Genomic DNA, 72,089 nt, shown 5'->3' with positions numbered 1-72,089 from the left:
TCGGGCTGCGGGGATTTTTTTTTGGCTTGGCGTAAATGTGGCAAGAAATGAAGGACAAAAATGGCTCAGGGAACTGGCAACCGGCGACGGGCGCTGAAGTTCCTTATTTTTTTCCCCCCTGCAGTTCAGAAAGCGTGTGTGTGTATGTTTGCCATGCAGAAGTGAACGTTCCTCCCTGCTTGTTGCCTACACGCAGGGTCCCTCTGCCGCCAGAGACCCTGTGGAGGTCTGCACAACACGGACCTCAGCTGCACCTCCCGCAGTGTTCCCATAGCACTGACCGCTAAGTAGGAATTGTGAGCCAACTTTATCTTAAGTAGGCTATCCTGGCAGATGACAGCTGCATCACATCCTTAACACATAATTTAAAGTAGGGGAGAGCGGGGTAAGATGAGCCAGTTTTGACTCAAAATGTTATCTTGCCAAGGAAAAATGAGACAGAACTAAAACGAATGCTTTGCTAATTAATTCATGTGGTTTTAGTCCTTGGTAATAGACTGACATTCATTGGATATATATATTTGAATGTAGCTAAATTGGTATTAAGACAACAGCCATTAAACAATGAATGTAAAAAGAAAATACTTTTAGTTGCAAAAAACAGTTTTATGAGCATAAATGTACTTACTACTGGTCCTATGTGGCTGTTAAGATTTTCCTTAAAGTCTGAGTTAAGGTTTCCTTAAAATAAAATCGGTGGCACAAAACACCCTTAAGTCTTCTCCTTAAGGTTTCCTTAAAATGTTCACTTAAGTATTTAAGGTTTTCTCCTTATCTTATACTTGAGGACTCCCTTAAAGTTAAACCGTTGCACAAAAGACCTTAGCAACCAAAGTAAGGAAAAAAACTTAAGGTACCTCTGACTCTATCTTAACCACAACATGGCCGAGTTTATGCCGATAAATGAAGAAGTTGTTGTATTTTTTTTTGGACCTCTTGGATGAACCTCTTCACCAGACTGCTTGAATTCATTTTCGTTGCAATTTCCTCCCACATTCGTTGTTTTCTGTTTGCTGTTATTTACGGATCAAATTTACTTTTTAGTATGTGCTTTCTTTTATTGTATTCCTCCAGAAGTATAATCTTTTCCTCCTCTGACCAATTTGGTGTTCTTGTCTTCTTTTCTTCTAACAGCAAACAAACGGTCTCCATGGAAACTGTAGAATTTTACTGTTGTAAAATCTCTTTCAATGCAGTAAATGCCTTAATGTTTTTCCTTAACTAAGGAAACCTTTTAAGGGATTCTGTGCAACACCCTTAAGTAAGTCCCTCAGCGAAGGAGAAATTAAGCCTTAAGTGTCATACTAAAGGAGAAAACTTAAGGTGTTTTGTGCCACCGGCCCCTGGTCTGTTTATTATTGCTAGGATACAGGGGGTGGCTCAACTTACCCACTGGCTCATCTTACCCCGCTCTCCCCTACAGCTTTTTAAAAAATAGTTTTTTATGCTTTCCAAACTGTGTGTTTAGGTACAGTAATGTCACCGGGAGTGTTACGTTGTGTGAGAAAGTGAGAAGTGCATCATACTGCAGTAGAAGAAGGCTGATTGACATACTAAGTTATATTAAGGGATATTCTTTTTATTTGTGTTTTATTTGGACTATGTTCTCAGCTATAATAATTGTTGGACTTTGTTATTTTGACGTCTCTGATGTTGTTACTAATGTATAGTTTTTAGCTGTACATGACAAATTTATTTTAATAGTCGAAACCATTATACAGTTTGGTCGTTCCTACAAGGATGTCACCCACAGAAATTCATGTCAAGCATATTTAATCTACCTTGGCACAAACGACAACAACATGGTAATACGTTTATACCTTAGCTCCAGGTAAACAACATATGACATCAAGCCATATGCCATTACAAAGTCAAAAGCAGGGGCCTATGTTTATGTGTTTAAGTAACAGCTTGATCAAATTTAAATGACAGGTATTATTTTCCTACAAATTCATGACATAAGTTGTTGCTTTGGCATCAAATGTGGATATTAAAATCATGACACCATTACATTTAGATGTAACAAGAAATAGTAGGTCAGAGAAAATGGCACACAGAAAAACAGGATGTCCATAAATGAAAGAAAAGATTAGATGTTCAAATGAATAGAATTCACCAAATGACTGGACTGTATTAGAACTGAGTCACATGAATGACCATCCATGCCATTACCTCTATGGGTTTGCCTGTGATTTTGTATAATAAGAAAATAAGAAAGTTCTAAGAATTTTTTTTTTTTTTTTTTCCAATGACCTTATGAAGGCAAAATGTAAAGTCACAATGAAATGCCATTTTGAGAGCATCTTGCTTCCTTAATTTGATATATTTCCAGTTGGAACAGGATGTTGGAGTGGGGCATGATGTAGGCAGGGATCAATCAAAACCACGTCCAACATTGTAACTCAATGGGATATCAGTATCTGGACAGAGAGGCAGTTTTGTTCAAAAACACTGTGATGGTATTATTGGTTGGAATTTTTATGAACGCCTACTGGTACATGATGAAGCAACTGGAAACTTTTCAGGAAGGAAACGTAAGGGCTTTTGATATAAAAAAAAATATGATAAAATAACTTTTGGTTTGCATTTTTGAATAGGTACATATTATGACATAAAATTTGCTAACAAGGTGAAAAACTCTTTTCCAAACAATTCATATCTGTAGTTCTGCTGGTGAGAACAGTTTTCTTTGTTTTTCTGACATATCTAGTTTGTGATCCATTGTGCTTGTGCATGTGCATGGATGATCAGGGGGGTGTTTAATATGCAACACTTCATTTACATATTGATTTTCATTGGCTTTCATCTGGGCCACTGTGGATAATAACGACACGGGAAAGTGTTTCGGGTAACTTTATGAATCACCTCAAATTACCGCACTGCAGATTTGGCCAATATGTTTAAAGGCATACTGAGTAGGAGTTTGCTGCTTGTGGCTTGTAAACACAACTTTCAAAGATGACCCCTCCTTCCTGTGGTTGCCAGAATGGTAAAAAAAAACAGAAAAAAAAACGCCAAGCAGACAAGGTACATTCCAAAACGAGAGTGAATCTCGATTTGGCTTTCAACCGCTGATGAAGAGTGATGTGGAGTTGGCCTGTTTTCTGTTGGACAGGTTAAGTGCAGGTTAGCTTAGCCATCAGCTTTTCTACTACAACCAAGCTACGCTAACAGTAGCTAGCTGTCAGCCGATGACACACACTAGCTCTGACCAGAACTCCACTTACTCTGTATTAGAGTTAAGGACCACGACCATAGCCAGCGAGGCTTTTAGATATAAAACGATTTAGGATTTAAGCCACATCCACACTAATACGTTTTTGTTTTAAAACTCATAACTTTTGCTACGTTTATGCCTAGCATCCGCACTACTCCGGAGTTTTCGGACCCCCAAAACGGAGACTTTTGAAAACGCTGCTGACCCCGTTTTAGTTGGAAAACTCCGGGATTGCGTTTTAGATGCAGACGCCCACCTTCGCTTCCTGATCGGGTCTTATCGGTCACGACGTGTCCTTCCCTGATTCGTCACGCCCCTATCACGTGACCCTTTTCCGGAAGAAAACAAACGACATCAGCCTCGACTACCAGTGGTTAATTCAACACGGATAACGAATTACAGGCGTTGCCGATCTTGTTGTCTATGCTAGCAGCTGTTGCGCAGTTGTCGTCGGTCGTACTTTTCGCCGTTGCTGTTCTTCCTCTGTAGTATTTTCTTCACCTGAGCAACCTACCGCAGAGTAGACAATCTGCTTCCTGTTTACACCGGCACTCGCATGCCCAGTGTACGTGAATGGTCATGTGATATGCGTTCTCAGGCGTGTTAGTATGGACGGAGGTTATTTCTGGAACACTTGTGTGGACGGAGTATTAGTGTGGATGTGGTCTTAGAGTTCAGGACCGCTACCGTAGCCAGCGAGGCCTTTAGATAGAAAAGGTTTTAGGATTTAGTGGTTTTGGTTGCAGGCGGACACACCTGCTGCTAAAAGGTCGATGCCCAGAAACGTCCCGAGCATTCAGAAATTAGAAAATCCAGGCAGAAGGCAGCAGGCTCTCTGCAGACAGACACTGTCACACACTACCAATGGGCCATAAGTAACGATTGAGTAGGATCATTTTTAGATGGGTTTATGCTGTTTCAATGGGGGAATTCCTACTCAGCGTGCCTTTAAGGAACAACTTCTACTGATGCAGCTACTTCCTACTGAAATCAAAGCAGTCAGCAGTTTCTGGAGGCCTGTTGGGCGGTTCCACAGCTGGTTAAGGCTGAAATCAATGCTGATGCTTCAGTTTGACATATATTTTTTGTTCTGTGACAAGTTCTTTGTACAGTAATGGAGATGATGACACTTTGTTTCTGTTCAAGTTCAATTTTACTACTTTTTCCTAGTTCATCCTTGAGTCTGCCACTGTCTGTCCTCAGTTCCACAGGCTTCCTATCAAGTTCAGTTTCAAGGCTTTTGTACCCTAATGGGAAAATTGGCTTGCAGCAAGGCATTGAGCACAATACATAATCACAATATATAGAGAGATAAAACACAGAACATAAACAACACATTACATAAAACAACAGAAAGAGCAGTAGACTGAATGACCAGTAGAGAGGGATAGAGAGACTATCTGTTAAAAGTTTAATAAATTTTACCGCATGTGGGACAAATGACAAAATTTCAGTGTGTTTCATTTAGCCAAACACTAAAGACCTAAAGGAATAAAGGGTGAGCAGGACAGTCTGTGATGCTCTGGTGTTTTGCATGGGACCTGTCCTGTCTACACATCAGTGAGGCTGAATGATTCAACAAATTCAAATAAAAGATATGTAGAATATAGATAAGATAAGTAATAATCTGTTTTCAGCCTTCATACAAAGAGTTTCAGTATTTGAATCGGAGTTTTGTTCAATCAATCCAAATTATAACCAGTGCTGTGGTGGTAAATAAAAAGGTAAGTAAGCTGTGACCTGATCATCATAAGACAAACATCGAATTTCTCTTGTAAAGATTTATGTCAGTTTATAAAGGTGGATAAACAGATTTGTGATTTTCACTTCAAGGACAAAAAGCCAAGTTGGAAAGGAGTTGAAGTAGGAGATGTTGGCACTATATAGGCTTGAGTCTTTTTTTGAAACAAAGCTTTTTGATTATGTAAAAATCCTCCAAATTTTCCTCCAAACTGATCCCTGGTCCGACAATACGAGAGATGTTCTTTTAGCCGTTGGATTTTGGAGTTGTATCTAGATAAAACTGTCTCATTGTCTAATTATTTATATTTTGAAACCATTATTGGGTTGAGCAAGACTATTAGAGAGCAAAAGAAATTAAAATAAACTTAAAATTTCTTTCCTTTTCCTTCCTTCCTCCTTTGCCTTCTTTCCTCCTCTTTGGGTCGCATCAACACTGCAAAAAATGATTCATTTTCCATAATCATTTTCACAACAAAATCGTCCCCGGGGATGACAAAAGGTGGATCGCTTGTCTGCCGTTGAGAAACAAAGATTTCATGCAAGCAGCATCCTTTGATAATGTGTGGAGTGAGCTGAAACAAAGTGAAAGCAACTGTGTGGAGGGGGCAAGCAAGTCAGACTGGGAAATGATGAAATGAATGGCAATGAGAATAATGCATAATATCTGGTTCAAAAGACAAAGCAGCAAATTCATTAAGTCCTATGAAGAGCAATCTGTGAGTGATCACAGTGAGGGACCACAGGCAGATATAAGAGCTTAGAAACACTGAGGGATCATTTATTTAGAATTTATTATTTATTATTTTTTTTAAAAACATGTTTTTTTCCCACTGCCTACAATGGTTTATGAATATATATACAGTATCTTTTTTTATTTTTTTTCACATTCAGTGTCTGAATATTTGTAATTTTATCATTTGGTAATGGTAAATATTATGTTTGGGTTTTTTTTGTTTTATCATTGTGTAAATGGTGTAGGAATTCCAAATGTGACACTTATGGCCTTGTCATATTTTCTTTCCATTAATATGTGAAAAAGATGAATGGTGGGAAGCTAGGAGACATTGTTTCACTAAAACTAACCCTAACCCGGGACAGAGAAAGTCAAATAGTTTTGCTCGTATCGCTACAATTTATTAACTATTCAGAAAATGTCTAGAATAAAATAATACATTTATATTGGGAAGGGGCATTCCCCTGGTCCAAACACAATCCACACAACATGCTGCCTCCATTCTTTTCCTATGGAGGATTAGCACTAGGGTAAACGTCAAGTTCATGTCAGGATCCTTCTTTCTATATCTGAAGGTTATTCAGTTCTTCGCTGTACGGCTAAAGATTGTGAAGATGACGATTTAGTTTATATTATGGCTAAAGACAAAGAGTAACAGCTGAAAGAGACGGTAGCTCATTGCTCAGCTAGACTTGACCTTGTGTGTTATTTTGAAAAACCGCTGCCTGTGGTTTGGAGGCCAGAGGCAACAGGCCGATAATCAAAACCCGATAACGTAATAAAACGGCAATGATGTCATAACACTCTGAAGTCTTTTTTTTTTTTTTTTTTTTTTTTCTCATTACTTTTCTTTTATCCATTGCTCATCAAATACTTCAGCCTTTTTGTCTTGGTAAATAATGGTTCACCCTCTCATACTCTCCATCCAGCATTTCTAGCCCTTTTTTGGTTAAATTAGTTAAATTGTAAATGTCCTTTTAACAGTACTTAACACACTACATACATTCAAAAAGAAATTTAAAGAGAAAGAGTGTATGTGTAGATCCCATGGTCCCTGACAACTACAGGCCCATTTCAAAACTGCCATTTCTTTCAAAAAAATTCAAAAAGGAGGTTGTTTTGACTCAGCTTCTGCCATTTCTGAACCACAATAACATATTTGAGAAATTTAAATGTGGATTTAGACCACTCTACAGCATGGAGAGTGCCCTGCCCTGTTTATTAAGTTACCAGTAAGAACAGAGAAGTGACTAGTGACTGGTAAAAAAAAACAAATTAGTCAGTAGTAGCCTACTCATTCAATTAAAACTAGCAGCTATTATATACTAGTAAAATTACAGTAGTGATTAGCACTAATAGTGGCTCATTTTTAGTGACTAGTACATTTCAGGGAACAAATGACAAAACAGCCTGCCATAAATGAAGGTATGGCTGGGCGATAATTCAATATTATCGTTTATCATCTTTCAGTGGAATCATATTGTGATGATATGAAGATATTGTAATATCGTGACACACATTTCTGCTGTCTAAATTGATGATGACAAGCAAATTTTACTTAAAAACTCTCATAAAATGAGGTATGGTAGGAATATTATTTGAAAATGTCAGTTTTGTTTGACACCACACCTAACATTACCATTCGCTTCAATGAGATGAACATTAATTTGATTATTTAACGTGATTTTGCATACATGAACCATATCGTGATATACTGATATCGAGAAAAACTCTTATGATTATCGTGATATTGATTTCAACCATATCGCCCAGCCCTAAAGGAAGGGTCATGGAGGGTCAGCAGATCAGTGGATGCCACCTGATAAAAGCCACTTTAGTGGTCAGAGAAAAAAGCTGAAACCATAAAAAAGTTTCTGATGGAGGGGGAAAAAAACATGTCCAGTGTCCATGCAATAAGTTAACTGCTGACAATTATATGTCTTTATGGGAAGGCATGAAACCTAATGTGTTGTATTGTGATGATTCAACACAATAAACATTCTACCCTTACATCAGTGGCTCTCAATCCTGGCCTGGTTTCCTACTCCACCTGGTAGTTAATTACATTCACTTGGTCTAATCACAGGATGAATGAGTCCTGGGACACCAAGTGAATCTAATTAACTACCAGGTTATTACATTATTCAGCCAAAAAATAGTTAGCCAATAATGTAATGACTGTCCATGTTATTCCATTATTGGTTCAATATTTTTACATTATCATCTTTTTATTATGTTATCACTTTTATTTCTTTTTTTTTTTACATTCTTGTCATTTACTATATTATCAGCAGTTATTACATAATTACTTCATTATTGGCCTCTACATGGCTTTTCTTCTCCTCTTTGTGTTTGATCAGCAGTCCCCTGTCTTACTACATTATACCTCCCTGTTTATTTATTTATTTATTAGTTTATTTGACAGGGACCGTGCACATTATTAAAAACTATGCCAGAATTAGCCAAGAAGGCTAGTTTTCATCCGTAGTCCCTGGGCAGGTAGTATAAAGAACAAGCATTAGACATTAGACATTAGATAGGCATACATTGGTTAATAGAAGGAGGGAGTTACATAAACTGTATAACAGTAGACAAGCAATAGATAAGATCAGTTCAACTAAAATAGTGTAAATTCATCAATATCATCAGTAGTTAGTAAGAGCATTATCAGTAGTTAGTGGAAGTATCAGTGTCAATATATATATACAGCTCTGGAAAAATTAAGAGACCACTGCATAATTATCAGTTTCTCTGGTTTTACTATTTATAGGTATGTGTTTGAGTAAAATGAACATTTTTGTTTTATTCTATAAACTACGGACAACATTTCTCCCAAATTCCAAATAAAAATATTGTCATTTAGAGCATTTATTTGCAGAAAATGACAACTGGTCAAAATAACAAAAAAGATGCAGTGTTTTCAGGGTTAGGGTTAGACCTCCAATAATGCAAAGAAAACAAGTTCATATTCATTTTTAAACAACACAATACCAATAACAATATGAACCAACAATATGAACTTGTTTTCAAGTAAATAGAGATCTGAACATCAACACAAAATCAATATACAGTTAATAAAGGAAAAAAAATAAAAATAATAAAATGAATTGTTAGTAGGGCTGGAGGAGACTGTGGTCAACCACCAGTTTTGGTCCAGGCTGTGTGTGTATCTGGGTTGTCAGTTCACTCTGGCCTGCCTCACAGCAGTCACAGTTGGAGGGAATTCAAATCCCAGCTGCAACAGTGCAGCCTCGTCTGCTCCACCACACACCAGCTCTGCATCGGTGGCATCTAACAGGGAAGCATGCAAGCTGACTGGCTCAGAAAAGGATCATGTCAAGAGAGGTGTGATCACTGTTAACTTCAGAGCAGTGGTTCTCAACGTGGGGTTCGGGGACCATCAGGGGGTCCTTGAGGGGGTTCCGGGGGGTCCCAAGCAAACTGATGAATTGTTGAACGTCAGCATTATTTCATTTACAAGAAGTGAACACAATTAGAGAATGTAGAATGACTGTTTTGATCATAGTTTCACTGTTATCTCTCTACCTACAATACAGATAGTCATGGGATTCTGGACAAAATCATATCTAACAATAAAAATATTCTCAGATTTGGGTCTGAGAGAGACAGAATCTCATCAAATGAGGGTCCGTGGATCTAATGTGGACTAAATTAGGCGTCCTTGATGTGAAAAAGGTTGGAAAGGCTTTTAGAGAGTTGAATATGTCCACAAATTTAACACACTGCGAGCAAAATTTAGCAGTTGATTTGTTGACCATTAGACTTAGAGAGCACATAGAGAGTAGAGAGTAGAAGTGAACTGCATTACAGAACAAGTGTGAATCTGTTGTGGCGACACACCCCAGACATGATGCCACAGCTCCACCTCCTAGCCACCAATGTACTGAGTATGTTCATCTATTAGTGCGACCAAATGCTCTCCATGAATATCAACAAATGATATCCACTGGTCCTGTCTGAAAAGACCGTCTCTCCATTCTGGGAGTGGCACCAGCTTTGGAAGTCTAAGTCAATTTTGAGAAATGACCAATGGCTTTAAATGCAAACGATGTGCTCAGTGCACAAAAAGGATGAGAAATGTGTTTTCCCCACCGCAAAATTATTACACGAATGAGGCCTGGTTAGAAACAGGTGGTCTGACATTGAGATAGAGTAAGGAAAGTAAGGGTGTGGAGGTCAGGGTGACTTTACTTTTACTTTTCATGTGACAGTCTGTGATGAGCAGAGACTAGGACCCAGATGCAGAAAACACGGAGGGAGATAAATGATGAAAAAAGTACTTTACTGTGAGTCGAGCAAAATACAAAAAAGGCAACCAAACCAGGCAGGGATCAGACAAGGCAGAGTTCAGATAACCGATAACTACAAACAGGAACATGAACAAACGCAGGAAAGCTAGGCAGAACACACTAAGTAAGTAAGTAAGTAAATCTTTATTTATTTATATAGCACCTTTCAAAACCGTAGATACAAAGTGCTGTACAAGAGAGAAAGCATAGAATACAAGCTAAATAAAAGAGTAAAATATACACAAGTAGCTATAAGTATACATGCACATTTACAAAAGTATATACATATATATACACACATACATCCTACATACATGCTCACAGATATACATACATACATACATACATACATGCATATAAACATATACATGCATACATACCCATGCACATCAAGGTTATTATCGTTAACGAAAACTAGGTGTGAAAAAACATTTTCGCTAACTGAAATAGAAATAAAAACGAGGCTTTACAAAAAAACAATAACTGAAACTGTATTGTGTGTTTACAAAACTAACCAAAATAAACTAAAATTATAGAGAAAATGTCTTTAGTTTTCGTCTTTGTCAATTTATTTCATACATAAGCCTAGTATTTTGATTTTCTGAATCTCGCCCCTGACAAATACCCCATATTACAAAAAAAGACTAAAACTAACACTGAAACTAATAAAAACTAAACTAAAACTAAGCATTTTCAAAAAATAAAAACTAAACTAAACTAGGAAACCCGCTTTAAAAACGAATTAAAACTAAACTGAAATTGAAAACAATGAAATAAAAATAAAAACTAATGACAAATGCAAAACTATAATAACCTTGACGCACATACACATACTGTACACACCCATATATACACACACACATAAACTGCATATATGCACATACATGCCCACACACACACGCACAGTGTATATAAACACATATGCACAAACAAAGAGAGGAGTAGAAGAGGCAGGCGGGTCAGGAGGTGAGGCAGGCAATAGAACAGCCGGTCCCATGACAATTCATTGTATTGTTGCATAATCCAATTTGTAGTGGAAGAATAATCTTCACGTAATCTGTATTTCAGACTTCATGCTCATTTCACAAAGTTTTATGGAACTGTGTTGTAAGGAGGCTGTCCAAAACCATTCATTTGCTTTGATGAGTTAAAGGATAATATGTAAATAAATCCATGCCCTTGATTTTATTCTAATTTCTCAGTGTGGCCCCTCAGTTGGACTGACTTTTACACCTCTGGCCTGAGCTGTTCATGCAAATCATTGCAGGAAGGAAACAGTGCATCTTATCCGCCATGCTAATTTTGCAGTGATAGCCACTTTCCTCATATGTTCCTATTGGCTGTGTAACAGGCATGTGGGCCTCCTCCTGCCTGCTAAAGAATGCCTTAAGTTTTCATGTCGTGCCTTCACATGAGTCTAATACCACAAGACTATTAACAGTAATATTATTATAACAATACAAATATACAGAAAAATATAACAGTATAGGTCTGACAGTCCGCACACAGTTCAGTGACATTATCAAAAGATTTTAAAATTGTTTTGATCACTTTTGAAGCAATAAATGGCATGTCCCTGATTTATATTACAGAACTATAGTCTTAGATTCTTAGATCTCTATTGTAAACTCTGTATACAACTGATAACTTGTTATTGCTCTCATTATCATATGGTAATTTTACTACTTTAATTAAAATCAAGTATCGTTTGTGCATTTTGCCTACTGGGCCCTTCTCAGCAGTATCACTTTTCCATTTGGCTTCAATTTGATGGTGTACTTAGTGGTCACTGTTGAGTGGACTTACAAGCGTAGAGTGTTATTATTTTTTTTTATGTGTGTTTGTATTGTTATGATAATAACACTGTAACATAGTCTTGTGCTATTTCTGCTCCGCTGAGTGGGCTTTAATGGAGCAGTGCATGTCTTCCCTTTATTATAATTGACTGTTCATTAGCATGTTTTGCTCCTTTTATCGTACAGCACAGTGTTAAAAAAAAAAAAGACGCCATAGAAATATAGTTATGGTTATTATTGCTGTGTCGCTGTATTATTTTTTCTCTGTTATTTTGGCTTGAAGAGGTAATGTTCCCTGATACTGGTTTGCATGCTTAGACAGGTTTCAGTCGGGTGTGTGCCCCAGTGAGAATGCATTTTGAGGGAGTCCACTGAGCACTGATATGCTGTACAGTGATCCTCAAACTTGTTCATATCAAGGACCCTAATTTAGTCCACATTAGGGCCACAGACCCCCGTTTGATGAGATTTTGTCTCTCAGACCCAAATCTGAGAATATTTTTATTGTTAGATATGATTTTGTCCAGAATCCCATATCTGTATTGTAGGTAAAGAGAAAACAGCGAAACTATAACCAAAATAATCATTCTTCTGCATTCTCTGATTCGCTTTCCTGTGTTTTATTTTCTGTCTTCAGGTCCATTCAAAGCTGTGTGTGTGGTGTCATGCACCAAAAACACTCTCAATCCATTTTTACACGTTCATTTTCCAGCATCTCTCTGAGCCTTACCAAGAACAGGCCGTTTCTGTCGCCGTGTCTTTAAGGCTCATTAATATTAACGACCCCTCTGTTCCGATTGGCTAACCGTTTCGAGAGTGAAACGTGAGACGCCGCGGCCAGGCAGCTACAGGTAGGGAAAACTCTCCGGTAATAAACAATGACAACCGCTCAACCGCTTTGAAAAAAACACTTTGTTAGTCTGTTATTTCTTACAAAAATGATAATGAGCGAACCTTTGTGACGCCACAAAGTTACGGAAGTCCAAACGGCTCGTTTAGAGGCTCGCTTTTCTAATATGGATTGTGTGGATTTAGTTGCCGACCGGAATCCTGCTTCACTCCATATGGGACCTTTAAACAATTCATCAGTTTGCTGGGGACCTCCTGGAACCCCCTCAAGGACCCCTGGTGGTCCCTGGACCCCATGTTGAGAACCACTGCTGTACTAGGCTACTTTTCAAAGCTTCACCTGCTGCTATAGGCACAGACCTCTAGAAATCCAGATAATTGTTGCCAACTGTACTTCCTTATCTTTTTTTAGATGATTTTGGAGAGCTGCAAACAAAAGTACAGAAGAGGATTAGGACCACATGCGAAAAATTTGGTTTAAAGTCAGAATTCTGATTTTATTTTTCTCATAATTCTGACTACTTTAAACTCAGAATTCTGATTTTTTTTTCTCAGAATTCTGATTTTAACCTCAGAATTTTGACTTTAATCTCAGAATTCTGATTTTATTCAGAATTCTAACTTTAAACTCAGAATTCTGACTTTAATCTCAGAATTCTGATTTTATTCAGAATTCTAACTTTAATCTCAGAATTCTGACTTTTTTCTCAGAATTCTGATTTTATAATCTCAGATTCTGACTTTAAACTCAGAATTCTGACTTTAATCTCAGAATTCTGTTTTTATTCATTATTCTAACTTTAAACTCAGAATTCTGACTTTAATCAAGAATGACTTTTTTCTCAGAATTCTGACTATAATCTCAGATTCTGACTTTAAACTCAGAATTCTGACTTTAATCTCAGAATTCTGATTTTATTCAGAATTCTGACTTTTTTCTCAGAATTCTGACTTTTTTCTCAGAATTCTGATTTTAATCTCAGATTCTGACTTTAAACTCAGAACTCAAACAAATTTTTCACATGTGACCTTAATCATTTTTCGTAGAAAAGGACCTGGATGTGTCTCTGGCCTACAGTTGGGATTGCCCTTGCTTCACCATTCAGGCCAGGCACACCCTACATCACACTTACCAAGGGAAAGGCCTTATCTTTATACCAGCTTTATCCTTGATAAATAAAAATATAGTATCAGAACTTAATTCTTACACATGTACACAAACACACACAGTGACAAACCTAGATTTACATATCTTCAGAATGAACAGCACAAGAAAACATGCAGACATGCAGAGACACTAAATAGATGTACAAATTCCTAGCACACACACACACACACACACACACACACACACACACACATACACACACACACACACACACACACACACTTCTTCTGCATGTGAAGGTAAAGGGGGGGGGGCTTATTACCATTCCAGTTAGGTAGTCTGTCTTAGTTACACATGCAGTTATTGATTTCTTTCCTCTCTCCGTGCAGAGCTAAGAGAAGGGCCCTCCATTCCCAGGCATTGTTAAGATGCAGCAGTGGTCCTCCTCTGTCTCAGAGAGAGAGAGAGAGAGACAGAGAGAGAGAGAGAGAGAGAGAGAGAGGACGGGGGTAGGGAGGAAGATCTAAAGCAGCACTGGAATAGCCGTGGAGCCTTAGATCTGCTGCACGCTGGGATGTGTGTGTGTGTGTTTGTGTGTGTGAGAGAGAGAGAGAGAGAGTGAGAGTAGAGAGTGATAGTGTGTGTGTGTGTGTGTGTGTGTGTGTGTGTGTTTGTGAGAGAGGGAGAGAGAGAGAGAGGTAGTGAGTGAGTGAGAGAGGTGAGAGAGAAGGGGTTGTGTGTGTGTGTGTGTGTGTGTGTGTGTGTGGGGGGGGGGGGGGGGGTAGCCATCATTTTAGAGGGGGAAAGACTTACTTACTTCAGGACTCAGACATTTTTTTTTACCAGTTTTGCAGAATGTTCCATTAGATTTTAAAATGTAAATAAACAGGAGTTAAATAATTAATGAGATAGGCCCACTATAGATCTACTATATGCTTACTATAGGCTAATTCATCATAGCATGTATACAAACAAGCTTTCTTTCACCCTTTGAGTGAATATGCAACCTCATTGATTTTCTTGTCACTCAGCTTGTGTGATTTTTCATATATCCATGTATTAACTATTCGCCTTCTCACTGAAGGCCTTGGAGTGCTGTATCATTCCATATCCATAATCCAGAGGTGGGGACTCGAGTCACATGACTTGGACTCGAGTCACAGTTTGAATTGCTTGAGACTTGACTTGATGCATGAAGAGAAGACTTGAGACTTGACTTGACTTGGGTTCTGGTGACTTGAAAAGGTTTCTAAAGTCTTGACTTGAGATCTTGTGTTTGTGTAAATGACTCAGATTGAAAGTGATGAGATTTGTTCCAGCAGACGACTGAATTGAAATTGTGTTTTCTGAATTTGTATGGAATGATTGAATTTATTGAAGTTGAAACTGATTCTAGAAATCAAACTCATGATGCTCTTACCAAGTTTTTATCCTATTAAAACCATATTGCATTGAAAAGTCCTAGATATTTAGTTTTCTTTAAGATATTAAATTAATACTGGACTCTTTATTTGTTCTGACTTGACTTGCTGTTCTACATTTAGACTTGAGACTTGACATTAATGACTTGGACTTGACTTGGACTTGATTTGGTAATCTACATTTAGACTTGGGACTTGACATGAGCAAAAGACAAAGACTTTATTATTCCAGTATTTCACATGGTGATATATCACCTCTTCACTAGACATTTCTGTTGGATCTTTGCTCTACTTCACTAGCTTAGCTCTCTCTAGTGTGAAAATGGAGCTTAATTATTTATGTCACTTAGAGGCCACCGTAAGATGTGCCTTGTCGATGTTGTTGCAATTCTTTGGTCGCCAATAGAGGCTGATACTTCATAGATTACGTAATGCACCTTTAATGAGTTAATGGTATATAATGAGACAATGCAGAGAGTACTGGGTAATGCTAACAAATGCAAAATTGAGGTTGTTGCTCATTTTTATAAAAATAAACTTGACGCATAAAACTTTTCTTGGTGCATTTCTTAGTGTAACCAACATTTTAGACATTTTTGTTACAGTATTTATTTAACTCTGAAGTAAAATGGACCTGTATTTTAAATGTTGCAAAAAGTTGCCTCATATTGGCAAATAGCTCTTATGAGCCTGCACTGGAAGCTCAGGTAAAAAGCATATGCTTTTGCATATCATAAACCTGCCCGTCAATGTATTTTCAAGCTGTCAAAGTTCTGTTCTCATTCTCCTTACCTTGCTTATAAACTCTGTGGTAAAATAAACCCATATTCTAAATAATGATGAACCAAAAATGTTGACTTTCTATCCAGAAGTTCTATGCTTCAAAAATATATAGCTACATGGATGTTCCTTAGATGGATGGATGGATGGATGGATGGATGGATGGATGGATGGATGGATGGATAGATAGATAGATAGATAGATAGATAGATAGATAGATAGATAGATAGATAGATAGATAGATAGATAGATAGATAGATAGATTGATTCAGGATCTAAAATGACCTTTTTAATTAGGCTTTCATAGATACCTAATAGGTAAACCAGTGTATGTTATTGTAAATAATAAAAGGTGAATATAGGCCTGAGGGTATGAGTGAGACCTGCATAAATCTGTGATGATGAAAATGATTTTACTAAGTTGTCATGGGGGAAAGCATGACTGTAACTGTTGCAATGCAATACTGCAATACAATCACTTTCACCAGGGGTCTAATATGTTATATACTACTGTAGGTTATGTATTGTGTGTATGTGTGTGTGTGCTTGTTCATATGTGTGAGTCTAAGTGTATATGTGGATGTGTTTGTATATGTATGTAAGTATGTTAGGTGGTTTTAACTAGAAGCCTTCAGAGGATTTTTTTTTTTATACCATCTGTGCATTGTACACTATTGTAGGCTATATATTCATTAATATTTTCTCTTGTTTAAATTGCACAAATAAACAAATCACTTCTACTACTATTACTACTACTACTACTACTGCAATGTGATCTCAGAAAATTTAGTGAAATGATCACTAAATCTGAAACACAGGTTATGTGTTGTGGACACAAATTATGTGAAGATTATGTTATTCAACCACAAATTGGATTCTGTGACAATAGCACAAACTGTGCACACCATTTTACCTGTTCATCATGTGAAAGGGGCAGCTAATGGTTAAAACAACTTTGGTTATGGTTAGGGTTAAGGTTAAAGTTATGGTTAGATTTAGGCAACTAAAACAATTTTATTAAGGATAGGGAAAGGTTTTGGTCATGGTTAAATAAGAAAAACTCAATAAAAAATGAAAACTTCATTCACAGTACAAATCTTCTTGGTATGAGTTGAGAATCAAACCCAGGTTGTCAGAGTCGAGGCAGATGTAAACACCCATCCACCACCCTGACTTCCACTCTCTCATGTTATTTCAATGTCAGACTATCTGTTTCTAGTCATGCCTCCTTCATGTAACCTTTGCATGGTGGGAAAATGTAGCTTATTTCTTTATGCACATGTTTGCATTTTAAGACATCATGCTCATTTCACAGAATTTCAGGAGATCAGGCTACACTACTACTACTAATAACACTTCTACTACTGCTGCTACTACTACTACTGCTGATACTACTACTACTACTACTGATACTACTACTACTACTACTGATACTACTACTACTGCTGCTACAACTACTAGGCCTGCTACTACTGCTGATACTACTACTACTGCTGATACTACTACTACTACTACTGATACTACTACTACTGCTGCTACAACTACTAGGCCTACTACTACTACTGATACTACTACTACTACTACTGCTGCTACTACTACTAGGCCTACTACTACTGCTGATACTACTACTACTACTACTACTACTGATACTACTACTGCTACTACTACAACGACTAGGCCTACTACTACTGCTGATACTATTACTACTACTACTACTACTGATAGTACTACTACTACTACTGCTGCTACAACTACTAGGCCTACTACTACTGCTGATACTACTACTACTACTGCTGATACTACTACTGCTGATACTACTACTATTAGTGCTACTACTATACTTATACTATTACTACTAATATTACTACAACCACGGCTATAGTACTACTGCTGTTGCAGCTGCTACAACTACTATTGCTGCTACTTATTCTATTACTGCTACTATTCCTGCTACTATGCCTACTACTTTACTACTACTACTACTACTACTACCACTACCATTACTAGTACTACTACTAATACTACTACTACTACTACTGCTGCTACTACTATTACTAGGCTACTATTGTTATTACTACCACTGACAAAAGAACACCAACAGCAGCAACAAGAATATACAGTATTTTTCTCATATTCAAAGTGCTACAAAACATTAAACGCAGAAATGAGAAATAGCAGCAATACATGCAAGACAGGTGAACATGGTGCATACAGGACAGCATGACAGGACAAGGGTGAGAGATACAAACAGATGAGGTAGGTGAGCAAGACAGTGCAGGGCTAGCAACATAAAAACACAAGGTACAAGGTAAAAGGTGGTCGTCAGCTTTGTTATAGAACATTTTGGTGTGAAAACCAGATTTATTTCGTTTTGGGTAAGGCTTGTTTTGGGGACCTGTCTAATTAAAGAGGGAACTAAAAATACACAGTTACAAATACGTTCATACAGGAGTAAAATATGAAACAACAGGTACAACTGAGAGCAAAAGCATTGAAAACTAGGTATGAAATACAAAAGCAAGGCAAGACCATAAAAGCGAACCATAAAAGCTCATTACATAAAAGAAAGTCTATAAAAATGAGTTGTTAAAATCTCAGAAAGTATTGCTTCGGGGGGTTCATTGTGCAGCTGTCGCATTGATCGAGAAAATAGGTTGTGTTTCATTCATCGTGGTCAAAATGTATTTTTCATACAGAGAGCAAACTAGTTTGTAGGTCAGATCCCTCATCTAGCCTGCGACTTGCCATCTACCCGGTAATGAGGACATTCCTGTTAGGTAGCCAGTCTGGAATTTGAATAGCACAGAAGAACCGCCTTGCGCTGATTGGCCGAGAGCGGCATGTGTCGGCGGAGCTGGCGCGTCAATCATTCGAATACCGGCCGCCGATTGGTCCGATTTGAAGCGGGCGGACCCTCCCTCTGAATATATATATTCTGGTTGAACGTCGCCTACAAATGATTGCTTGCTCGTATGTGGAGGGAGGCGGACCACCGTATTCAATGTTTCGCCACAGAGCTGACTTGAGCTCTCGTCCCCACACGAAACACTGCGATTCCCACTGAGATAAGAGTCGGTTTTCTTCAGCCGGAGAGGAGGAGGAGGAGGTGGGGAGAGAACGGCTCCGGAAAACAACAATGATCAACACCATGGAGTGTGCGGCGGACGCGCAAAGCCTCATCTCCATCTCCTTACGGAAGATCCACAACTCCAGGACGCAGCGCGGGGGGATCAAGCTGCACAAGAACCTGCTCGTCTCCTATGTGCTGCGGAACGCCCGGCAGGTCTACATGAACGAGAAGTACGCGGAGATCTACCGGATGCAGCAGTACGAGGAGGTGATGACCGTGTGCAACGAGATCCAGGAGCTCGACCCGCTGGACCTGGACGGCGGGGACGGCGACGAGCAGCAGGCGGGGGACTGCTGCGGCGAGCCGGCGAGTCTGTGCGGCGCGCTGCTGCCCGCGTGCCACCTCGCCGCGGTGCACCAGTCGGCGGCGCACATCCAGACGGCCGCCGGCTCCTCGTCGCCCCTCGTCCCGCACAGCGAAGACAAGGAGTCGGAGCCGTCTTACTACAGGAGCTGCTGCATGGAGGCTTACCCCGCGCTGAATTGTGACCTTCCCCCGGTAAACAACAACAACAACAGCAGCAGCAGCAGCAGCAGTAGCGGCAGCGGCGGCACGCATTGCAACAAAACCACAGTGCTGGATTTGGACACGCATGTAGTGACCACCGTGGAGAATGGGTATCTCCACCAGGACTGCTGCGCGCCGCTCCAGTGCTGCCAGGGCGCGCAGTCCCCGGCCAAGAAGCGGAAGGTTGACTTTGGTTATTACATCTCCGACGTGGAGGAAGTGCCGGATTTTGCGCCCGGGTGCAAGCGGGCGAAATTCGAGGACTGCTCGTACTCCGGCTCGGAGTACTTGGACACGTCGAACATCTCCAATCTGATCTCCATCTTCGGCTCGGGGTTCTCGGGGCTGGTGAGCCGACAGGCGGACTTCGAGCAGATCTGTAGCAAGCAAGCCCTGGCCAGCCTCGGGGCATGGACTAGAGCGATTGTGGCGTTTTGACGCGAGAATCAAAACACTTTATGGAACTGTACAAAGTCTAAATCCAAATCGACTTTATTTTTGCAAGGGGGGGAAAAAAATGCTATTTAAAAACATGGAGCAGTTTGGGCTTTTATTTTTTTGTTTTGTTGACTATTGTTTTCTGACAGGGAGGGGAAAGAGAGGTTGTGCCATATGTTATGTGCAGGCTTCCCTTTTTTTTTTTCTTTTTTTTTCTTTTAAAAACGGGAAATATATGTCTACAGAACACATTGACGTAGGCCTAGTTGTGAATTTTATCTTTAACGAAATGGATTGAATTTCGTTGCCTTAAATCCAACGCACACTACTGCTAGCTATTGTCATGAATTGAAAGTACGTTGAAAGTGGTTGAATGTCTCTTTTGCCGGATCATATGTCTTTTATTTGAGCTCTCATGTACAAGACAGTGTGGACAACATAGAGTAAGACACTAATGTGGCTCAGTGGAGCCAGCAGCACCAACCCCAACAGTGACTGTCCATGTATGGCCAAATGCTTTTGTTGTGTGTGTTCTATAACGAGATAAACAGCAAAATGTGCAGCTATTTCTGAAAATGGCCCTGTTGTGCTCTTGCTGAATATCCTATCTTTGGGCTAAAACACCTATTGCAGTCTTACATGGACCTTGCACATTCTGACCATTGTAAAAGACTCAGTTTTCCCTCCTAAACTCTTTTGGGGTGCATTCACTCTGAACCAGCTCATGTCACTTGATGGAGTGCCAAAACTTTTAAGTCTATTTACACTTTGTGGGCTACTGGGGCCATCACTTCACTTCAACTCCCAGCATGCAAGAGTAACCAGTCCAGGTATTTTATGGCAGTTTGATCTGTTGAGCATAACCCCTCCCCCCTTAATCAAAGTTGTTGCTCAAGCCTTTACAGCAATTCATAATTCCAACGTGACTTGGTTTTGTGAGTTTTATTTTATTTTCTACAAACAAACAAAAAAAAAGAATCCGAGTCCTTTTGTTTTAAAAAGGCAAAACTCATACTTTAGCCATAGCCTACGTCCATGCATTATATGAGCACTATGTGTACCAAAATAAAGGAGTTTTCAGGCGTTCTCTCCATATTTTTTGTTGTTATTCTTGTATTTTTGTGCATATTAAATTGTATATCACCGGGTAAAACTGTTTTAGAACCTATTTGTTAAAAATTTATAATCTTAATAAAAAAAATGAAAACTTTCATCTTTACTCTGCTTGTTTGACCGCCAAATATATTGCAGTTATGAAGCCTTTTGTTATGCATACACTTTAAAATGTATTAGTTTAATATAGAGAAGTGATTGAGGCACAGAAGTTGTTGAGTCCTCTCATAAACTGACAGTATAATGGTTTAACTTTAGGCCTATATTATACACTTAACATTACAGCCTGTGTTTGTGTAGCATTGCATGCTAGGCCTGCTATCAAGAATACAGGTCTTTACCATAAACAACATGATTGGAAACTTTATTTATGCCTCTAACTCACATGTGGAGCTATTAATGAAAAATCCAAAATTCATAATGTAGGATTTAGGTCTACAATAGTCTTATTGAAGTGAATAGGGCAACATGTCATTAAAGTCTGGTCTGTCATGCTGTCTGTCTGTGCTAAAAGTTCAAAATAACCGTCCTGTGTTTATGCCGCCTGTTCCCACGCGCTATCTCTATGCTACTGAATTGTGTGGCACAGGCTACTGTCTTCATCCAGGCATTTTCTCTCCCCCCACCCTCCCAAAAAAAAAAGAAAAAAAAAGCTCGCAGGCGTGTTATCTCTGCTGTGTGCCACTTGGTGGTGTTCTTCAAAATCAATGAATGAAGGTATCAGTAAGCCCGTGTATGCAGAGCCACCTCGGGCTGACCCTCCCTCAAACTCTCCACTCCCCATCCCCCCCCGACACCCTCCCTCCATCCCTCCCTCCTCCTCCTCCTCCTTCCCCTGTCTCACTCGTTTTTATGCCAACCCGAAACCTCTCGACTCCTCTCAATTTGAGATATCGCTCCATCCAACACATCACCGCCGCCCTATACGTTTACTCCTTCAACTCTCCGCTTTTTCGGCTTGTTTTTTTTCCCAGTTGACTTTTACACATACTGATTTGCAGTAAGTAGGCTGAAAACGGGGGATACGACGCATCGCTTTTGCTGAGATTGTGCGTTACGTTTTTGTTTTGTTTTTTGCCTAAACTGAAAGCAGGATGTTACGAATCCGTTTATTCTGAGTTTGCATGTCGGTTGTTTTTGCTGCAGTGGGGTGTGGACCGTTTTCTACACAACCGCGTTTAAAATAACGTCTTTTCTTCTAAATCGTTAGTTTTACCACGCTGCCGACGTGGCTCCGCGACATGTCTCGAAGACAAAAACAAAAACGTGAAATAATATCATAAACATTAATGGTTTGGCTCTCTGCAACGTTGACAAATGGCGTGGATTATGGTTCGTTTAGCGGTGTAGAGAGAGCTCCTCCATGTGGATTGGAAAAGAATGACACCCATGTAAAAATAAAAGACCGTTGGTGTCTCTCTCTCTCTCTCACTCTCTCTCTTAACATTTCTTCTTGAATGTATGTAGGCTACTGTTAGTGTTGTTTAAATAACACGTACATAGCCAAAAGTAAGCCAAAGCACCCCATGAATATCAGTTACTTTATGGTTGATCCTTTTCATAGACATAAATAACAAAAATAAAAGTATCATTCTTTTGGATTTCTCTTTGTAGTGTTCAGAAGTGAACAGATTTTTTAAATACACAACTTATGTTTTCCTGTTAAATATAGCCTAACGTAGAATTTCTATTCTGTCAGTGTGTCCATGTTAAAAACAAAGAGACAAGCTTTGCATTTCTTAACCAACTAGGCCTATAATGACAAGCACACTTGCCATATAATAATATGAATTTCAGACACTACTATTCTTTACAGTTTGGCCAGGTGGGCACATCCAGTAGACCTTTGAAATGCCGTTTTGCCTGCTCATCAGGTCTAGGGAGCTGTTCCTTGATCTGAGGCTCCTCTCCTCGAGCCCTTATCTGTTTGCATTGCTGCATCACAGCAGCAGCTCTGTGCATTTGAAAGGGTGGGGGGTGGAGGCGGGGGATGGTGGAACACAGGGCAAGGTCCAGAGTCTGTCCCCTATAGCGTTAATTAGTCAGCAAAACTCACAGATTTCAGGAGCCTATAGCGGATACCTGTCCAAAGAGGTGCCAGAATCACACACTGAAAAATTCGAATCAAGTTGCCGGCAGGATATTTATTTTTAGAGCATGAGTCAAATGCACAGAACAAAGTAATGAGCTCTGACCATGTTTTTAATTGTCCCATACAGCCTAGTAGCATACAGGCTGCTTAATTGTTTTGTTGATTGGTTGATTAGTTTATTCAAGTGTCATACACACAAGGTGCCCAGCCCACATGGACTTACATGACAGTCAAAGAAGAAAAGGATTCAGCAAACTCAGGTATCTTCCCTTTTTTCCCCATGCTTTACAAATGGAGCAAGCAATATGGAAACTGCCCTGTCTAAAGCATAATTCAAGTTTTTCATAATCATGTAGCCAGAACAAATTCACAAAGACGGAAGTCATTTTGCTATACAACACCTTTCTTTGATCAACATATGCCGGACAATAGAACATAAAATGAATCTTGTTCTCAGTTTCTCCCCAGTCACAAAGTAGATACTGTATGTTCTTTCATCTTCAGGAGTTTTACGAAACCTGCCTGTTTCAATGGTTAATGGTAATGTACCAGACCATAACTGTGCACAAAGAGATCTGTGACTTCTGGATAAGTTTAACATAACATAAGGTTCTGTAGTATGAGTGTTCACAGTACAATTTCACAGTATGTCCTTAAAGTTTTCAACAACATGACAAATGTATGGCTGAATAGCCGGGGCAATAGCATGCCATTTAGTCAAGAAACATAATGAATTTGAATAATGAATTTTACTTATGTTTAACTTTTAGAAGTACCATATAGTCAACTTGTGTCATCTCAATTGGTGTAAGTGTCATTTAGTCATGCAGAGAGTGCATCTACAAGTGAAATAAGTCATTGTTTGACAGATACCATATAACGATTTTATTTATCGATCATCATCATCAAGAGCATTTGTTCACAGAAACGGAATTTCTGAGGTTCATGGTCTTAATTCTGTTCTGAGTGTGTTACATTTGGGTGCATATCCCACTTTCGGGAAAGTAGTGATTGTAAGCGCATTTGCCACTGACTTGTAAGTCAAAAAGTGAGCAAAGTTTTCCTGTTGCATTTGGCTCTCCCACACAGAGACCCACATTTCACTGTGTCATGCATATTTTCTAATCACCTATTTGGGCATTGAGGTGCTGCGTTATGTCACACACAAAAAGCAAGTTGCATAACCACCTTTCATAAGTAACATTTCCCTATTGTGGACATAAGACTGACAATTTTATATTTACATCTTCAGCATTTAGCTGACCTAGAGCAAGTTATGAGTGCAGCAGAATAACAGAATATAAGAAGAAGCCTCAATTCCGAGATCACCTATATTGCAAGCAACCAATAGTAAGGAGGTCAAGGAACAGAGCCATAGTGCCCTGACAATATTCCTGTGAACCAAGAATGATTATGTAAAAAAGCAGTGCTTGGAAAAGAGAAATAAGACGGGAGATGGGGACTGACTCTCCTATCCTAAGTGGAGCAATCAGGTTGTTGCGGGGAAAACAAATATTAAGCAGCTGTAGTGGCAGAGCGCAGAGCATGGGCTAGCATGTAGGGCCGGACCATGGCCTGGAGGTACGGCAGTGGGGCTCCTCTAGCAGCTTTGCACACCGGCACCAGGGTTTTGAATGTGATGCAAGCAGGCACAGGCAACCAGTGGAGAGACTACAGGAGGCGGTTGACATTGGAGGGATTTGGGGAGGTTGAAAACAAGGTGTGCTGCTGCATCCCGGATGAGTTGTAGAGGCCGAAGAGAGTATTCTAGAAGCCTGGCCAGCAGGGAGTTGCAAGACATAAGAGACGACTAACGCTTGGACAAGGAGCTTTGCAGAGTCCCCGGTGAGGAAGGATTTGATTCAAGCTGATGGTGTAGACGGCAACGTGGGCCTTACAATTGGTGGTCTAGGCAGGATTCACCGTGAAGTTGTCAATGGTGATGAAAAGTTCTTGAAGAGAGCGGGATTTGCCCAGGACAACTAGTAGTTCAGTCTTGTCAACATTGAGCTTATAGCCAGGTATAACAGACCAGTTATAGCACCAAGAGGTAAAGCTGTATTTCATTCATGAGGAGTTGAGGGAGGACTTCAACCATCTAAAGCTGCTTGTGCCATAGCAGTATGAATGTTGCGGCACTCAACAAAGAGATGATGCTGCTCAAACAGACAGCGAGCATGTTATTAACCTCACCTACCAGGAAGCCAACGCTGAGAAGTTCCCAGCTAACACATAACGTTCCCATAACATTCCCGGAACGTTCCTTCCAGGTTTCTATTTGGTAACCCTCCCACAACATTCTAAGAATGTTGTGCAAATGTTTTTGTTCAACGTAACATTCCCAAATCGTGCTGTCAATGGATGCTAATAACCACATGAAGTAACGTTTTTTGGGGGTAATTTTTGTAACGTTCCCCTGAGGTTCCCTACTGGTAGCCTGTTAGGTAACCCACCCACAACGTTCTAAGAATGTTGCGCAAATGTTTTTGTTCAAAGTAACACTCCCAAAACGTTCTAATAACCACATGAAGTAACGTTTTTTGGGGGTAATTTTAATAACGTTCCCCTGAGATTCCCTACTGGTAGCCTTTTGTGTAACCCTCCCACAACGTTCTAAGAATGTTGCGCAAATGTTTTTGTTCAAAGTAACATTCCCAAAACGTTCTAATAACCACACGAAGTAACGTTTTTTGGAGGTAATTTTAATAACGTTCTTGCATGGCCATCTCTACCCAAGGTTCTACAGGAATGCTGCCAGTGCCATGGTAAAGGGAGTGAGTTGGTAGCCTCCCTTGAAGGCTGTAGGTACTTTGTCACTCACTGTGGTCAGTGTTGAACCCTAAAGAATGTTAGAGACTGTCCAATCTTGGCAAAATCCTGAGAGTTCCTGAAACATGTCTCCAGTGTTAAGACCTCAGACATGGAGATGGTTGAAAGTGCAAGTAGATACAAGCTTCTCCTTCAGGGTTTCCTCCAAGCAACACAATGCAATTTCTCTCTCTCTTCTATTCCCTCTTCAAGAAAAGGGTCTGAACCTAGACATTTGAGAGGAGTCAACATGTGAAATATGGCACATAAGGTTTTTCCCCATTTAAGTAACAGTGAATTGCAATTTAAGTTACTGCACATCTGTAACCATTCTTCTGTTGTTTCAGTATGAAAACAACTTTGGTGAGCTTCCCATAACCAAAAATCTGTCCCCTATCTCACAATTGAAATGATGTACTGTCTCTAAAGCACTGATGGTACAACACAATCAGTATTGTAGAAGTGACACCAGTAATCAAGACAAAGTTCAGTCATTCATTCATTTATTCAGTTTCTCTACCCGCTTATTCCTATTCGGGGGGAGGGGGGGGGGGCAGAAGGCAGGAGCCAGTTCATCAACACATAGACAGACAACTCAGACAGACAAACACACTCACATGGGCAATTTCAGTCTCTATTTCTATGCATCAATTTTTTTTAAATCAAATTTTGACTCAAAGTTGATCAGTATTACCTGTGCAATAATTCAAGTATCTCCCGGTCATTATCAGTAAGTCAAGTGTTGCATATTGGCAACTATCCTTGTGCTTTTGGTGTCTTATTCAGGCTGATGTTTGGACTAGATCCTAGATTGTGAAGCCTCAGTCAGCCAAGACCACATTACCTCGGTGGAGGCACTCCAGGAACCCAGTCGGACATAATGAATTTTTCAGTTCTACCTCTGCTGGGGAGATGAACTGACAACTGCCATCAGGTATTTGATAATGTTTTGGCCATAGTGATGCCTAAAAGGGACATTTCAGCATGGATATTCTCCACGGGACGCCAAGGACTGTATCTCCTGGTGTGTTTCTCCATGAGGACAATCCAGTAGCTCAAGACTCTATGGATGCTCTGCGAGACACCGGAACTTTCAGTGATACAATCAGTAGTTTGAGTCTCAACCTTATCAAAGACACGACAAGTCAACATCGAATTGACAGAAAGGTTTGATCAAAAGCAGAATATTGTAGAGCAGTTCTGAACAATGTGTTTCTCACTCATGAGTCGGACTTGAGCTGCAGTTATGATCTTGGATTGATATCTCACTGGGTGGGTGGCATATAAAGCTCAATTTCATCAGTGGCTTCATGTTCTATGCTGTTTGTGTCATTATCCGCAAAAATGTATGTTTCTTAAATAATGTGCAGTTATGAAAACTTTTCCCAAAGTAGGCCTTTCGCAAACAGGGTGGCAGGAATAAAATGATAACTTAATATTATCATAAGTGGCTAATTATACTTTAATGTATTTTTGCTCAAGCTGGTGAGGCTGATCAAATGTGGTCATTTTTCTGTCCCACCGCTAGAGAGAATTGCCATATTAAGCTACTTACTTGACCTAAATTACCTGTCTGCCTGACCAGCACCCTGCATGCGTTCCTTATTGGAGCTTCAAAGCAAAGCTATTTCTCAGATAGGGACGCTCTTTTGTCAGTTTTATATCCCAACAATTTGTGATAAACTGCAATTTCTTTGATTCGGTGGAACCAAATACCTAAACCTAATTTGCCAAACCCGGATTACAAACTGGGGCCCCTCCATGAACGTCTGCTGCCCTACCAAGTGAGCAATAGCTCAACTGTGGAAACATTTAGGTGGTTATCGGGTGGTTCCTGGGCCGAAGTCACGAGCCTCCGTCTCTGTAGGCGGATGCAGGTTGCCTGGGGCTCCACAGTTATATTGTGAATATTGCTGATGTTAAATCTGCCTACTTTTCACCCAGTTCTTGCGGTTGTCTTTTATTGAACATGTACCCCACAACTTGGATCAGTAAAACGCAGCTAGCTAGCAAAGATAAAAGAAGTTTCTGTATCGCCAATATGCAAGCAAAGTGGAAACATGATCAGAACTAGGCAGATGACATTTGTCAAGGAACATCTGGTCAATATAGCACAGCAGGATTTCATTTTTGTTTTGACATTTGGCCCCTCTGTTAAACACACAAAATGCCAACAAAAATAGCAAAAAATGCGATAAAAATTAGATTTTTGCATACTGATAGAATTGTGATTTTTACATGAATCAGCGTTCCCCCACTACTCGTAACTGTATTTGGCAAAGTTTGTTCACAAATCCCAAAGTATCCTCAACACTTTTCTTGCCTTCATCACACAACCCATCTGGCCCACTGCTGGGGTTCACCAGTGGATCGCACACAAGTCAGAGCTTGAAAGCCACTATATGTCTGTTTCCCAAGATACATAGTTGGTATAGTATAGTATTTTCAGATAAATGTATGGCATTCTAGCAAAAAGGTATATGCTTTCTCTTCTTGAATAAAACCTGTGTTATATGTAACAAAGATGATAGATGAATGAGGATGAAAAGATTGTTTCTAGACCATTTAAAGTAATGCCAAAACGAAATTAGAGATTCAATTATGTCTTGGAGGTCAATATTGACACACATAGAATAGCTTTTGTTTTATTAGAAAATCATAATACCATAATCCTACTATAACGGCAATCAAATCACATGCATAATTTATAAAACAGTTTAAACTGGAGTAAAATCTGGAGCACAAACTCCAATATTCCGCTTTAGTTCAAAATTTTGTTGCGTGAATAGCTGCACAGCACAACCGCGTGGATTTCTTCATCGAGTATGGTTTGTCAATGTGCAATGTGGAACATAACTAAAGAACATAACAGACTGTATGGAAAAATTGACACTACCAAAAGGGCTTTCATTAGAATATGGGTTCATACCTGTTAGCACTGCAATGAAATAACACTCATCAGGATGTAAAAGCTCAAACAGTCTATGAGTTGTTGTCAGTCTCTAATTTTATCACCAACAACGCTGCGTAAGGTTTTGTCTCTTCATGATAATAAATTAGAGCCACTGTTTCTAGATTGAACAAATTCTGTATGCAATACCCAAGATCACAGCAACAAGCATTTGGATATTCTGTTCCGGGTGAATTTTGTTTTAAAAATTCCGGTTCAAGTCTTCTAGTTGGAAAACTGTAAATAACTATATCTGGCAAGATGATGAAATGATGATGAATTAAATGTCTGTATATTCTGTCAGACATTCATTTATATGAAACAACACTCAACAGTCATGTCTGAGCAAATTATTAATGTGACTTGCATTTTGGGGAAATAGCAGGCAAAAACATTGACACATTTGCAACAGAATTTAAAAACAGCTGGCTTTAAAAATAAAACAGAAAATCAGGTTTAAAATTGGCGAAGAAAATATGAGCAAGAGATTTTTGAACAACTCAAACCATTTAAAAATCCATCCAGTTTCAGTAAACACAAGCAGTATTCTTCATTGAGCTCGCATCTAAAAAAAAAAAAAAAGCTTCCCGATCCCTCAGAAAGGCGTCTGATCAGCACTCTATCCGGTAAATAAATAAAATGACACATAAGTATAAACATGCATGCTCAGCACTGCGTTGTGGATGACCTACAGCTTTCAAGCCCACATGCATGCTTTGCACATGTGGGGGGGGGGGGGTGCGTTTGCGTGTGCGCAAAAAAAAAAAAAACTATATGCGGTTGATTTGTGCTACTGTTGTATTTGAAAGTGGGGCTGCATGAGGAAGGGAAACTGTCCACTCGAACTGTTGGGATTTTGGTCTTTCCGTCATGTGCGTGGCGTTCCTCCATGACTGTCAAGGCTTCACCGGTTGGATGGACAGGAGGCTACCGAATTTGAAGTGTTGGATAACGGGGAACTTCTCCAGACACTGGAATCAGAATTGGGTTGGAGATGGGTAGAAGAAAAGAGGGGGAACGGGGAAGGTGTGGGGAGATGGTTGGAGAATGAGGGATAAATGAAGGGAAGAGTGGAGGGAGAAAGAGAGAAGACAAGGAGAAAAGTGTCAGAATGCATACTTCCTTTGAGGTACTTCAAAGTGTGGTGAGCTCCAGGACCTGAAGGAAATTCCTTCCATTTTTAGGCAGATGAGTTCTCTACCCTTAACTTGATATCACTGTATTGTATTTTTTTTCCATTATTTGAATATTTAGTAGCCACTTTGAACAGATTAATCACTGCCATATGCTTCTATTGCATCTTCAAATGTATCTAAAGGTGATGTAGCTGTACATGAATAAATATTTTGTGTGAAGTTGATGGCAAAATTTGATGGCAAACTGGTGATAGTAGGAGGGGAGGGACAGAGAATTCATAACTCATCATAATGGAGAGCAAAGACTAGCAAAAAGCACTAGAAATCTTATTGGAAGCTATATTTAACATAGAAAGAAAATATCATCAGAGGAGCATTCCAGACCAATGTTCCCTTTAAGCATTTCGTTTTGTGACCTGCAGTACATCTAATAATTTCCCACATAATACCAAATAATATCTTGTCATTCATCGCTCCATAAAGTCCCCAAAAATGAGTAGATATAAGCAGGTTTGGTAAGTTTTTGTACACATTTGATATTAGAAGCGGGGACTTTGCCATAGCTGTAGGTTTTAGTGAATCGACTGGGTCGGGGAAACTTTGAAAATTTGCAGTGGGAAAGAAACCGGAGCGAAAGTAGAGCAGCGAGAGTGAACAACAGGCCAGAAAAACGGCTGAAAAAGAAGTGGAGCCCAAACCCTGTGTGGGGCCAGGAGAGGGAGAGAGGAATGCAAGTCTGCTGATGGTTGCTCCAGGCTCGGAGGAAGGTCGGGACAGAGGGAGGGAGGGAGGGAGGGAGGGAATGAAGGGAAAGGCAGAGGAGGAGGGGGAGGAGGAGGAGGAAGAGGCGGGGGAGGTAAAGGCAGACAGCTTGGCCCCTCAGCTCTCTGGGAAGACTCACAGGCCCGGGCTCTGGAAAACACAGGATGTGGGCATGCAGGCGGGGAGAAAGGGGGTGGGGCGTGTCTCGCACACACACACACACACACGCACACACACACACACACACGCGCGCACACACACACACACACACACACACACAGACACACACACAATTCCACTCCCTCCATTCCTCTCTTAACCCTTGCCTGCCACCCTCCCCGGGAATCATTAACTCCGTTTTTCTAGTCAAAATCAAACACCGAGGCCTTCAAATTACTTCTTAAAATACATTTTTACACACGTGCTTTTATGTAATTATCTTATTGTTTCTGACCTCGCATTTATGGTTTAATTTATTTTTTCTTGCCTTGCTTCCGCTGCTTTTGCCGTCGATTTGATCTGTTCTTTTATAAGTCTGATGAAATTGTTGTTTTGGAATAAATAAATCAGGTTAAAATGTACAACTTTCAATAATGTTTATAAAACGCTATAAAAACTTGCTTGCGGTAACACTTTACAATAAGGGTTAAGGTAAGTTAAGGGTTAGTTAATGCTTAATAAGCATTAACTGACCCTTAATTAACAGTTAACTAATGTGTCTGGTAATCATTTACTAATGGTGTTCATGTTAACTAAGGTATTAATTTATACATTATTAGTCATATTTATATACTATTAAATAATGTATAAATTAATACCTTAGTTAACATGAACATCATTAGTAAAAGACACATTAGTTAACTGTTAATTAAGGGTTAGCTAATTCTTATTAAGCATGAACTAACCCTTAACTTAGTGACCCTTATTGTAAAGTGTTACCAGAAATTCTAACTTTGTCCTCATTGATAAAGACTTTTACTATTGAACTGCAGTGTACTGTGCTCACTGTAGGCATGCTTCAAGCCTTATTAGGTGCTTGGGAACATCTCAATAGGAGTTGTGTGTAGTTACACTTTTTGCCATTCGCAGTGCTTGGGGGAATTATGGTATGTGCTCTTTAGGCGGCGCAGAGTCCCTATAGCCCTGCATAAGGACTCCAAATGCAATTTTTTTCAAACATGTTTGATTTTGTTGCCCAGTCTTGTCGGACTCGTCTGGTGTGAAGCGGTACAACTCATCGAGACTGAAATCTGAGAGTGACACTGGCAACAACCAATGGGAGTTCAGATACAGGGGGAAGAAAAAGAACCGCAAACAGACCAGTCGTTAAGTCTGAACTTCTCTAGAACTTCTTTTGAACAGTCTTGTAGTCTGCCCTAGGTGTCAGGCTAATCGCTCTTTGCAAAAAGCGCAAAAAAACACACTACCAAATGTGCTTAAGCAACATTTCATTTGTACATTTGTATTATACAACAGCTTTAACTGTCCTTTGCAAACATGTGAGAGCAATTTTAAATAGCCATTACATCAGAACTCAACAGGTCATACCGTAAATCTCCATTGCATTCCAACACAATGAAATGTGCATTTGAGCCCTTGCATTCATGTGCGTAGTATACGATACGCGCATTAATCGACTGATCTACCAAAATACCCCAAATCTATTAATGAATAATAAATAAAAGAAGAGGTGGGGACTCAATTCACAAGTCACAATATTAATTGCTTGAGGCTACTTGACTTGGGTTCTGGTGACTTGGGACTTGACTTTGACTTGTACTCTGATGACTTGAAAAGGTTTCTAAAGTCTTGACTTGAGATCTTGTGTTTGTGTAAATGACTCAGATTGAAAGTGATGAGATTTGTTCCAGCAGACGACTGAATTGAAATTCTGTTTTCTGAATTTGTATGGAATGATTGAATTTATTGAAGCTGAAACTGATTCTAGAAATCAAACTCATGATGCTCTTACCAAGTTTTTATCCTATTAAAACCATATTGCATTGAAAAGTCCTAGATATTTAGCTTTCTTTAAGATATTAAATTGATACTGGACTCTTGATTTGTTCTGACTTGACTTGCTGTTCTACATTTAGACTTGAGACTTGACTTGAGACTTGTGCCTCAAGACTTGAGACTGACTTGAGACTCGAGCAAAGTTGACTTGGTCACACCTCTGATAAATAATAAAGAATAATACCAAAGTTTGATCATTTAACTTTTCAGAGTAAACAGAGTCAACCCTTCCATTGCCATCATCTCAGGACCATTTTTGTAAATAAGAATAAGACTGTTTTGGCTGTCTGTCACTAGATTGTACACCCATTCTAAAGCATGGGACTGATTTGGGATCAAGTGGGTCCATCGATTTTATCCTCCCGAATTTGTGAAGGAGAACGAGAGTGAGCGAAGCTGATGTACCTCGGCCTTGTACATTTTTATCAGGCCCTGGTTGACTTTGGCCCAGGTACCAACGGCGCTGATGTTCCACAGCTGGTTGGAGTGCTCAGCGAACGGACCCGTCTTCATCTACAGAGCAGGAGAGAAAAGAGTGACAAAGAGGAGGCGGAAGGGTAGGGGGAAGAGTGAGAAATCACCATGTAATCATGTAATTCGTGAATTTGTGGTGAGAACTATCCCGGAACACGAGCTTCGGAGAACGTAAACTGTACTACTTCGTCTCTTATTACATCCGTCTTAACAAAGCACAACACTGCCATCTAGTGTTTCGGTGGTGTACGTGCACAGTCAACAACGCGGAACCGTAAATGCTCACACCGCCGTATAATTTTCCCTTCACTGTAATCAACGTATAGCTAAAAAAAAATGTACAGATCAACAAGCAGGGTCCTGTCTAGGCACCTCTTTATGATAGTGCAGCATGTTAAAACTGGCTTTGACGTCAGCTTGATTATACTGTAGGTTGCAGATGAAATTAAATTAAATAAAATCTTATTTTGTTCTATTCTGCATGTGTGAAAGTGGCTGTTGAGAGCAAGTGAAAAAAGAAGCGCTATGCATTAGTGATGCGCAGATTGATTAATAGTGGCTGGATGGCTGGTGGGTGAGAAAGAATGAGTTAAGCATACTTATTATTATTTAGAATTCATCATTTATAAAAGGCCTATTGTTGCCACAGTGTTTACAGTATATCGCCTGTTAATAGACATTGATTCTGGTCTCAGTTGTCTTGATGTAGATAACTGGCAAAACACAGTGACATCACAGTGACATCACATTGAGATACAATGGAGTTTAAGCAGAGATTTGTTCAGTGATCTATCATGCTCTTAAGAAAGGACTTCTTTCTAGACTCACCATTTTGCATGGATGTTCAACAATCATACAGGGAGAAATCCATCAAACAAGAGGAAAAGACACCAATTTCTCCACCAATAGTAGCCTCAATAGACCAGAATGCAATGCAGCCACAAGACTTGCTGCGTTTTGAGTAAGAGGAGTGACTCTTTCTCCAAAGGGAAAACTTTTGAAGGCAGGTTAAGTGAACATGGGTACAGCAAAAAAGGTAAATTACAACAATTTATCACAAAATAAAATCTGGAATGCATTGAGCATCACAGACTGATGATGTATAACAGTGTACCAGTATCCAAGGGTGGATTTTCCCTTAAAGTGGGACTCTTTTAATAATGTAGTGCACTGGTTGCACTTTACGTTGGCCACCACCTGCTGGACCTTTCTCTTTATGCGGCAAAAAAGTAATTTCCACATCAGAAAAGGAGGCAGTGTTTTGTTTGTTTGTCGGAATGTAGCTATTAGCCTTTCCTGTAAAATACAGGCTATACCTCACATTGTTGCTCTGACCAACACATGTAGAGCTGAAACAACACTGATAGAGTTTGGCTTTGAGAAGAGTGGCAGTAATATTTATTCCAGATATATTTATTCCCATGAGAATTAGAGTATTGGAAGTTTTTTCATTCTCTGTAGTAATGATATGAATTGTCCATTCACCAGAAAGTTACTACCATTGTAATATAATGTAAAATGGTTGGCATATTTAAGATGCCTATATAATGGTATTAAAGCTATTATCATTATTATTATTATTAGTATTATTATATTAAACTATATTACATTACTTATACTTACTTTTCTTGTTTTCTGTGTATTCTACTGATGTTTACAATTCATGTTTTTTCATAATTTTTCATAATTTTCATTTCATTTCATATTTCTACTTAATACACTGTAGTGCTGTAATTGTAAATTGTGTTATGATAAAAAAAACAAAAAGTTACCATTTGCTCTATTCTTAATTATACTGTATTTCTTCTTTGCTGCATCTGACTATTTTGTTGCTGCAATGACTCACAGGGATCTGATCCTATCTTAGATGACTAGGACACTTGCAGTAAAGTGTCTTCTAATTCAAGTCTTAAACAAACAACATTTTTTCTTGGAAAAAAAGAAAACATACGCTGCCTGCCAAAGGTGTGGGGACATCTCATTGAAGGTTCTATGTTTTTCATTCTCTTAAAGCCATTTTGATCTAAAGGCTTCTGCTTAAATGCTTGAAGTGTGTTTCCTAGACAAATATAAATAGTGAAGTTGATCCTGTGTATGAATTTCTTTCCAAAGCCTTTGCCTTTCCATCAAGGCAAAGGGCGGCTACTTTAAAGAATCTAAAATATAAGATAGTTTTGATTTCTTTAACACTTTTTTGCTCGCTGAATAATTCCATTTGTGTTATTTCACAGTTCTGATGTCTTTACTGTTATTCTACAATGTGGAAAATAGTTAAAAGTTTGGGGACACCACAGTTTTTCTCTATTTTGACGGGCAGTATAAATAAAACTTAACTAAATGAATGAATGAATGAATGAATGAATGAATGAATGCATGCAGTGTGCGCTATGGACAGTTTTCCCACCACCTTCTCCCAAGAGAGCCTGTCTGACCAGGGCAGGAACCCAGACCCAGGCTCTGGCTTCCCCCGGGGGCATTCCATTTTAACCCCCACACCCCCCCACACACACACTCCCCTCCCCCACCCCTCCCCCTCCAACACACACACACACACACACACTCCACTAGACTTTCCAGAGCCTTGCATGAGAAGAGACGGGGGGAGGGGAACGGAGGAGGGAGGCAGGGAGGCAGGGAGGAATGGGGGTGGGGTCAACCCCAGAGTCCCTTGAGGAAGGAGTGATTCACAGCAGCATGTGGGGAAGGAAGTGACTCATGTGAGCTTAGGACTCGCTCGCTCGCACACACACACACATACACACACACACACTATCAGAGAGAGAGAGGGAGTGTGGTGTGAGAGATCCTTGTGTGTGAATTACAAAGAGCGTGAGTTCTAAGTATCCACATATGCGTGAGTGAGAGCAAAATACTCGGGTCTATGCATGGGGCGTTGCATGCTTACAGGCCTCATCTGAGAAATAGTAAACAAAAAAGGAAAAACATAGTGAAGACTAAGCAAGGCCACTGATAGAAAAAAAGGGAAAGAATTTAATGTGAATCTACCAATAAGGAGAGAACTGCAAAGAAACATACAAATTGTATTATCATATTTGTATTACTATGCCTGTGAGGACCTTCACTGACTTCATTCATTCCCTAACCTTAACTCTATCCGCTATGTCTAACCCTTAAATCTTATACAAAGCTAAACCCTAATCCTATTCTTAACCCTTACCTAAACCTAAACTAATTTTAACTCTTACCTATACTAATTTTAAAGACCTTACCCTAACCTGCCCTAAACTAATCTTAACTCTTACCCTAAACTATACCTAAACTAATCTTAACCTTTACCCTAAACTAAACCTAAACTAATCTTAACCTTTACCCTAACTTAAACCCAAACTAATCTTAACCTTTACCCTAAACTAAACCTAAACTAATCTTACCTCTTACCCTAAACTATACCTAAACTAATCTTAACCTTTACCCTAACCTAAACCCAAACTAATCTTAACTCTTACCCTAACCTCTCCTAATCTCAACTCTTACCCTAAACTAAACCTAAACTAATCTTAACTCTTACCTTAAACTGATTTTAACCCTTACCCAACCTCCCCTAAAGTAATCTTAACTCTTACCCTAACCTCCCCTAATCTTAACTCTTACCCTAAACTAAACCTAAACTAATCTTAACTCATACTCTAACCTAAACCATAACCCGAAACTAGCTCCTTAAAGAAGTGAGCAGCAGCAAAATGTCCTCACTTGAAGGATATTCTTCCTCATCTTTCTGTCCTTGTAAGGACATTTGGTATTCATTTGGTATTCAAGTATAGAAATATCAGAAAACATACACATACACAGAGAGAGAGGGGGAGAGAGAGAGAGAGAGACAGAGACAGAGAGAGAGAGAGACAGAGACAGAGAGAGAGAGAGAGAGAGAGAGAGAGAGAGAGAGAGAGACCAGGAGAAAGAGGGAAAAGGCCAGGGAGGAAATTCTACAACATCAGTCACAGCCTTCCCCTACTCCATCTCTGTAGTTCCCCTCATTTTCCTCCGCCTCACCTCTTTTCCCTTCCAGTTTGAGAAAACTGTAGCACAACAAGAGGGAGACGGACAGAAAACAAAGACCAAAAGCAGTAATAGAGGGGGGAAACAGAGCGACAGAGAACTGAGAGTAGAGAGAACGATAGAAAACAGAAACACAGAATCGAGAAAGTCACAGAAGTTACAGAAGAAGAAAAAGTCAGTGAGGCAAAAAAAGAGGAGGCAGAATGGAAAGAGAGTGATAGAAGAAGAGAAGGCCTTTCTTGACACAGCAGCAGCATCCTTTCATAACCCAGCTGGCTATGAGGAGGAGGAAGAGGAGGAGGAAGAGGAGGAGGAGGAGGAGGAGGTAAGTCTGGCTGGGAGGGAGGAACAGGATGTAGCTGCACAACCTACACCCACCTCTACTTCCGTTCCCTCCTTTTCCTCAAAAAAAAAAAAAAAAAAGTTCCTGCTCTGGCAGTCTACCACATGGATCCCTTTGCCTTTTCCTGGGCTTATTGATGTAATGAGAGAGATTTTTTTTAGGAATAGAATGGGAGGGGTGAGGCTGATGTTTCTGTTAAAAATATATAATAAAATAATTAGGATGCCTTCTGAATAACATTTTCTCTTAACAAACATTACAAAATTTGTATCCGTACTTTTGTATTTTGCAGCCATGGCAATCAAGATTCAAGATTTCCTTTTATTGTCATTGTACAAGTCCAACGAAATTGCATTCTCAGCTCCCTGAGTTTGATGCATAACAACTAAACAATAAACAAGTAAATTAAATTAAATAACTGAGTGCAAAAACAGTGTATAAAGTGTAGAACTTTAGTGCGTAACTTAAGAGAAGTTAAATTAAAAACCTAAGAGTGGTTTGTTTAAAACCGAAGAGCAGTTAGGTAAAAACATAAGTAGTAAAAAAAAAAAATAGACATTTTTCAAGTCATCCCCTTATCTCTGTCATCCCTTGATGCGTTTTTAATTATTACTTTATGAAGGATTGAGTTAAAGTAATGATATCTAATAAGTAACTAATAACTAGTAACTAATCCCAATGGGTAAATTTGGGCATTGCAGCAGCAAATAGTGATGAAAAATCCACGTATATGCAATATATGAAAAATTAGGAAAATGAATACATTAAGAAATACAGTATTCAGATTCACAGGTTTACCATAAATATGTAGAGAAAAGTAAAAAGTATACACCTCAAATATATTCCAAAATGTGTAAGTATGTATGTGCATAGATGTATAGGTATATGTTTATATGCCTGGAATGCCTGGGATTGTACTCAGTGTGTGTGTGTGTCTCTCCTGCCTCACCTCGTTAATGAACTTGATGCACTCCAGAAACATGTAGTCTGGGTGATGCTCGTTCACCACCTTCTCATCGATGAAATGCTTCGGCTCCACTGTCGGGTGATCTGAGGGGGGGGGGGGGGGGGAGAGAAAAGTCCGGGTGTAACTGCACATGTGCACCACTGGGTGTCACCGTTGACTTTCCCATGTGAACGATTTCAAGTCGAGCTCCTTCTCTGTCTGTATAAAGCCACTCGGAGAGAAACAAACGGCCTCTAAGCTGACTGAGATGCCTTTATATGTGTGTCGTTTTACTTCCATACTAGCTCATTCAACCTGTTTGCACAGTGTCATGTAATATTCAGTTGTAATATCGGCCATAGCCCGAGCTTACAATTTCCTTTTTCATTTGGTTTGCAGCGTGCTATTGTAGAATTAATATTTAAGGAGTGAAACAAAATGTGCTATGGGATTCTCTCTCTCTCTCTCTCTTTTTATATATCTAACCATCTCTCTATTCACCCCACAGTTGGACAGCCTGCTCTCCGTAGTTTGAGAACTTTAGGCAACTTACAAAGTTTTATACTTGTGGGTGCTGGTCTAGACCCTTCAGTCAAATGGATTTCATGCACATCACAAATTCAGAAATTCTTGAAATTCTTTATGTTGATTAATTGCACACGGCCACACACACACACATGAATTTTCCTATTCTGTCAATACAACCACCAAAATCACTACTCTACTCTATACAGATCTGTCATGCTTGCTTCTCATAGTTTTTATTGAACTGGGGAAGCAAGGCTCTTACCTACAAACTGGGAGCTGCCCCATATGAAGGGGAGGAACTGGAAGTCGTCCAGGCCCCAGACACCCTGGCTTCCAGCTGGCTCCATTCTGTAGGTCTTCTGCAGCTTCCGCATGACTGCAAGATACCTGGAAGACCAGCATTTAGTTAGATACCTTGTGATACCTGAGCATCAAGCATCTGGCCAAATACACACATCTGGCTAAACACACAGATTAAAACTGTTCCTCGGCTGATGTGGCCATCGATGGTGTATCAGATACACATAAGAAAGGAAGGTCAGTTAGAGAACAAGTCGTTTTTACCTGGAGGAGATGCCTTGTCAATGGGTTTAGGGGTTGTTTAATGGGTTTAGGTTTATAAGACACATATACAGTACAGTATATTTGAACAGGTTCACCAAGATTCATCATGTTTGGACAATCTATCATGAAAAAAATATGTGAACAAGTTTTAAAGAGCTTGGTCCATAGATGCTGCTGGCCGATTTTGGTGGTAATCGGTCAAACAGTGAAGGAGAAGATGTTAAAAATGTGTTTTTCAAAAAATTAAAAATATCTCACAGATTTTTACAGCGGACCTTGAGGGTCATTGAGGCAAAATTTTAGAGTAAAGACAGCTGGATGTGTGTGCCAAGTTTTGTGTAACCCGGACAAACAGTGTGGGAGATACACCCCTTTACACTTTGTATATTTTACCTTAAGTAACAGCGCCCCCGTCTGGCTGATGAGTATTTAGGTTTAGGTTCAGGAGGATCATATAGATTCACCCTCACCTTTTCCTCTAATGTCCAGGCACCATTTCTACACAGACGCTCACCTTATTTTAGCATAAGGAATGACTACATCAGATCCTGTGTATTGGAAAAAACAAACGAAACACACTGATGCCTTATTATTGCTTACCATAAAGCAAACACAGGCGAAAGTAGCCCACCTGTTAAAAACTTTAAAAATGATTGCCAGCTGATCATCGACCCTGAGAGCTCCAACCTTGCACAGGCAGCAAAGGAAGGCGGCAAAAGCAGCTTCGTGACCTGGAAACACACACACACACACACACACACACACACAGAGGATTTAAAAGATGCAAAGTGCAGAAGCAAAATATGACATCCTCGAACATGAATAAGTGTAATCTTCTGGACGTGGCAGTTAATATGCTGAATGAAAACTGAGAATAATGTGTCCAAAAAAGTGTCATTTCATTGTTTGTGAATTTTGTTATGAAAATTCCAAAATAAATAGCCAACTTGTCTTGAATCACTCCAGCTTTAATTAGGGAGATCTTTTTTATTTGAGAAAAATGATTGAAAATATCAAATTTTCTTTCAAATGAACATTAGGATCGGCAAGCGATGGTTAAAAACACAAGTTGTCATTACAAATATTCATCTCAAATGAAATGGAAATATTTTGTATGTTTTGATTGACGTCCACACAGTATTTTGGGAGGTGGGATAGGGCTACATCCAAGATTCAAGATATGAACACTTTCAAAGCTTTTTTTGGTCATATTTTCCGACACTTTTAATACATCAATTTGTGGAGAACAGTATGAAAAGTCCATGGTTAAAGACACTATGCACTCTGAGCATCAGATATAATAAACCAATCATAAGGTTGTCACATTCAGGTTGGTTTTCACAGAGATATTCCTACCCAAAGGTGGCCCGAAAAGTTGCGAAAGTGAGAGGCAGAAGCTATTATTACAGGTGTGGAAAAAGTCACAGCGTAATTATTCATATTATTAGCTGCATCAAAGGGAAGCTGCTTGTTTCCATATCAGAAGAGTTCTCTGCTTTACAGGCTATGATGCTGGGCTGGAAGCTGTTAAGTACGCACTCTGGTTACTCCCTTTGTTGGATACAGCAGAGTGGACTAAAGGCTCATTCCACATATTACACTGTTCAAAACAACTTCTATTTCTTTTCCTTTTGTTAATTGCAATAAAGATATCTAATCGTTGCCTTCCATCGATGCACAATAACTACAAGGCTAAAGGCTCCTCTTTCTTGCTTCTGCACATCCCAGCTCAGAACATTTTTTCTTTTTTTTTTTTTTTTTTTTCTTTTTTCAGTTCAAGGATTTTAAATGAGATTGATTGCTACTCTACAAAGAGCCGCCTGATCTTCAAGCCTTTATGCGAGGAAGGATGCACAAAGGGATGAATGTGCCTTGATGTAGACCAATATCATCACATCATCTGCTCTAGAATCAGTTCAAACTTTCTTATATTCTGCACATTAACAGAAAATGGAATCAGTGAGTAACTTTTTCAGCCATCTGAAAGTTTCGGAAATGTATGCATTATATTATCTATAATCATTAGGGCTGCAACTAATGATTATTTTCATTGTCGATTAATCTGTCGATTATTTTCTCGATTAATCGATTAGTTGTTTGGTCTATAAAATGTCAGAAAATGGTGAAAAATGTGGATCAGTGTTTCCCAAAGCCCAAGATGACGTCCTCAAATGTCTTGTTTTGTCCACAACCCAAAGATATTCAGTTTACTGTCATAGAGGAGTAAAGAAACCAGAAAATATTCACATTGAAGAAGCTGGAATCTGAGAATTTTTGACTTATTTTTCTTAAAAAATGATTCAAACCGATTAATCGATTATCAAAATAGTTGGCGATTAATTTAATAGTTGACAACTAATCGATTCATCGATTAATCGTTGCAGCTCTAATAATCATCATGCTGTAAAATACAATACTGGTCATAGTACCAGCTCAGCATAAAAATCACTGCATATGAATCTTTTATGTGAACAATAAACTTTTATAACACAAGATGTTTTGTTTTCCAGTATTCATAGTTTATGTGAGCTGGTGGCATGACCTCTATGATCCTCCGCTGTTATTATTTTCATCAATGATAAATATCCTCTCCATCTGCTCCGACTCCTCCTTTTTAATATTCTGGTTCAAAAATACACGGCTGTATATCACCATCAAAACCATGTACTGAGCAAAAATATAAATGCAACATGTAACGTTTTGGTCCCATGTTTCATGAGCTTTTTCCACAAAAAAAGCTTATGTACAAACTTGTTTACATCCCTGTTAGTGAATATTTCTCCTTCGCCAAGAATGATTTGCTTCTATGAACTGTAAGAAATTAAAGTCTGCAAAAGTAAAATTGTTGCATGTGGCGTTTATATTTTTATTATATGAATACTGGAAAACGATATAACTCAGAAAGGTATGGCATTGTTTTTTTTTTTTTCTTATAAGCATTTCTTGTTCATATCAGTTTACATTACTGTATATCAGGTAACAATATTACATTTTTTTATTATTTGAATATTTTAATAGTGTAATAACTAATAATTTTCACAAGTCAATTAGCAAAATAATTAAAATGTGGTTCTTATTCAAATTAGTATACACTGCCCGTCAAAAGTTTGGACCCAACTTATTGAATGCACTATGTTTCTCATTCTCTTAAAGCCATTTTGATCTAAAGGCTTCTGCTTAAATGCTTGAAATGTGTTTCTTAGACCAGTGGTTCTCAACGTGGGGTCCGGGGACCACCACGGGTCCTTGAGGGAGTTCCATGGGGTCCCCTGGAAATGTATGAATTGTTAAACTCATTTACAAGAAGCACAATTAGAGAATGAAGAACAAATATAGACTATTTTGATCATAGTTTCACTGTTATCTCTTTACCTACAATACAGATTGTCATGGGATTCTGGACAAAATCATACCTGACAATAAAAATATTCTCAGATTTGGACAAAATCTCATCAATCTGGGGGTCCGTGGCCCTAATGTGGACTAAGTTAGGGGTCTTCTTTCCAAAGCCTTTGCCTTTCCATCAAGGCAAAGGGCGGCTACTTTAAAGAATCTAAAATATAAGATAGTTTTGATTTGTTTCACACTTTTTTGCTCACTGCGTAATTCCTTTTGTGTTATTTCACAGTTTTGATGTCTTTACTGTTCTAAAATATTCTAAAATATGGAAAATAGTAAAAATAAAGAAAAATGTCATGTCCCCAAGCTTTTCATGGGCAGTGTATAATAAAAAATAATATGTGACAGTGTTGTGGAGTGCATCACTGCACCTCCTGCTGTTCAGATAGAGAACATTATTTGAGCTCCAATTCCCTTGGTTACATTTGGCAGAAGCCACGCTACGAGGGTGTTCGGGTGCACATTCAGCAACACCCGGGAAACAACTGAGTGTAAAAATAGGATTCATTCACTCACTACATCTACACACACACACACACACACACACAGCACTATTACCTGTTCCGTAGTCTATCCTGGTGGAGTTGCCCACAGCCTCTTTCAGATACACTGCTATCTCCGGAGCTGCTGCCTGCTGCTCCGCTGGAAGCACCGTGGACACCAAGGCCTCTGCTTCCTACACACACACACACAGCACTCGGTGGTCAACATCAGCTGTCGGGTGCAAGGGGGATCTAGACGAAGAGCGTGTGGCTGTGTGTGCGTGAGTGTGTGTGTGTGAGGGCCAAATTGAAAACATTTGGAGGCTTTGCAAGCGGATTGAGACACCTGTTTTTTTTCTTGTTGAAAGTGGGAAATCAAAATGTTCCCGTGACTAGGCTGTTGTGTGTGTGTGTGTGTGTGAACCCACCTGGTCTAGCTTGGCGTACCAGGACCTGTAGGCTTTATTCCCAAAGCGGGACGGCTGGTCAACGGGAGGGGTTTCGTTTATCCAGCGGTCCAGCGTCCCCAGCAGATCTAGTAGCTTCTCCACTGTCTGTCACACAACAAGTAGAAACAGCCTCTGTATGGACAATGGAGACTCACATAGACATACTGTATGTTGTTATCTGCAAATATTCTGCCACTAAAGACTTCAGCGGCTTTTTCTCCCTGTTCATTTTGCTAGTGAACTAAGGGAGACAGTGAGGAAAAAAAGGAGCGAAATAAACCAAGAAATGGCTGAGAAAAAAAGAAAAGAAAAAAAAAGAAGATCAGTATGTTGTTTGAAGGCCCCAGACTGAGCCTGGACCTCAATCCTATCCTTTTTGATTTTTAAGAAATGAATAGCTTTTTTGTTTTCACACTGATATTAAAATGAAACAGAAAAAAGTCAGATTTAATGGGTTTTCATTTCAGGCAATACAACTTCTGTGAGCCTGTCTTCAAACAGATTCACATCAACTTTATTCTGATACAAAGCACAATACAGATCATTTGTAAATGATTATGCAATTTGTGATCAATCACTAGTTTATCAAGTATTCATAAATTGGTAATTGATCTTTACTGAACCATTTGTGATTCAATTGTAATATTTAGCGTATGTTTTAGATGATCAACCTTTTAATTATTCAGATAAAACATAACCAAGCTTCTGACAGCTTGGTACTAACAATGCCAGGGTGAGGGGGTTGACTCTCATTGGCTACCCACACTTACAATAGCATAGTTCTTATGTAGTATAAATAATATATAAGGTACACATATTATAATTTGATACTGCTTTGTCCTGCCCGTGACCAGAAGTTGTTGTTATGGTTTAAACACTCTAACCTACATAGTAATATTCCCAACTGTTTACGATGAAAAAAGATCAACAGTAAATATTGATTTGCATTCATTAGCTAGAAATACCAAAGTTATGTGTATTACCTCTTGTGACTTGAGTAAAAACCCATCTGTGGAATGAGCCACATGTTGCTGATTTGTACATAGGATGTTGATTTGAATTATTAAAAGGTGGAATAAGATTTTTACTGCAATACATTATATAAAACATATCTGCGAGGCTTGGTAGGGTTCCTGACCAATTAACAATGATTACTTGTCCAGCTGCTGATGTCTGGCATTCTAAACACACTTTCCGACCCATACTCTGGTTTGGAACAAAAACTCCTTAAGACACTCCCAAACCAAATTCTTTGCGATCAGAGTAACATGTGGTTAGGGAATGAAAGTCAACTTAGTTCCCAATTCCTCCTAATACATTTTTCGTTTTAATTTCTATTTCATGACCTGTTTCTTTCCTCTGCATGTAAATACTGAATAAGTGCGAGTACCAGTGAAGTACAGCAGGTCGGCCAGCCAGTAAGTTTAGTAGTGTCTTTTTCCTTCGATTTTCTGTTGATAAAGTTTGCGTTTCTGTAGGTGTCTGTTGACTTCTGTTTATGATAGAATGCTAAGAACTTTCCGTCTGATTAACTTTAACTGTTGACAATATATGGTTTTGAGCACTTTCCAAAATTGCAATGACATCAACTATTTTGGTTCCATAGCTTGGTTCCAACCAAGTAAGTGCCAACTACTCTCTGGTAGATAGTCATGTGGAAACCATAATGAGAAACATGCTTTTATAAGCCATAGATAAGGTAGACAACATACCTCAGACACTGGGTATTCACACGTGAGCTTCTTCCCCTTCACACCTTCATTCAGCGTCAGAACGAAGCCCATGTAGTCTGCATATGCCTTTAAAGAGGGGAAAGAAGTGTTGGAAACTGCAAGGCATCTTTGTGTGTATGTATGTATTTAGTTGTACTTCTAGTCTAGTACTTCCTGGGCACTTTTTTCCATATTGAGAGGAAGGCAGAGAGGGACACAGCAGTGAAGGTTCAGACCAGCATAGGTAGATATAGTTCCAGAGTGACTGTAGTTGACAATTTCATACTTAAGAGTAAGGGCAGTTTTGTTAAAATAGACAAAACGGTACCAAAAATTATAAACATAAAACATTAGAATTGAGAATAAATCCCTAAGACTTTCTATTTACTTTCTATATAGACGTTTCTATTGTGGCCGTGTAAGACAGCATTAAGGACAGGATGTGGCATAATGACAGAATGTAATGAAAAATACAGCAATACATTAATAGAATCTTATCAAGAAATAAAAATACCATGTTGTCAGACAACAAAAAAAAAAGTGAAATCCCAGTCATTTTTAAGCATCAGCTTGGAACCATCCAACCTGGAGACTGTCTTATGAATATGAGGCAAGCTGTTTGACAATCTGACAGGAATCAAATCTGTAGAGAAGCCTGAAATGCCCTTACGTATTTATGCACAACACCATGAGCAATTCTATGTAGAAATCCAAAATCAATTTGACAAGAATATTTTCTATTTACAACCACCTGAGGCTCTTAAAATGTTATAGGTGAGTTCTCAAGGGGATATTTTAAGGTGCTTGGATACTTTTTGTTTCTAAAGTGTGGGGTTCAGGATTTGCTACGTCAAGATTAGGTCACGAATCATAGTGCAGTGATTTTAAAAACTACAACTGTTAGGGAGGATTATGCATTTTGTAAAGGGGGGCCAGCAAAATGCTAGAGGCTTGGGATAACAGTGACTGATGGTAGATTTGATGATATTGCACAGCCATGCCTACAGAGACTGAGAGTATATGCTGCAATGAATGAGACCATCACAGTTTTTACTTGAATGGATGGCTGATATTGAAGAACAGGGATCATTTTGTGTCAGTGAACATCAAAGTTTTGATGCACACATGGACAGTGGCATGTTAAAACTATTTCTCCACATAACGAGCAGGATAAACTAGCGAAAGAGGCCGTGTTGGCAAATTACGAACAAATAAGTCCCTTTAACCGGTTACACTAACTTCACAAACATAGGCTGTTTTCACATGCAGGGTTGAACACTAGTCTACCACTGTACTTGAGGTCAGTGTAATAACACTTTATGATATCTTCATGAAATGTCCAAAGTCTACCACTGTACTTGTGGTCAGGGAACACACTCATGACACAGTTATGACGGTCTCGTGACAGCCACTGTCAAATAGGCCAGTTTAATGTAATGTTAACACATACAACCAAAGGGTTTATTTGTGTTTGATAATGAAGTCTGTCATAACATATGTTTATGACAAGTTATGTCCCTTTGGTTAATGTCAAGTTGTCATGACAGAGACAGGTTAGAGACATCTAGAACAGTGTCAACGTTGCATTGAAAGTGACATTATCAACTGAATGACAGTTAATGACAACAGTCATAAACATTCATAAAGTTTAATTCATATTCATGTCAGCTGTCATGACAAAGTTATGACAGCGTTATGTCAGCCTTATTCACCCCCCTTCAAATAAAGCGTTACAAACTAATTTATCATACCAATCACGTGATCATCATCAATCAAGAGATTTGACTTTTTTCTTAAAAAAACAAAAGAATAAAATGCTGGTTTAGCTTATAGAAACTAAGGATATATTTAAACAACACAACTAAAATAACAAATAGCATCTAAAATAGACAGTCAAATGCGTCTCACGGTGGTCATAATCGTTATGGTTTTTAACCGTGATATATAGTAATACTGGTTATTATCCCATCCCTATCCCTACGTTCCTGCAAGGAAGCGTCACTACACTGGGCTACAATGGAAATGTCTGAGAAGTTATGTGTGAAGCAATTCAAATGAATTAGACAAGGAGCTTATTTCAGTTCCAACCAATCAGGAAGCAGTACCTCACCGGCACCTGTTCTCAATACTCAACCCTAACTGCAAAGTCTACAACTCCTCATGTGGCCTAAAGACTGGACCACCAGTGTAGTCAGACCATACAGCGTACAGATGTGAATGAAAGATGTGTGACCTTAACCAGAAGTGTGATAATCTGAGAGCTAGGCCACTCCATTTGCATTCCCAAGGACGGTGGAAGGATTTTCCTTGTCAAAAGACCATAAAATACCAATAAACATTTCGGTCTCTGGCTGTCTTTGAGGCGCCAGAGTGTCCCAGTTCAGTTATATCGGCACTGGCTCTTGCTCTAATGCATATATGTACATTAGAGTGAATTTTAGAGAATCACAAGGAGGATCAGGCGTGAACCAGTGTGAATCAAGTTTGTTTGTATCAAGTTTGTGTTCGCCAGGGACTCGGGGGGGACAGGGGAATTATCTTGCGTGTAAAATTCCTTCATCTATTCTTGTCATGTATCCATCTGTTACTATCACACCTGCCAGGCTTTGAATTCCTTGTAGAGATCGGGATGGTTGTCAGACAGATGCTTTGCTAAATTAAATGCGTTGCCAGGCACAGTAATATCTTCAGCTTCGCCTTTATAATTGGCTTTGTAGGAAAATACTGCCAGATTTCACTTCGAGCGCCATGCTTCTCTACAAGTTGGGGACAGGTAGTGCGATCAACTGCTGCCATTTCAAACTTTTCCCCCCTTTCTCCACGAGGATACTGAGCTATGCGACTAGCTCTCTCACTTCCACACACAGGCCACTAGGCACACCCACTGCATCACCATTCCCTCTAGTCCTGAAAGTGTAGAATTTTGCAAAATGCTGGTATATTACCATTTTAAAATTTTGGTACCATGGTACTTGTATTGTACCGGTAAACCCCAGAACTCTAGCCTAGAGTGACCCTCACAACCACTCTTCCCTTCAGCTCCGTTGGGAGTGCGCATGGCATTCACCAGCCTATAAGTTTGGTGGCCCTGCTGAGCTTGAGGAGAGCTCCACGGCATCCTGAGGAGCAAGCTTATCACCTTTAGTAGGGCAGAGTACAGCAGGAGGTAGATGAGAGATAGGGCAAGGAAGTGGGCTGCTTTCATTTAAAACCCCTTAGAGTTTACCAAACAGCTGTTGGGGAAGATACTCAGTCATCATCATGCTCCATCCAAAGACGAGATGAACCATCATCTCAACAACACCTGACGCAGCAAGTGAGCATGACCTGCAGTACTGCAGTGTCCTGGTAGATCCCTTGGGTCCCAACACTGGGTTCAAATGCAAAGAAGCCACTTGGATGAAGATCCAAGAGGTTGTCTAGGCCAGACTGCAGACCCTGGACCAAGTGTATATACAAGATATACAAAAGACATCCCAAACATAAAGTGACATTAGATCAACGAACTAGCTACAAACCACCTCCTGGAGGCTACAGAGGCCTAAAAGACTAGAAAAGCAGGCTTGTGACTGGATTGTGAGCAATTTGAATTCCTAGACTCACTGGGAAATATTGGTCGGGAGGGTAAATGAATAACGCTCTACCCCTCTACAACTGCTGTATAGGTGCCACTGAGCAAGCTAATTAATGCCCAACTGTTCCAATGAAGCGCCTTAGTGCTGACAGTAGAAAACTGTGGTTGTACTGGCAAGCTCCCAGGTGTGAGTGAGTGGTGAGAGCCTTCCACACATAGAGCCTGCAAGTTTGCCATGTTAACTGTGTTTGCCGTTTTCCCTGTTCACACTCTTAGCTATTATCCATAAACAATTCTGTGGAGAATGCGTTCACATATGACATGACGGTCCTGGGTAAGTGAGGTAAGGCCGGATGTTGTGTTTAAGGTAGACATCACTTTTTATTGTTTTAGAAATAGATAAGGAGGTCCTAGGTCCTGTGGTACCAAGTTTCTCCTACTATTATCAATGTGCATATTAATCTCATCTAGTAGCTCCCTTGTCTTGGAGTCTTGTCTTCCATCCAATATCAATATCACATATTTGAAAACCAAAAGATTTGCTCACTTCTCCGATTTTCAAGTCTCCCGCCCAAACAAATATTTGCCATGAGCAAGCTGCAGAATGAAATATGCCACCCGAGAGTCTCTTGTGATCGGTTCGCTCGCTCTATGTGAAAGCGGATTACGTAAGATTGCTGTAACCTTTTGTGTGCTTCACTTGGGAATCTTACGGGTTTTGTTCACACTAGCATCGCAGAGGAAGTATCTGGGAATTTCACTAGGTCTGGAAGAGGTAAATTCCCAGATCAAGATGTCCAGGATATGGACTCCGGCTCCCATTCACACCTGACCCCCGACAGTAAATTTCTGGAAGATTTCTGGGTGAATTGCATGTGTGTGTGCTCTGGGCTAAAGGTGGTCTGGTTTACAAAAAGTGTGAAAGGTGTGTGCATTGGAAGTCTCAAGAGCAGAATTAGTTTGATATGGAATTGCATGTGTCCCATGTGGAGCCTAATGGTAGAGTGGATTGATAGAATCTTTGAAAGTGTTTCTTCAAGTGGAAGATTTAGCCTAAGCATAATGGTGGCTATAAAAGTTAGGATATATAGAGTAAAGTAATTACTTAAAAACAGGATTAATCACTATGAATTCTTACTACCAATACTTTATAATAATTAATACTTTATCCATCAAAGATAACAGGTTAGGGGAAAACTTGCTAGCTCATGTGTTTACAATTTAGTCTTGTTATCCTGTTAGCATCAACACCAAACATCCAAATCGGAGAATCGCTATGATATTCAATGGTGAAGTTACTGCTTTTCTTTTTTGTTTTTTACCTCAGGGAGGTCAAGAGAGATGCTAAATTAACTTAAATCTGTTGAAAACTGGTGGATGTTCAAGGCTATTTTGAGACATACTGGTCACAACTGACATCACATTGCATACTATGGTGATTTCTCATAATCTGGTTTCGGTATTGTTAGGACACACCATGGTAAGTCATAAGGGGCAAAAGGAAGGATTTTAGGTCACAGGATGGAACTTACTTGAGATCGTTTCCACTTGCCCATGTCAAGAACCATACTGATTTCTTTCTTGGGTATCATGAAGGTGGGATTGGCTGGGAGTTGAGATGCGTCATCCTCAGGAGAGGATCCTGAAAATCCAAAGTGGAGACAATTTTCATGAATTGATTACAGAAACATAAAAAGAAAGCTCAGATATGCAAGCAGATATTGCACTCAAGTGACTGTTCAGTTATGTGATAGCTGGCCTTTCCAAACAAATTGATGCTGTATTCAAAAGTATTTAATATTGTTATCGCTTGCTGTAACCTGATTTGATTTGGTGTTTTTAGAATTAGGTGTAACATAGCTGTGGTAACACTAGTCTGAATACACAATAACTGGGCTAGCTAGTCATTTAAACATCAAAGACAGGTGAACAGCTTTTATAAACATGTGCATAAACAAATACATAAAACTCATTTATTCCATCCTTATCTTTCAGCTTAGGTTATAGCCTAATATTAAAATGTTTGTGTTACATAATTTGTGGATATGTAAAAGGGCTATGTGGCATTGTGGTGGAGAGCTGCTATCTTCCTACTCATTGGCACCAGACAGCACTGAGTGGGAGACAAACAGGTAGCTCCAACCTGAGGCCAGCTACTGTACATGGAGCTAGCTGAGCTCATTACATGGAGCTCACCAGAGACAAAGGGCCGTTGCCCTCAGTGCATAGCACAAGAAAGGCGAGTGGGTGATTTTGTTGGCCGGCTAGTGGCCTGGCTCAGAGGAGACAAGTTCACTCATGGAGTCTTACAGCTTCAGTTAAAAATTCACAAACAATTTACTTAGGGACCATATTACACAGCCCTACATAGGCCCTTTTCATTCCCCCAACAACAATAAACTTTAAAATACTTGACTAAAGACGTCATAGCTTAATTGCAGTTGCTTACCCAAAGCCATTACATTGCTGACCTGACAAGCACTACCCTGTAGATAAATAATTCTTCAGAGATGGTTCCATGAAAGATCCAAAAGGCACCTGTAGGACACTTATGACACGTTCAGATTATGGGCTACAAAAGCTACGAAACGGTCTTGCGTACCAACTCTGCTACATTGTTGCCAAGGGAGCAGAAAAGTGTTGCCTGAGTGGTTGTTGACGGTTCATGACATCATCACCTTGGGTACACCAGCTAATAATGTCATACTGTCTTTGCTTTGCATTTGTCGTTTTTATTTTATTTAGCAAATAGGCTAGTCGTTCTTGTTAACTGAAATAATCCAGTAAATAATAATGTAAACATAACTACCCTACTCTACCTTCCCTCTAGTCTGATTTGTTTGCACTTCACCGCATCATCAGAGTGTGGGAAAAGTTGAAGCCAGCTTAACTTCAATTTGTAGCTGCACATGGCGAACACACTGCTACATTTTACGCTCTGCTTTGTGTGGCCAGCTTCCATTGAAAATGAATGACCTATTGCTTTGTAGCCCGTAATATGAACGTACCATTAGAGCTCTTCAGGGTTGTTGGTTACTGACTCAATGCACACCATCTACAACTGAGCACTGTCAAACTACAAGTGTGGCAGAAAATGGAAATATAGAATAAAAAAGCAATGCATTTTGCCCTAGTTCTATTATAAGGCCCTTCGGTTTCTCACCCTCACTTACACACACTAACAGGTCTTATCGATGACCATGTGGACAGTTTTCCTACAAAGATACAAAATTAACTCAATCACATTGGTGTTACATCTGAATAACTGGTAGTGTTGTGCTAACAGGCTGTGTATGCAGTGAGTTCAATAACTAACAGAGTCGACATGGCTAGTCATTTTGTTGTGAGTAGTAAAACTTTGGTCACCTCTCTTCAGCTACCACTGTTTGTGTAATACTGCAATCTCTGTGCTACAGAAAGAAAAAAAGAACCATCTTGTGTCATTCAAGGTGATGTGCAGACTCACTGGGTTGGCTACAACTTGAGTGTTATATTTACCAATGAGAAGCATAATTTGGGACTTTTTGGTTTAATGTAGTCCTAGATATTTACACAGCACATTGGACTTAGAACAGCCATGAACTGGTTTGTAGTAGAACAGCGTGACAACCATGACACTTTTACGTCCTCATCAAACATGAAAATTGCATTGTAATTGAAAAAATTGCATCAGGCCAAGCGGCCAGAGTCTGCAGTCTTATCATCGGTGTCGACTGGTTATGGCAAATTGTGGCATCGCCATTCCGTAGCCTAAGCAATTTTAGGCTAATCTTTGGAAATGTAATCTTGTAGTTTTTATCATTATGATAGAGAGAAAAAAAATCCAGCAAAACTCACTAGAAATGTATTTGGAAATCATCAGAAGAGCATTCAGGACCATTGCTCCCTCTATGCTCATAGTTTGGTGACCTACATCTAATAATTTATCACAGTGACAAAATAATCATATCCTCTCAGTTACTGCTCCACTATGTACCCCGAAATCTAGTCAATATAAGATGATCTGGAGGTTTTGATTGCTAATCATAAACTTGGGGACTTGTTGCCATACCTTAGCGTTTAATGAACCCTTGACATCCCTGCCATAAATGGCATGCTTTTGTGAAGATTAATCTATAGGAAAGCAATTAATCTCCACATGAGAGAATGACTGATAAATCTCGATTCATGCATTTTGTGATGCATTGTTTCCTTGACAGTATTTGCCTGGTCCTAACCAGAATCCTTGACCCCAGCTACAGGAGGTCTAGCTGTCTAGGCCATTTCAGTATATCACAAGGTAATTCATCAGTGTCTTCATCTACCTGTGAGTAATGAGAGGGTTTGTTAACAACTGTTCTGATTGGGTGCAACTCTAGCCCCTATACATGCCACTCACTCTAATATGGAGAGAACGTCACGCCACGCCAAACATATTCAAAAATCTGACAATCTAATGTTGCCTTCATTATTGGCAAACAAACACATCCGATAGAACAATGCTTAACACTTTTTTACAAATGATTAGGAAACACTCTTCAATTCGGCATGCATCCAATACACTAGGCAGCACTCGCTTCAGTAAAAATTAAACCTTTATTATTGACTCGTCTGATATTTCCACAGTCTTCTTCCAACAAAATACAGCATGAGAAGCGGAGGCGAGAAATGTGAGCCACTGATGAAGGTGGCATTTTATTGAAAGTGCTGCTTAGGATCATCTCTATGCTGAATTTACCTGAATACCCCAGCAATTCGTCAAGTTTTAAGTCTTTGTAAGGAGTTTACGTGGCCGATAAGCAGGGGAGCATGAAACCGTTCGATTCTGAATGGAGATTGACGTGCCATTTTCTCTGCAACGTTACAAGAGTGAAAGGCGCTTTATTCATGCATAATGCAGACTGTCAAAACAATAACAACGTCGCCATAACGACACTGTTCTTGCTAATTCTCTCTTCATGCTAACACTACCCCGGGTGCAAAACTAGCCACAGAGTTTTTTTGTACACTTCAATAACGTTCACGTTACTTGACGTTGAATGCTTCATTTAGCTAACTACCGGTAACCAACAAGTGCTTAGATTGCAAGTCTAGCAGTATGCACATTTGTTTGGATAGCTTTGCCTGGGGGGACAGCACACACTAGTGACATGTTATCTAATGTAGCAAACATTAGCTAGTTCGCTGAATTATCCATGTGTAGTATAGCAACTGCTAACGTAGCTAGCTTCTTTTAACATGATAGCAAACACGAAATAGAAGTTGTTAATGCTAACAAGAAGCATTAAACTGACTCTGTGAGTTACCTGACTGATTTTCAGTTTCCGCCATGGCGACATAGGGTATTCCTCTTCTGCTTATTTCATTTCGGCAGACTAAAAGCTGCGACCGCGCGCTGCTGCCCTCCACAGTTTGAAATATATTCGACAGCCCGCCTTCCACCTACAATGACAGGAGGTTTTCAGTGAATTGACTCTTCTATCTCCTCAAAAATAAATAAATAAATGAATGAATACTAAAAAAAAAAAATACTAGTTTCGGTGAGTGAGTGGTAGAGAGACCGCGACATTCGAATCTCACAACTATCACACTTTCACCTCCGTATTGGAGATTGCTGTTTTTGCTGCTTCATTACTCTCTGGTATACCCAGAGGAACCCCACCTTGCACCCTGCTTGCTGTATTGTATTCAACGTTATGATTTCTACGATTAAGTGTGGTCTAATGTTTGACGTCCATTTATGCATAGGCCTATATATAGCACATACTGTATGTGGTTTATACATAGGCTACTTATATATCTACTTATATACACAATACATATTTCATATATTTAAGTAAGCACTCCAGACTATTAGTAACAAATCTAAGTGGCAATAGGTAAATTCATAAATGTTAATAATCCATATTCTTTCCCATACTTCGAATCTACTTAATGTTTTGACATTGTTGGCAGCATAGCTTAACAATTGTTTACATTCTATTATATTGCTTTTATTGTTTTATTATTATTTTATCATTATTCATCATGTCATATTCAGACTGTATGTGAAGGTTTGAGTGGTTAGAAGAGACCGACGTCTAGTGGTGAAAAGTAGTTACAGGGCGCTATTATTTTATATCTTTTTGTAATTATTATTTATTTATCTATTTATATGTTTATACAGTTATTTAGAATGTATTTATATAGATACAAAAGATTAGGATAAAGTACCATAATATTTACTTCTATATTTAAAGTGGAATATAGGCTATGTATGAGAAAAAAAAACTTTCCAGAATTTATCACAATTGGACATTAAAAAAAATCAAGTGGCAATTGTTCAGCACACTTTTTATTAAAAGCTTCAAGTACACGAAACATTCAAATACTTAATCAGAATAATACGAAATAGAACAAATAAAAAATGAAAAAATAATAATTTTAAGACAGATCAATCAATCAATCAATCAATCAATCATTTTTTTTTTTTTTTAAGTTTTCAGTAAAATTTTGAGCTGTAGTAGGTCTACTTGTCTGTAATGTGTCTTATAGCAATTCCAGAAGAGTGCAGTGGAGTCGAGCCCAAAAACAAATGAGGGCAAAAACGTTGTCATCAATATCTTTGAATGTAAATTGCATCAACAAAGCCTAGTCATTCAAGTCACACCCACTTTATTATAGTAATAAGAGTAGTTGCCCGGTCTGCAGCTGGGCGATATTGCCTCTGGAGGCTTTTGTGTTCAGAGCTTCTTGTTGTGAAGTTGTGAAGGGAGAGGTGGCGCTTGCCTGCCTTTACTGGGACCCGAAAAACAATTTTAAATACCACATCCTTTCTGCTGAACTTTGTGCGCTGACTCACCTCACTTTGTGGGCGTTTCTCCGACTGCAGAATGTGGGGCATTTGGGCTAGAACGATGGTAAGTAACTTACCGTTAACTGTGCTTGTTTACATTGGCCACATGCTTGCTTAGTGAGCAAACTAATACCATTAGCTAGATATCCAACGTTATTCAGGTTCTAATATCCGTCGTAACTAGCGCCAAATTGCCGAAAGATAGCTAGTTAGTTAGTTACGATGGATAGAGAATGCTAGCCGTTAGCTAAGGCAAGTCATCTGATGATAGCTCTAAGGGAAATTCTTAGAAGTAAGCTAGGTAGCTAGGTTAGCTAACTAGGTTAAAGGTGATTCTGCGATTGCGGAAGAAATATTTAAAAATGAGCGTAACAGCCAAACTCTCGTTTAAAGAGCACTGTCCACTTTTGTTCGATGGTCTAAGTATTATCACAGGAACATTTAAAACGCGTTTTTAACGTTAGTTACGCTGTCATAGCCCCGATATGTGCCGTTCTCCCTTGTATGGAGAGAACGTCAAACCAAAGTCTATTTAAAAATGTGGCAGTTTTAATTGGCCTTGTTTATCGGCAAAGGTACTTGTCTGGTAGAACATGTATTCCGATCTTTAACGAATCGTTATAGTCTTCGGGTAAATTCGGCATAAAGATAGTCCGCTAAGCAGCACTTTATTTCAATAAAATCTTTACTTTCATAACTGTTTCACGCAGCTATTTAACGTTAGTCCCACTCTACTGGACATGACATTCTGACCTCTTTGACAGCAGACCAGCTGGCCCCAGACTGAACATACGTTAATGCACAATCGCCAATAAAAAAAAATCTTATTTCGACTGCTGTAACTTTAATCACAATGTATTAGACTTCATTCAACGGGCGGTGGGTGACGGATGATAAGCGCCATTCTGAAAATTCAACCTAAAAACGATCATACCCCCCAAAATCATTAAATTTCCAAATATGACTTCTTCGCCGCTCAGAGTACGCCTTAGCAAAGCGCTCAGTGCTGCCACCCGTGGCCAGGAGGTAGTGGATTCAGTGGGTGAGAATATTTTGATGCAGCAGTACTCACGCCTCCCAAAAAGATGTGTCTCAAAAGCATGCTCCTTCCAGTACACTTGAGATGGTCAACACAGTAATATGTAAATCTTTGAGAAATGTGACCTTTAGGTAAGCAGAAAGCGAACAAATACATAACCTCCTGTCTCTGAACCCTCTCCTGCCGTCAGTGATAGAATGATTGTAAATGACCAGTAAGACACAAATATCAAGACTAGCCCACATCAAGTTGCACCCGTCTTGCGACCACAGTTACACAATGTTGGGAAATGGTGATACATGATCAATTATGTCTGTTTTCCATTTCAAAATCTGTTAATATTTATAAGTTGGAGTCATTACCAACAACTCCTTCACACATTACATTGGATTAGGGCTGCAACTAACGATTATTTTCATTGTCGATTAATCTGTCGATTATTTTCTTGGATTCTTTGATGTACAATTTTAAATGTGTTTTTCTACTATTTATACCAATTAACTTTTATTTTAACATGGGCAATTACAATAATTTGATACTCTAACAGAAGTTTCAAAACATAATTTTAGAGCTACAACGATTAATCGATTAGTTGTCAACTATTAAATTAATCGCCAACTATTTTGATAATCGATTAATCGGTTTGAGTAATTTTAAGAAAAATAAGTCAGAGTTCTCCGATTCCAGCTTCTTAAATGTGAATATTTTCTGGTTTCTTTCCTCTATGACAGTAAACTGAATATCTTTGGGTTGTGGACAAAACAAGACATTTGAGGACGTCATCTTGGGCTTTGGGAAACACTGATTGACATTTTTCACCATTTTCTGACATTTTATAGACCAAACAACTAATCGATTAATCGAGAAAATAATGGACAGATTAATCGACAATGAAAATAATCGTTAGTTGCAGCCCTACATAATTTGCTACAGTATATCAGAGTAAGGCCTTACTCGAGTTTCTGGCCAAAGATGCAAAATAACAGTTATTGCCTCAGCGCTAAGGGCAATTAGTGAATAAGAAATGTAATTTACACTCTCCTGTCTCTCAGGTAAAGGCGGGTATGGCGAAGCCCTGTTGTCTGGTGAAGCCTGTGTCGGCGACTCGGCTCGCCGGCCGCTACCTCGCCCACCAGAGGGGGCTGTCCTGTCTCCCTGTCCCGCCCCTGCAGCAGACCTGCGAGCGCTACCTGGCTGCCCTGGAGCCCATTGTGGAGGCGGAGGAGCTGACGCAAACCAAGGAGCTGGTAGCAGAGTTTCAGAAACCAGGAGGGGTGGGGGAGAGGCTGCAGAAAGGCCTCGAGAAGAGAGCGCAGAAGACTGAGAACTGGGTGAGTTGTGGCCGGATCGTGTTGGACTGAATGAATCGCGTCCTGAGGTTTGGTGCTGAAAACACAAAGCTTCGGTGCTTTTTGACTCCTGGTGATAAATTAAATCTGAGCAGACCCTAGCCCCAGCCATTCGGGACACCATAAGCTCAATATTCGTGTGCTCTCACGCATTTTATAGGCTCTATTCTTGAAATTTGATGAGGATTAATCAGTAGACTTGTTTTGGAACAGCAGAGCTCTTTTAGGTGTTGGCAAAGATCAAAACATCAGTATTATTCTGGTGAAGGCCGCTAATATTTTGAATAGTAGCAGGGAAGTTAGATACAGTTTTACATTTTATAGAAGTATATCACTCATTTTTAATAAGACGTGGGGTCAATAAAGGATTAAATTCATGTTAATTACCTGCTCTGTCCTGGGGGATTTGCAACATGTGACAAATGCTGCCAGCCACTTCCAGACTTGCTCCAGTGTGACTTCAATGACTTTAATGTACTTCACAAGGTCATTTGTGTCCCCACATGCTAGTGCAAGTCTATGATTGATACAGTAACATCTTAATATCAAAATTCATATTTTGAATTTGCCATTCTTGACAGTTTTGCATTGTGGTAAATACTGTCAGAATACCATTGGCACGGAAAGCACTCGTTTAGAATATTGGGGCATGTCACTGATGTCAGAATTTTTTATGAATGAACTCAAAATGCTGCGCAGTTAAGTTTGCATGGCGCAAAGCTGTTACTGCTGAATTGTATGAATCTGGGCCATTGTGTCTACGGATTAGGCTATATAGCATATACAGTAGATGGAGAACAAAATAGGACCCAGTATTGAACCTTGAGGTACTCTGCAGCTAACCTGTGCTGAGGAGGATGTAGAATTGCCTAAACCAACAGAACTGGATATCTTAGAGAGAATTGATATGAACCAAAGAGCCGTGTCAGTAATTTCCACACAATCCCTCAGACGATCAATGAAAATGTTGCGATCAACAGTGTCAAACGCAGCACTAAGGTCAAGCAGAAATAGAACAGAACATTCACCAGCATCCGCTGCCAGAAGAGGATCATTTGATACTCCATAGAGACATAGACCCGACTCTGTGTGCTGCGTTCAGAGCAGGAACCAGATTGTACACAACATTTTCTAATTTTTTTTCCAGACATTAGCTTGATCACTGATGGATTGTGTCTCTATCTTTGTGTGTTTATGTTTTACAGCTGTCAGACTGGTGGGTGCAGACAGCCTATCTAGACTACCGGATGCCTGTAGTGGTCCACTCGAGCCCGGGGTTGGTCTTGCCCCGCATAGAGTTCAACGACAGGCAGGGACAATTGAGGTGAAAACACTCACACACACACACACTCACTCACACAGAGCATGTGCTTTGCAACAATAACCATAACTTAAAGACATTATGGACTTCTAATGATTTAGTTGAGAATATGAACTCTACACTATACCAATTAATTTTTTTTTTGCCCACCAGTTACTCCAAATGCTGTCATATAGTAAAGTCATTGTCAGACTCTTTCATTTTCACTGGTTCATTGCTGTCAATTAGGTGCACACTAATAACCCAAGTAAACTGAAACTGGACTGTAAAAGGAAGCATTGTTTGTTCTTATGGTATTACTGGGTTATTATAATTTATAATGGGCCATTTCAAAATGGGAAATAACCGATTATTAAAATATGGTAATTCCATGAGGAGCAATGCTTTATTACACTATTCTCAGCTTACTTTCTGAGTACATTGGAATGTTTTATTTCCACTCCAGAACATACATGGCATATCTTGAATTGAAAAGAAAAGATAATGTATTACATTTCTGCAATTGCTTATATAGTACCTACAAGATTGTTTGATTGATTGGATTGATGGATTGTACTTAGGATGAGTGTAAAAGGAAGGGTTGCAACTAATAATGTGAATTTTTAATCAGCCTACTTATTTTAAATGAACATTTAAATAAAGAAGCACACTCTCTCTGCTTAGGTATGCTGCCAAACTGATAGCTGGCGTTTTGGACTTCAAGATGATGATTGACAAGTGAGTACCCGGCTCTCCTTCCCCACAATGATTGATTTGATTGATACATGACAAATTTGGTTACAAGTCTTAATAGAGAAAAAAGAAGCCAAGCTGCTGTTTAACGGTAGACCTGGTATGTTTCTTAGTGAGACGTTACCGGTCGAGTACCTGGGAGGGAGCCCTCTGTGTATGAATCAGTTCTATGAGTTGCTGTCATCCTGCCGTATACCCGGCCTGAAGAGAGACTCGGTGGTCAACCACGCCAAGAGCTCCAGGCCCCCCACACACGTCACTGTAGTGCACAACTTCCAGGTGAGGACAACAACACTGTAAGTCCAGGTTAGCTATTTGTTTGAGTTTCAGTGTTTAAATTGGCATCCTCCAAATTCTGGGCTACATGCTAGACTTGTTGTGTCACACTATGAGCATGTGTTAAGGGTTTGTTCTGTTGAAACCTCATTCTAAACCAAAGTCTATCTAAAATATGTAAAGTATATTCCTTGCACAACAGGTTGAAATGGGCAAATCCCTACCTCACAATCTCTCACTTCTTCCCCCATCCCTTTTTATCATTTGCCCATTTAGACGTTTTTATAGCTTTTGTAACATTGCTGAGGCTATTCAAAATGCAGAAAGTATCTGCATGGGCTAGTCAAACTAACAGGTAATGTCAGATGATGCCAAGTTTTTTAATGGTGTTGAATGATTTTGATGGACTCATCTGGGTGCCTGGGACGGGAAAACCGATTAACGCTTTTGACCTATGCATTCACTGCTATGTTATGATTCAGAATTTCATTAAAGTAGCGTGAAAAGCATAATTAAGTTTTTACTGAGGAGCTGTTCCACAGCTTGACAGAGGAAAAAAAAGTCATTACAGTAGTCAAGCTGATATCATGCAGATTCTCAGTGTGCTTATGACTTTGATTGGCGAGACATATAATGGAATAAAGATGGCCTTGGACCTGACCAGTTCTGGTTTTGAGGCTGGATCTTAGGACTCAACCTCTCATCTCTTTCCTCCCCTTCGAATCAGTTCTTTGTGCTGGACGTGTACAACAGCGACAGGACTCCACTGACAGCGGATCAGCTGTACGTCCAGCTGGAGAAGATCTGGAACTCGTCGCTGCAGACCAACAAGGAGCCTGTCGGCATCCTCACCACCCAGCATCGCAACTCCTGGGGCAAGGCCTACCTCAACCTCATCAAGGGTGAGCACGACTGTGGGTGCATGCAAAGCTAAAGGTCCTGTGCACTTGGTACTTGATTAGAGTAGATAGGCTAATGGTTCCAAACAATTGTATTCATGACAATTAGATGGTAACTAAACTAACTTAAAAACTGACTTCAAAGGGAAACGATACAGGTATAGATAGGAGACGGGATAAAAAAACGAAAAGAGATTTTATGACAGTGTGCCCTATGGTGTGGGAAATCTGGTCTTTGAAACAAATGTAATGTAAATCATTTTGAAGTTACTCACAATGGCTAAACCTTTTATCGGAAAAAAAGGCTATGACTATCGTTCTTGGCAGTTTGTGACTTAATTAATAATTAATTAAATAATGTTGAGTTTGGAAGGTGATTGTAGCACGCCCTTTTCTACTAATCATTATCATATTCAAGTGGTGTTGAGTTATGCCCATTACATATGTAACAAGTTTCAAAAATCTAGCTTTGTGCTTGGACCCCTAATAAAAGTTTTAAAAAATAAATAAAGCATTTCAACCTGACCTTTCAGGAATTGAGTTTACGCCTAGGAAGGCTGAACTAATTGTAATTGCAATTGTAGAATTATTCTCTAGCTTCAAAAAATTCAGATTATTAACTGATAAGTATATGAGCAGTTTGCTTTGAAAAAGCTCTATGAACGAAACGTCACAATAGGGCTGGGCGATAATTCAATATTATCGTTTATCGTCTTTCAGTGGAATCACATCGTGATGATATGAAGATATTTTGATATCGTGACACATTTCTGCTGTCTACATTGATGATGACAAGCAAATTTTACTTAAAAACTTAAAATGAGGTATGGTAGGAATATTATTTGAAAATTTCAGTTTTGTTTGACATCACACCTAACATCACCATTCGGTTCAATGAGATGAACATTAATTTGATTATTTAACGTGATTTTGCATACATGAACCATATCGTGATATATATTGATATAGAGAAAAATCCTTATGATTATCATGATATTGATTTCAACCATATCGCCCAGCCCTACATCACTATAAATTGAGTTTTGCAAGTAGTATATTTATGTTGCTTTGTTTTTTTTTCTCCCAGCACCCATGATTGAAATTGTCAGGTGTGCAAACTTTATTTTATTATAGATTAGTAACTCAGTAATTAAATTATTTGAAATAAAGTCCCAAATAACTTGGTAAAAATGTAACATGAGTACCTAAAAAGATCTGTAATGAGATTGTACTTTTTAAATATCTCAGGCTGATTTGTTAATTTTTGTAATCTGATCGAATCATGATAACATCCATGTTTGCTTGGTGTGCATGTACCGGATGTGTCCAGATAAGACCAACAAGGAATCGGTGCAAGCCATCCAGAGGAGCATCTTCACAGTGTGCCTGGATGCACCGATGCCTCGTACGTCACAGGAGCTGTACCGCAGCCGAGCCGCCGTCCAGATGCTGCATGGAGGAGGCAGCCGCTGGAACAGTGGGAACCGCTGGTTTGACAAGACACTGCAGGTCAGATCAGAGGCATCACACACACACACACGCACACAAATCTGACACAGATACACCAATACACAAAATGTCACTCAGTATGCCTCATACACTGATACACATATGCAGTTAGTGTTGACAAAATAGTGTTGCACAAAAAATGTATGCTGAAAAAGTATGATTTTACCTGGTTTGAGAAGGAGGATTTTTTCCAGATCTCATGTAGTCAGCTTGAATAAAATCCCAATTTAAAAAAAGAAATAATTATTTGCACATACTGTATTTCCTCTAATAGTGGCCGGTAGTCAATTAAAAGCCGGGTCTCCGATAATGGCCGGGGGCCGTGGTCGACACAAACAAATAAAGGCCGGCCCCAAATACAGGCCGGGGCAAAAAACAAAGGAAAAAACAACAGTGGATACCGGTAAACTCCTGGTGCCTGTTATATAATGTAACTGTAGTTTGTAGTAACGTACAAGTGCCACAAGATGGCGGTATGCCACAAGACGGCTCGGCCGGCGGAAGTCTCTGGAGCGTGCCGTCCTCGACTACCGTAATTATCGGTAATGCATTGCAGTACCAAAAAACAGCTACCTAACGAACCCCAACAGAAGCAGATCAGAAAACAAGGAGGCTTCGTACTAAAATATGAGCAAATATACTTATCCAACAGAGGTAATTAGAAATAAAGGCCTGTCTCTAATATAAGCCTGCTTCCAATAAAGGCCTGGTACCCTCTGCAGTTGAGGTAAATAAAGGCCTGAGCCAATATTAGAGGAAACACGGTAGATTAGGTTTCCATATTTGCCAGAAAAATCAGGCTCCAGTTGACTTAAGGTAATCAATTTCTAATTTGTACAACTGTGTTGCTTTATTCCTAGCATGTGAAAATACATATCATCAGTGCAGGTCTAAAATGCCTCTACCTCCAAAGGGAATTTTTACAGTAATAAAGGAAAATTGCCTGAATTTTCCTCTGACACCCATGGATTTTATGTTTTTGCTATGCATTTTCAGATAGGTTGGCTTAGTCCCATTATTATAGAACATCCTCCATGAATGTGTGAGCTTTCAATTTATTACCAAAAATTGGGTGACCAGGTTTTTGCAAGAAACAGCATTTGTACTTCACATATGCATGGTAAATAGAGTGAAATTGGGTGAACATCATTTATAGCAAAACTACTAGTTGAGTAATTGCATTTTTTTTCATCTTTGATTTTAGTCTTTTAATGTGCATATCATGCATGTTCAAAACTTTTGGGCAAAAATTTGGCCTCCCGCATTAAACTGACTGGCAGCAGTCACATGTTTCACCCTGGGACTAAGTCAGTCTGCTGAAAATACTGCAAACATTTCCTGTCTGACTGCTGAATTCGGGGTCCATGCTATGGATACAAATAATGGTAATTAAAAATCTCACCCAAGTCTAACTTGAACAACACACAGTCACACATAACAAAACTGCAAATCCATGGTATGTTTGATCCCCAAACTTTTCTGTTCTTGATTTCAGTTTATTATTGGAGAAGACGGGACGTGGGGTCTGAACTACGAGCACGCCCCTGCTGAAGGCCCACCCATCGTGGCTTTGATTGACCATGTTGTAGAATACACGTAAGTGGGCCGAAACATTATTTAGAAAAACATTAAGTGACTCTATATATAACACTGTTCTTGTTCATCTCATGCAGTGGTTTCTTTTCTCTCTGTCGTCATTTGTGGGAACAGGAAGATGCCTGAGCTTGTGCGCACTCCCATGGTGCCTCTGCCCATGCCCAAGAAGCTGCGCTTCAACATCACACCTGAGATAAAGAAGGACATCGAGGAGGCCAAGCAGAACATGAATATGTGAGTTGTGATATTTTGGATATGATGAAAGAAAACTGAATAAAAGCCATTGTATTATATACAGAAACACTGATGTAGAGGTGAAACAAGGAACTGTGGTGACCTGAAGGTCAGAGATGCAAGCTTGTGCCTGAATGGTGACATTGTCTTGACTCTTCATGCTGCCTGGGAAAATTGTAGTGAGGAATGTCAAATAATATGCTTTTCTTGCACCATAACTGCTGCTGCAGTGTACAGTATACAGTATATATGACTGAAATTTGCAGTGAATTGATACAAACTATACAGTGTACGCTCTATTTTTAGTATGGTGATACATGATTATGTGCAATATTTATGTATTAGGGGACAAATTGAGGCAAAAACTGATTTCCATTCTTCTTTATTCAAATTAAATGTAAACAATGCAGACTTCTGTGCACTGAAATAACTTGTAATAGCATGTTAACATACACTGTGAAAATGCACAGCTGTTTGAGTTTACCTTTAATACACACACTAGTAAACAGGCTTAGTGATGTAAAATGTAACATCTGACTAATGTCTAGTCTTGTCTTTATAAAAATGAAAAACAAAAATTGCTGCTCTGTAAAACAAGAGATTGCAAGTATCAATGTCAAGATTCACAGAATTAATGCTGAATATGAAAAAAATAAATCGGAATAATGTCATACAATAAGAAAACAAAAACAAAAGTAAGGCTCAGTAAACCAGATAAAGGTTAAAAGTTAAAAGTTGAATTGTTAATATACTGCATGGAAATATAGTGAGACACGCATTTCTGCAAACATCCATTAACTGATTGTCTTTCTCCCTCTCTGCCCACCCTGCACACCGTCCCGCCAAGAATGGTCCAAGACCTGGACATGAGGGTGATGGTGTTCGAGCACTTTGGGAAAAACCTGCCAAAGGCCCACAAGATGAGCCCCGATGCTTTCATACAGATGGCCCTGCAGTTGGCCTACTACAGGTGAGGCATGTGGAGATACACCGTCTTTAACCACTTAAAGAATTCTGTCATTAATGTGCCTATTAATCTCATCCTCCACTTAAATGGCTAGTAGCTTCTTTGTCTCTAAGTCCATCCAATTTCCAGACATTTTTGAGAAGAGAAAAAGATTTGCTCACTTTGACAATTTTCAAACTTTCAACAGCTCCAAAGCTTTTTTTCAAGTTACCTGAGGAGAAGACATTTCCAGTTTTTGTCAAATTCTTGTCAAATTTTTTTTTTTTTTTGGTATAAAGCATCACAGACAAACTGGGTTGGTAAACATGAGCGTGCCATGTGCAGTTCAGTTTTGTGGTTATTGAAGTCTTCAAAATTCAGCTACCTCTCATTGCTATTTGGGGCTAGTAACGTGTGAAAATTGGATAGTGCAACTTTAATTCTAGTTTAACACTTAACCTAAAATTTAGGGTAGATTAAGCCTCATTCACACACTCAGGGCTTGCGTTAACCCAGGGTCAAGTGATTCACACTCTGCTACATGACTTACGACTTACATTTTGTCATCTGAGTATAGATTAAAATATGCAGAAGAAGCCTTACCTGCAGTTATTGACTAAAAAAAACATACCTACAAAACAAGATAAATATGAGAGGAAGAAATGTTGAGAAATATGGGTTGACATTTGTGCCACTATAGGCAGCTGAATTTGAAATATGCGCACTGAATTTGTGTGAAAATTCCATGCTTTGGATCTGATCTTTTTTTTTTTTATAAGTGCAATTCCATTTAGTTGCAGTTTCAAATTCAACTCTCCCAAAGCTTTCAGGTTATATGCAAGAAAAGCAGTCGATTGCAGATAAAGAACACTGTAGATAGGTGTGGCCCTTTTTTGTGTTTCTAATCAGCAAGTCATAGGAGCATTATTATGATTGATTATTAATCAGTTGCTGTGTTAGCGGAACGTAGAGCTATTTGCTCGGCTGGCTGATAGGCTGCAGGCACCTCACAAAAGAAGGGAAACACCCCAGTGAGTAAAGTGCAATGAAACTATTTTTTTGACACAAACTGCCTGTTCCTCTCACTGTTTTCTCCTCCTGTCTCGGCAGGTTGCACCAGCGGTGTGGCTCCACGTATGAAAGTGCCTCTTTGCGAATGTTCAGACGGGGCCGCACGGAAACCATCCGCTCAGCCTCCATCGACTCGGCCAACTTCGCCAAGGCTTTTGACGACCCCGGCAAACAGGTGCGATGTGAGGGGGAATTCTAAAAAATACAATTGTTCAAACTATAAGTATGTTGGAGCGATTACACTTAAAGTTTAAACGGCATTAGCAATTGTAAGCACAGACGAGGTGTTTTCCAGAAAACTGATATGGAAATGTATTTACAGATACATTTACAGTGTTTTTGAATGGGTCTCGTCTGCTTAATAATATCTCCAAGTGAATCTTACTTTTATACCAGAAATAATTTTTGCCAGAGACATGTTTACCCTCTAGAAGTGACATTCCTGTCTTCTTTCTGCTCTGGATAGAACTCAGAAAAAGTGGCTTTACTGGAGAAAGCTGTAAAATCACACAGGCTGTACACTGACAGGGTGAGTACTATTCATAGCACCACTAAACATTTCACTTTCATAAGAAATTGCGGAGGCACAGTGTGTTACCATGATAGACGCCTTTTTGAAAGTACTGATCGGCTGATGCTGTTGTTAAGGCTTGTTGGAAATGGAGTTGTTCCTTTATATTATCCCATCTGCCATTCTTGACTAATGCTGTGCCCCATCTGTTTGAAACTATCTCATCTCAATGGAATATCTAAACCAGTATATTTAACCAGTTCCTCCATGTAATGCTGTTTCCACTATTTCCTCATTATTATTTTCTACTTCTACAAACTGTCAGCTAGAGACTCAGTCCCAACTATAATATTTTCAGGAGCTTTAGGAGATGTATTTAACTTTTTATAGTTTACAATGTATATATTTTTTTCAATAGAAATGATTGTCAGAGAGTTAATAGTTATATATCTGGTGATCCTGACTTGTAAACACTTAGATGAAAAGATGAGCTCTTTTAATGACTTCCACTTTTTAACCTTTCATGCTGAAGCAAGTACACCTCCAGTCTACTCATTCTCTCCAGGAAATATACTTTTCCAGTTTTGACCGTCCCCACCTCACACTCTTGTCACCCCAGGCGATCCGAGGCCAGGCCATAGACAGACACCTCCTGGGCCTCAAGATGCAGGCTATCGAGGACCTGGTCTCCATGCCCGACGTCTTCATGGACACCTCCTACGCTGTCGCCATGCACTACAAGCTTTCCACCAGCCAGGTATGAGCCAGAAAAGAAAAATACCTTTCTATTTCAGCTGATGATATTCTCCCTATGACCGAGCACTTTGCAAAAAAGCGTTAAAGTCAATGGTATTAATTCTGTACATTGGTTGGAACATCACAGGAAAGATGACGCTCGCCTAGCTTCAAAAGAAGGTTCAGTCATATTAAAGTTCCACAAAAATTTGAATGATGATAAATTGATCAACTGTTTTTTAGGGCTGAACAATTAATTAAAATTTTATCGAAAATCGCAATATGGCCTACTGCAATTTTCAAATCGCAGGAGGCGCAATATTTGTTAAAGGCGAAATGTGTCAAAATAGCATTTTAAATGAAATATTGTGGTGCTGCAGAGATGTCCTGGCCTACACATCATATTCTACAGATTTAAGAAAACATCTTTGTTTGGTACAGATCCCCGCAAAAATCACACCATAATCATTTTAATACGTTTTTCAATGAAAATGAGAATAATGATGTAAAAATGATCATTCCCTCAAATATCGCAAATCATATCGCAATTGCAATATCAGTCAAAATAATCGCAGTTAGATATTTTTTCAAAATCGTTCAGCCCTATTTTGCAACCATGACATAAAGAAAAATACCTTTCTATGTCAGCTAATGATATTCTCACTATGACCTAATGCTTTGCAAAAAAGTATTAAAGTAAATGGTATTAATTCTGTACATTGGCTCAAACATCACAGGAAAGATGACGCTCGCCTAGCTTCAAAAGAAGGTTCAGTCATATTAAAGTTCCACAAAAGTTTAACTGATCAACTGTTTTTAAAAGTTTTTGAATCCACCAGAGAAAGAAGTCAAATTGAGGGATTTAAAAAAATCACTCAAACCACTGCGGACAATGAATTATCTTGTTTTTTCTCTGTTAAATATCATTTCTGGGCCCATTAATAAAATGGTGTATTATTCTTATTCAAATATAGACAATGTGATGTCATGTCAAGATTCTTCTAGCACAACTACAATGGAGTTTGATAGCAGAAAATGTTTCAGTGTTTTGTTGTCAGAATCAAAGAGCGAGGGATTCTTTCTAGACTCTCCATTTTGCACCGAAGCTTAACAATCATATAGTCATATCATAATCATATAATCATATCATATATATATAATCCATGGTAGAAGAGGAAGAGAGACCAATTTCTCCACCGACAGCAGCCTCAGTAGACCAGAATCCTTGTAGATCTGTTAGGGATAGCCCTTAACTAACCCATCGCCCATTCTCCTCCCCCCGTCCTCCTCCCGAACCCTCCTCCAGGTGCCCGCCAAGACGGACTGCGTGATGTGCTTCGGGCCGGTCGTGCCCGACGGCTACGCCACGTGCTACAACCCCATGAGCGAGCACATCAACTTCGCCGTGTCGGCGTTCAACAGCTGCGCGGAGACGGACGCGGCCCACATGGCCCGGGCCCTGGAGGGCGCCCTGCTGGACATGAGGACGCTGCTGGAGCAGACGCCGAAAGCCAAGCTGTGAGGCCAAAGCCGAACTTCCATCCGAATCCAGCTCAGTTAAGACCACAATGACTCAAGACGAGACTCCGTGATAGAAAAATTTGGAAGACCCCTACCTACAGTGGACTCAGCTGATGGTCTGAACCAGTATGTTTTTTTTTTTTTTTATTTTGTTGCTAATCATCATGCACTTTAGATGATGCTGTAATACCTGGACTAGAGGACTGGGGGGTGCTATATGTCTGGTGGCAGGATGCACATGCATTAAAAACACATGATGGGGGGGGAAAACACAGGGGGTTTTTTTTCACAGATGTTTCTGCCCCCCCCAAAGGTTTACACTGAAGTACACATAATGACGTACAAGTTTTCGGTATAAATATCAGAATACTTGCCAGTAGAAATTTTGATTGATTTGTGTAAATGAATATTTTTAACAAGTTTTGAATTCAAAGTTTTTATCCCTAGGGGGATGCCGTGTTGTAAATGATTAATGTCGCTTTGTTTCGACAAGGTTCCTTATGTCATTGCGCCTGAATTTAAAATTTGATTCAAAAATACAAAACATTTCCAAGCTGTGAAATCCTTGCTGAACCGTCCTCAGGTGCATCCGATTTTTCACAGATTTTGCTTCTGTCAGCCAGTAGAGATGCATTGATTATGAATGTTTGCAGAAATGGAGATGAATACGCTAATGTAGAAGGAGAATTTCATAACGCAGGGAACACAAGGCTGGGGGAAAGGGCTAGGGATGTTTGATCCACAACTATTTCAACACTTAATGCCAAATTTTCTCATTTTAACAAAATTGTAAATTAAATGCATAATTTTGAAAGCACTTGCCTTACCTTATTGATTGTTTTGTCATTCTGTGTAGATGTACAGTAACATTTGTCTTGGGACAGATTTTGCTGCATGCTCTTTTTCAGCACTGCCCTTGTTCATATTGGTGGGGGATTATTTTTTATGTAATATCAAAACAATCAGAGGTCTAAATGCCTCTGTATGTTACCTTCCAAAATAAAAAAGAAATAGCAGCATGACTACTACAAGCTGTCTGCTTAGTATACAGGCACATCCAGCATCTTCCTAGAGCCCAGTCTGAGGTAATACCCCATTTATCCACAAGGGGGAGTAAAGCCACTAGTCTGGAGAATGAGAGTATTATATTATCTGGAACACTGACATATGAGCGGGGTGTTTTAAAATGGCTACTAAAGAGGAATGTGTACTTTTATACATCTATTGCTGCCAAAAGAAAAAGTTTTATGTTGACTGAACATCATCTAAATGTGTATATAGTCTTCCTGAGAAGTAAACATCTACCTTCCACTTAGGCCTAACCTAAATTTTGCCTAGATGGCTATGGGTCATTTAGATGTGTTTTAAATTGCTCAGTGGGATGAATGTAATTAAACAACTTATTTTACATATTAAAGACTTCACTTCAGTATACGGTGCTCAAAGGCTGAAATGACTGTACAGTGTCTGGTAAACTGCTTGCAATAGTCCATCACCACAACACAGATCCTACATGGGGGCTTTTTCCACAGGACATGGTAAGTTATCGGTTATAGGCATGATGTTACTGTGAATGGTTTGCTCTAGTACAGTGATTCTCAGCCTTTTTCATATCAAGGACCCCTAATTTAGTCCACATTAGGGCAACGGACCCCCCATTTGATGAGATTTTGTCTCTCGGACCCAAATCTGAGAATATTTTTATTGTCAGATATGATTTTGTCCAGAATTCCATGACTATCTGTATTGTAAGTAGAGAGATAACAGAGAAACTATGATCAAAACAGTCATTCTTCTACATTCTCTAATTGTGTTCACTTCTTGTAAATGAAATAATGCTGAGACAATATATCGAAATCCGAAAATGGTAGCTGCAGTGAAATAACTGAAAATGATTTGACGTTTTGAAAAAGAGCCACACGGATTCTTCTCCTAAAAATCATTAATCTCAAAATAAGAAATCATTATCTCCTATAGCTATAACTCTGATTACCTCTGAGGTTCTTCACTGGGAAATGATCCAAATGTCCTGCAAGGACCGGGTAGCAGTTGATAATTATAGTGTCGGTACTGATAATAATAAAAGAAACTGAATTATACCTCTTGGGAGATGTAAATCTTGCAGCACTATGTTAAAGT

At 39.3% G+C, this 72,089-nt stretch overlaps 3 protein-coding genes across 4 annotated transcripts; 2 read left to right on the top strand and 1 right to left on the bottom strand.

The window, feature by feature from the left end:
* The first annotated feature begins 18,935 nt into the window (after positions 1-18,935).
* On the top strand, positions 18,936-21,216 carry ier5l (immediate early response 5-like). The gene has a single exon (XM_071541403.1). The coding sequence runs from the start codon at positions 19,094-19,096 to the stop codon at positions 20,030-20,032; it is 939 nt and encodes a 312-aa protein (XP_071397504.1). The 5' UTR covers positions 18,936-19,093; the 3' UTR covers positions 20,033-21,216.
* A 7,448-nt stretch (positions 21,217-28,664) lies between these two features.
* On the bottom strand, positions 28,665-54,736 carry ptpa (protein phosphatase 2 phosphatase activator). 2 transcript variants are annotated; one of them, XM_071541399.1, is made up of 10 exons: positions 54,683-54,736; positions 50,930-51,039; positions 45,824-45,910; positions 44,091-44,216; positions 43,739-43,856; positions 40,413-40,512; positions 39,480-39,604; positions 38,693-38,793; positions 33,315-33,422; positions 28,665-29,966 (listed from the first exon to the last, which is right to left on the bottom strand). In XM_071541399.1, the coding sequence occupies exons 1-10, from the start codon at positions 54,705-54,707 to the stop codon at positions 29,892-29,894; spliced, it is 975 nt and encodes a 324-aa protein (XP_071397500.1). In that variant the 5' UTR covers positions 54,708-54,736; the 3' UTR covers positions 28,665-29,891. The 2 variants fall into 2 exon arrangements, with proteins under 2 accessions (XP_071397500.1, XP_071397501.1); XM_071541400.1 differs by lacking the exon at positions 33,315-33,422.
* Positions 54,737-56,074: 1,338 nt separating this feature from the next.
* crata (carnitine O-acetyltransferase a) lies at positions 56,075-71,332 on the top strand. The gene is made up of 14 exons (XM_071541398.1): positions 56,075-56,275; positions 58,303-58,581; positions 59,805-59,923; positions 60,584-60,637; positions 60,766-60,931; positions 61,656-61,830; positions 63,158-63,336; positions 64,832-64,932; positions 65,047-65,166; positions 66,014-66,136; positions 67,223-67,358; positions 67,650-67,712; positions 68,314-68,451; positions 69,736-71,332. The coding sequence occupies exons 1-14, from the start codon at positions 56,249-56,251 to the stop codon at positions 69,949-69,951; spliced, it is 1,896 nt and encodes a 631-aa protein (XP_071397499.1). The 5' UTR covers positions 56,075-56,248; the 3' UTR covers positions 69,952-71,332.
* The last annotated feature ends 757 nt before the right edge of the window (positions 71,333-72,089 follow it).

Source organism: Centroberyx affinis, unplaced genomic scaffold (genome assembly GCF_046629955.1).
Source record: "Centroberyx affinis isolate AG114_WGS23_722 - 3 ecotype Tasmania unplaced genomic scaffold, CSIRO-AGI_Caff_v1 ptg003861l_1, whole genome shotgun sequence".
NCBI classification, from domain to species: Eukaryota; Metazoa; Chordata; class Actinopteri; order Beryciformes; family Berycidae; genus Centroberyx; species Centroberyx affinis.
The sequence above is the reverse complement of the archived record's forward strand: the minus strand, read 5'-3'. Positions and strand labels throughout refer to the sequence as shown.

Excerpts from the sequence above, each read along its gene's own strand:
- ier5l (XM_071541403.1), top strand. The coding sequence starts at position 19,094 with ATGATCAACACCATGGAGTGTGCGGCGGACGCGCAAAGCCTCATCTCC.
- ptpa (XM_071541399.1), bottom strand. The coding sequence starts at position 54,707 with ATGGCGGAAACTGAAAATCAGTCAG. Across the intron at positions 44,217-45,823 it reads GTGAATACCCAGTGTCTGAG|ACAGTGGAGAAGCTACTAGA; the intron begins GTATGTTGTCTA and ends GTTGTGTGACAG. Across the intron at positions 39,605-40,412 it reads ATTTTTAAAGTTTTTAACAG|GTATCTTGCAGTCATGCGGA; the intron begins GTGGGCTACTTT and ends CTGGTCTTCCAG.
- crata (XM_071541398.1), top strand. The coding sequence starts at position 56,249 with ATGTGGGGCATTTGGGCTAGAACGATG. Across the intron at positions 59,924-60,583 it reads GACAGGCAGGGACAATTGAG|GTATGCTGCCAAACTGATAG; the intron begins GTGAAAACACTC and ends CTCTCTGCTTAG. Across the intron at positions 64,933-65,046 it reads GACCATGTTGTAGAATACAC|GAAGATGCCTGAGCTTGTGC; the intron begins GTAAGTGGGCCG and ends TTGTGGGAACAG.